The 72089-nt window shown below is 39.4% G+C and overlaps 2 protein-coding genes across 5 annotated transcripts; one reads left to right on the forward strand and one right to left on the reverse strand.

The window, feature by feature from the left end:
* The first annotated feature begins 483 nt into the window (after positions 1-483).
* On the forward strand, positions 484-24690 carry LOC121917281 (ubiquitin carboxyl-terminal hydrolase 14). The gene is made up of 16 exons (XM_042443082.1): positions 484-707; positions 4853-4998; positions 5288-5320; positions 6172-6276; positions 8348-8451; positions 10357-10415; positions 12732-12862; positions 14052-14132; positions 14779-14867; positions 15339-15453; positions 16470-16535; positions 17302-17394; positions 18318-18446; positions 20091-20151; positions 22343-22450; positions 23968-24690. Exons 1-16 carry the CDS (start codon positions 692-694, stop codon positions 24117-24119), a joined length of 1488 nt encoding a protein of 495 aa, XP_042299016.1. The 5' UTR covers positions 484-691; the 3' UTR covers positions 24120-24690.
* A 2146-nt stretch (positions 24691-26836) lies between these two features.
* Positions 26837-53375, reverse strand: LOC121917282 (THO complex subunit 1-like). Of its 4 annotated transcripts, XR_006100995.1 has the most exons (23): positions 53187-53375; positions 50614-50687; positions 50454-50514; positions 46384-46450; positions 45853-45971; positions 43736-43784; positions 43238-43333; positions 42975-43037; positions 41956-42038; positions 41470-41543; positions 40533-40641; positions 39621-39752; positions 38795-38895; positions 37922-37988; positions 37562-37612; positions 36986-37056; positions 35293-35391; positions 34691-34756; positions 33394-33477; positions 33082-33229; positions 31705-31783; positions 29517-29693; positions 29334-29413 (listed from the first exon to the last, which is right to left on the reverse strand). XR_006100995.1 is itself a non-coding variant. In XM_042443083.1 (22 exons), exons 1-22 carry the CDS (start codon positions 53235-53237, stop codon positions 29118-29120), a joined length of 2040 nt encoding a protein of 679 aa, XP_042299017.1. In that variant the 5' UTR covers positions 53238-53374; the 3' UTR covers positions 26837-29117. The 4 variants fall into 4 exon arrangements, 3 of the variants coding, with proteins under 3 accessions (XP_042299017.1, XP_042299019.1, XP_042299020.1); XM_042443083.1 differs by lacking the exon at positions 29517-29693 and having other exon boundaries at positions 26837-29413; positions 53187-53374; XM_042443085.1 differs by lacking the exons at positions 29517-29693; positions 42975-43037 and having other exon boundaries at positions 26837-29413; positions 53187-53373.
* Positions 53376-72089: the final 18714 nt, after the last annotated feature.

Raw genomic sequence — 72089 nt, forward strand, 5'->3', positions numbered from 1 at the left:
GGTGTTTTGAGCTTTTAGATGTGATAGTCTTCCCTTTTAAGCAGGACTAAGAAGCCCTGCATTTATAGGAGTGTTTTGAGCTTTTATATGTGGTAAAGTCCTCCCTTTTTGAGCAGGACTAAGAAACCATGGGCTGACATTTCTATAGATGTTTTGAGCTCCCTTTTTCCCTGAATGCCTTCCCTTTTAAGCAGGACTAAGAAGCCTTGAATTTATAGTAGTGTTTTGAGCTTTTATTTGTGGAGATGTCCTCCATTTCCCTTTTCTGAAGAGGACTAAGAAGCCCTGGGTTTATTATGAGTGTTTTTGGGTTTTCCTATGTGTTAAAGCCCTCCCTTAAACGCCCTCCTTTTCGAGCAGGACTAAAGGAAGCCGAGGACGGAGGGGCATAATTCCTGGGAGTGTTTTGTGCTTTTGTTATACTCCATTTTGGACCTCTTCCTCTGAGGCAAGAGAGAAGGAGGGAGGCGCCTCTCCTTCCTTCCTCCCTCCTTCGTCATGACAGAGGCGCCATTTCCAGGGCTGCGTGCGCAGCGGGGCCCATTGCAGCGTCATCCTGAGGGGCCGGTTTGAATGAGACCCCGGCGGCGGAGCAGAAGGAAGGCCGAAGGAGGAGGAAGAGAAGGAAAGGGAGGCGCCGCCGCCCGAGCCCAGGCCCGCTCCCCTCGGCCCCGCTGCAGACCCCATCGCCATGCCGCTCTTCACCGGTGAGCCCGCCCGGCTCTCCCTCGCCAGGCCTCGCTCCTGGGAAGGAAGGCCGGTGCTCGGGCCTTTGGGCTCCGCAGGGTCTGGGGGGAAAGTGGCAGGGCTTGAATGGAGCCCGCATGGACATGGCGGGAAGACTCCGTCCTCCTCCCCCAGGAACTGTCCTCCAGGGCAGCTTTATTATGTCCAGGAGGGATTCCAAAGGGTCCTCCATTTTGAGCAGGACTGAGGTGGCCAGACTTGGTCCTCCTCCTTTCCCAGAACCTGTCCTCCATTACAGTCTTTTGAATCAAGGAGGGATTCCAAAAGGTCCTCCATTTTGAGCAGGGCCAGGGAGATCAGACTTGACCCTCTTCCTTTCCCATTACCTGCCCTCCATTTCAGCCTTCTGGGTCCAGGAGGAAATCCAAAAGGTCGTTGCAGGGCCCAGTGTGCCCAGACTTGGTCCTCCTCCTTCTCCAGGATGTGTCCTACATTTTAAGCCTTCTGTCCAGGAGGAGTTCCCAAAGGCCCTCCTCCATATTGAACAGAACTAGGGTGGTCAGGCTTGGTCCTCCTTTTTCAGGACCTGTCTCCCATTCCAGCCTTCTGTCCAGGTCCTCTGTTTTGTCATGACTTAGTCTTCTTTTGACAGGACGTTCCTTACATTCCAGCCTCTGTCCAGGAGGATTCCAAAAGGTCCTCCATATTGAGCAGGACCTGGCCTCCATTTCAGCTTTCTGTCCTGGAGGAATTTCAAAAGGCCCTCCATTTTAAGCATAACTAAGAAGCATGGGATTTTTGTTTATATGACTATTTTTAGATTTTATTTGGAATGTCTTTCATTTTCTTGCATGTTCTGCATTTTGTGGTGCCTTGTCCTCCTTTGTGGCACAGACATAGGTTTTTTGTTTTAACTGTTTTCCGGTGGCAGTTTCTCTCTGCCTAGAAAAAAATGGCTTTCCACATTGCCTTCCCATCTGGGGTGATTTCGAGCACTGTTTTATCACAGACCTAGCGCATTAATTTAAGCAGCAAACCCACAGCGTGGGACTGGCTTCACCTTACAGAAAAATTATACAAGTCGCCCCCCCCCCCACATTTGCATCTTGGACTTTTGCGGCTTAGATTATTTGCAGATTTGATTAATATGTTCTCTCTAGGCATTGCTAGGTCTTCCAGAGAAACTCTGCAGGAAGTTGACCATAATGTTGTGTTCCTCAAGAAAAGAATCCTCTAGGCATTTGTAGGTCCTCCAGCATGAGTCTGTAGTCACATTCTGGCATTGTTGACCACAGAGGTCTGCTGGAGGACCTAGAGATTCCTAGAGAGGTGTTCTCTCAGATTGAAAAGGTAAGGATAGGAGCTGGAGAATCATTTCTCACATAATAGTAGTCTTTTTTTTTAGCTGTCAGATTATGTTTTAAAAAGGTAAACATGGAGAGTGGAGACAACAATTGGCCTTCCACATTTGTGGCTTTGACCTTTGAGGATTTAATATTATGTTCTCTCAAGAATATCTAGGTCCCCCATTGAGACTCTGTGGTCAACTTCCACCATAAGTCATTCTGGAGGAACTAGAGGTTTCTAGAGAGAACAGGCATTTGTAGGTCATCTAGCACAGTTCTGTGGTCAGTGTCCAGCGGATGTTGACCATAGAGTTGTGCTGGAGGACCTAGAGATTCCTAGAGAGGTGTTCACTCAGGTTAAAAAATAGTTGGTTTTTTATCTGCGGTTTTCCCACTTTCACAGGGATCTTGCACTCCTAACCCCAGCAAATGTGGAAGGCCCACTGTAAATGGTGGTGGTGCCATTATCAGCAGATAAGATATTATATTGGTTACAACCCCACTAGCTGAAGAGTGATATTATTTTTTCTGGACTGAATTACTCAACCGTTGTATATGAACTGAAGTCCTAAATATATGGAGAGGAAGAAATAGGCTGCTGGTATGATCTATGTATTTGGTGCTAATAGCTTATTAGGTATTGTATAGGGAAAAAGTAAAATTACAAGTGCAAAGGATTTGAAAGACACAATAAAGTAGATCCAAAACACACTGTAGAAATAATCCAGTTTGAAGAGGCCTGCCCTGGCACCAGAACTCTTCAATAGAAAAGACTAAATGTCTCACAAAACTACAGTTCCCAGAATTCCGTAGCATTGAGCCAGGGCAGTTAAAGCAGTCCCAAACTGGATTATTTCTGCAGTGTGATTTGGACCGTAGTTATGTTGAAAGTTTGGGATTTGACAGTGGATAATAGAAACAATGTGGCAAAATCTAGTAGAAGAGTCCAGTGAAGATAAAAAGAAGCTGCAGTGGTTTCATGAAAAACATCATTGCCCATTCTGAGATTTTTGTATGTAATAAGAAAACTTGCTCTTGTTGCTGTGTACCTTCAAGTAGTTTCTGACTTATGGCTACCCTAAGGTGAACCTATCATGGGGTTTTCTTGGCAAAGTTTCTTCAGAGGGATTTGCCAGTGCCCCTTTCGGAGGCTGAGGGAGTGTGACCCACCCAAGGCCATCAAGAAGGTTTCATGGCCAAGCAATGAATTAGACCTTTTCGCCAGAGTCATAATCCAACACTCAAACCACTACGTCACACTGGCTGGAGCTAGCTGAAGGTGGTGGTTGTGTGCCTTCAAGTTGTTTTTGACTTACGGGGATCCTAAGGTGAACTTATCATGGGGATACTAAATGTAAACAGTAGATCATAATGAAGGAAAGCATACCGAGTACTATTGGGACACTTCCCCCACTCTTAGTTGAATAGGTAACACATGTGCTGGTTCATTTGGCACAAAACTGATATGGAAGAAGGTATGGTAGTATCAGCAGGGGATAGTAAGGATAGTCGTGGGGATAGATACAGACTTTTCATAAAATGTCAGATTTTGTGAAGAAAACATAAGAAATCCACCTTACGATTTGATGCAGTTATCATTGTCTTTAGGGTTGTCTCTACAGAAATCAGTGGGTGTCTCCTGGGTCAGGCAGAGATACAGCTGGTTGATATAGCCAGCTGTGGTGCTTGGGGAGGCCCACGGCTAGTTGGGCACTTCCATGTGAACAGTGAGACTCCGGTGATTGTCCCAGAGGTGGCTTTGTAGACTTAAAATAGAATGGCAAACTCAATGCTAAAAGGAGCGGAAACTGTTACCTATCTTCCCAGTCCACTTCTGAACTGCTCTGTTGGATTCATATAACAAACTATTATCCACATACATGCTTGCAGGAATAATAAAACATGTCATGTACAACCCTGGAAGTAATCTTTTCTGATGGGGCCTGTTTTATAAGGTCGGTCAGTATGTATTGCAAAGTTCATTATTGGAAGCAAAGGTCCAATGCTACTGTTAAATGTTGGTAGATATGTTTATGTGACATGGCAAGCGAGGGATCTAGAATAACCCTGGTTTGTCTTACTGGTGCACATTGCTCCAGTGCTCCTGTTTGCACAGGAACGGCTAAATAAATCATCAAAATCTGCTTTGCAGTTGATTTATCATGCTGTGTGGATGAGCACATTTCTGCCTGCAGTTTATTTCCTTCCAACCAAACCAGATAAAGAAATCGAGAACAGATTCTGGATTCTCTATCTGGTTTGTCTGAAGGGAGCAAACCAGGGAAGGAAAACTGCCTTCTGCAAGCGTACCTGATGAACCAACGACAGAATGAAGCCAAGGCCCTCATGGATCTGTGGCACATGAGTCATGCAGATGAAATTATTTGGAAATATGCAGGTACTCAGCCACAAGTTTGCTCCTATTGCTTTTAGCAAAAAGTGAACAAGAGATCTGATGACAAAGCATCTAGTCCAAAAGTGCCATTTATTTATTTATTTATTTATTTATTGAAAGGTTTAGTTGTGACTTAAAAGAGTTTTGATCTGGAAGCTGGCTCACCTACAAAATCCTTTAGGTTTCATTATAAAACTTAAACAAACCTGACTTTACAGTATTTTATAGACCTGCTGTGACATTTCAGTGTTACTGCCATTGAAACACACATTGTTTCATCTGTCATTTATATATTGAAGCTGTATTGTTAAATTAAAATCTTAGTGGACTCAACTACATATGACAGTTTGCAATCTTAATGACTAACACTTGTTGACAGAATTAAGACCCTTTTTGACAATCTCTTTTTTTCCTTTTTTTACAGTTAATGTAAAATGGGGCAAGGAGAAATTTGATGGAGTGGAGTTGAATACAGATGAACCTCCAATGGTATTCAAAGCTCAACTTTTTGCTTTGACTGGAGTTCAGCCTGACAGACAGAAAGTAATGGTGAAAGGTGGAACTGTAAAGGTAGAGTTTGGTAATAATCTTATCGTGTTTTAGATATTATATTTATTTAATGTAGATTTGAGCAACAAAAATGTTGGCTTGTTGCTTTCTAGAAGAGCTGCGCTTAAGTAAAAAAAAAAGAAGACAAGTGACAGGAAATGATGTTTCTCTTTATGTACTCTTCTTGAGTCATAGCTATGATAATCCACAGGCTTGCTAATATCTTACCTTGAATTTTGAATTCTCTTTTAGTTCTGTGATATCTTAATGTTATTCCAAGGGAATAATTTATTTTGTTTTGTTCAATTAGGATGATGACTGGGGAAACATCAAAATAAAAAATGTAAGTACAGCTGAGTAATTGCATTAGATAATTGCTATGCCTTGGATCGTTCCATGAATAGAAAATAGTTAATATTCACAGAATGATGTTTTTCAGCCTCTTTCTGTTGGCTGCAGGCTGAAAATGTTCTCCATATATGAGGGAAACTCTTGGGAATGGCATGGGTATGGTGCAGGATAGGGCTGCAGATGAATAGTATTTTGGGGATAAGTTATGCTCTTGGTGTGTCAGAGTGGGGAGTTGTATTGCCTTCCAGACATTGTTGAACTGAAGCTTCGTGTAGCCTTTGGCAGCATAGCCAATTAGGAAAAAGTAGGAATTGTAGTTCAAAAACTGAGGTCTGCACAATTCCTATCCCTATCTTAGCTGAACAGAGGAGCAATTTAGGAGCCAACCATGCATTTATGAATTATATACAATTTCTTCTTCATATTATAGTATTGACAGTCATATTTGTTGCTATTATCTGTTGGACTTTTTAATGTTATTTGTTCTATTGTCTTTTGAAAGAAGTAAACATTAAGATAGAGGTTGGATGTCCAACTTAATCAATGATGCTTTTATTTATTAACAATAGTGATTACTCTGATATTCTAGTTAAGAGAAACATTGCTGCTCCAAAATTTATGAAATTTGTAAACCATCATGTATTTTGTTTCAAACTACTTGAGGACATTCTGAATTGCTGTCATCAGATGGACTGATTCAATCAAGGCCATAGCCCTGAGTTTTCAAGAACTGAGTAGGATATTGGTGACCAAGGTTTCTGGAGGTCTCTCATTCATATGGTGACTGTGGTTGAAACCAACTTGACAGCAAATAACAAACCTTTATTGCCTTTTTTTGAACAGGGGATGACGTTATTAATGATGGGTTCTGCTGATGCGCTTCCTGAAGAGCCAGTAGCCAGGCCTGTCTTTGTGGAAGATATGACAGAAGAACAGTTGGCCTCAGCTGTAAGTCTGCTTTTTCTTTATTGTCCCAAAGTGTGAATTACTGCAAAACATTGTATCACTGCATATTTAGTGAAAAACAAATGCATTACGAACTTGCTTACTTTTCTCACCAGAAGCCAGCATATACAGAGCTACAGAAGTAGTGCTGTAAACTTAAAAAGGAGTTGGGCTTACCCCCCTTCACTGAGAAGCAAACATATTGAGAGGCTATGTTTTTTCAGGTAGCCTTGTCTTACCGTATATACTCATGTACAAGTCGGCCCATGTATAAGTCGAGGGCAAGTTTTGGGGACAAAATTTTGGATTTTGCTATGACCTGTGGATAAGTCGAGGGTACAATTTAGGGGCATGTAGCAAAGGATGTAAATGACAAAGCCCCCCTCATGCACGCATGCTCTCCTTGCAAAATACTATCAGGGCAGTTTCCCTCCTCCCTGGGAAAGAGAGAGACATACACACACACTCTCTCCTTGTAAAAAAAAAAGCAATCAGAGCTCTTTCCCAGGGAGCAGGGGAACAGCTCCAATTGCTTTTTGTGAGGCATGTATTTTGTGTTTGGACTTAAGATAACATAGATTAGCATTAAAAATTTAATGGATAGGAAATTTGATTTATCTAACTTTTGAAGAATGGAATTATTGATATACTAATAGAAGAGATAGCTTGATAGATAGGAAAACTGGTATATAGTTAGAGGTTTAAGTGTGAAAACAGAAATGAAAGCTAGATTGATTTAAATAGCACTAACCCTTTGAAGATAGGAAATAATTAATGAATTTAATTGTACTTTTGTAGTTCAAGAATCTGATTTGTAAATTTTAATAATGAAAATAATAATAATAATGACGACTGTGGAGTCCCAAATGTGGGGAAATGCCCCCATCTCCTCAGGCAATGTGTGTGGATGTTTTAATTTTAAAAAAAAAATATTTGAAAAAAGTTTGGGCCAGGAATTTAAGGGAGTCTGTAGGTGTATCAGTTCATGGGCTGTACTTCCCTACCGCTGTTCTGAACAGTGATAATAGTTATTAGCCAGTAAGCATCCTTTCACCCTGGTTATAATTCATAACAAATGTAATACTATTTAATTAATACATCTTCAGTTGTAATATTTATTACATTAATTAATACATCTTCAGATGCAATATTTATTGTCCAACATGTGAACATTAGTGATTGCACCATTCCTTTATACTGAATATAATGCTAACCAGCAATGTTTAAATGCTACAGCACAATCTTGTCTTATAGTCTGTCTTCCTCTCCTCCTTTCTTAACTGTGTTCTGTCATATCCAAATCCTGTTTAACTAACACATCTTCATTCTCTCCACATTCTGACAACTTCACCTATTTTTGTTCTCTCCACCAGTTATTGCCCACATGCAAAAATGCCTCTCCCAACGTTTGGCACCTCTCACTCAACCATCATATATACTTCTAATCATACTTAGCATCTTATATTATATTACATTATAATATACGAACAAAAACTACAGTTATAGTTTATGTGATGTCACAATAACCAGCACTTCAAATTGTGCCTGAAAAGGAACTGGTATTTAGTAAAGTTGTTGTACTTTGAGAGTAGCATGTTCTAGTTAAAAGTCTGAAACATTCCAAACTAGATGAAGTTGGTTTATTTGTGATGGCTTACAGATTTGTCTTAGATAAGATAATCATAAATAACCAATTTCTTCTAGTTCAGAATGCTTCTGCAAACTATCATTTGGGCCCTGAGGATGGTTCTGAGGGCAGTTTATAAAATAACATACAAAACAATACCAAAATTAAAAGAGAAAAGCAAAAGCAGCAAATTTAATCCTTTGATTTAAAAAAGAGAAATGTTTTTAAAGCTGATATCATAGTTCTTTTGGTGTCTGCCTTAAAAAGCTGATCTTTAACTCCTGGAGAAAATTGGTGGTAAGGCGTACAACTAAGCCTCAGAAGATGACTGCCAGGTTCATAAAAAAATTTGTTGAACCATGATGTTGAGAATATATTCCTAGAAGAAAAGTATTAAAGTAACAGGTCTCTCTAAAATTTTCAAGCACTTATATATTTCTGTGACAGATGGAGTTACCGTGTGGCTTAACAAATCTTGGGAATACTTGTTATATGAATGCTACGGTTCAGTGTATTCGCTCTGTGCCAGAACTGAAAGAGGCCCTCAAGAGGTAGGTTTTATAACTATATAAAATATTGTTAATGTTTCTCAATTTAACTGTTCAAAATAGTTATGAAATGCCAGTACTTTGAGACTGGGTTGCAACTGTTCTAACATGAAAATTATTCAGTGAGCCTGCGTCATGTGCGGCTGCGCCGGAAAAAAAGCCTCTTGCGTCCCGGAAGGAGTAATGGGGCATGCGCCCGTGGCATGCACCCCATGGCACCCAATAGGCACGAGACCCATTGCTTCTTATGGGGCTTTTTCTCTTATGCGGGGGGGGGGTCTGGAACGGATCTCCGTGTAAGAGGAGGGCCCACTGTATTGATGGGAACTAAAGCACATCATAGGATGAAATTATTGGTAGAATTATAATCATTCAGTTCTGGAATAAGATCTACATCTGGGCAAATCACATTGTATACTGTAATTATTATAAAACTATTCTTGCATAATTTATTCTGTAATATTTTCAGCATCTTGTTAGCTCTTAAGAATGTGATAGATTCAGTACATTTATATTGCTTTGTAAGAATACTTATGCCTGACAAATCCTAATGTACTATATCATGGGATATGAAAGTAACTGATATACTAGTACTTTAATATTAAGTAGTTGGTACAAAATGAATTTGCCATGCCTTGAAAAGAGTGTCTTCATGCTTAATGTTACTTCTGTGTGTTCTTTACTGCCACTTTGCTCCTGGTCTTTGTGAATTCATCAAGAAGCAGAATAGGCAAAGGTTAGTCTTGCTAGCACTTTACAGATGTAGGAATCTAATGAATGACTTGTTTAACTCATTTATTTATAAAAGGGGATCTGCAATATTTTAAAAGCATTCCAACAATCTTTTGTAGGAATAGCTGTTCTTAAAATCCTTAATTTAGATCAAATAGTTCTTTTCTGGAAGTGGAACTCACTCCTTGCATACAGCAGTCTCTTAATTTTTGCCTTTCCTGTGGACCTCTGCAGCGTTTCAATCTACTGGACCTTTGATGTGACCTTTCAGGAGGTGCAAGGGGATGCATTAGAGAAAGGAAGGGTTGGGGATCCCTGCTATACAAGTGGAATTTGGATCCGTGTTCTTGACTTTTATCAGAACCTTCATTTTGAGTGTACTTTGAATGTTCCCCAAACATTTTAATGAAAAGAAAAGTAAGTCATGATAGGTCATGACTAGCTACATGACTCAGCATACTTTGTACCTAACAGTTAAAATTGTTTTAAAAATGCATCAAACAAGGTGATTTTTAAAAAAATAAATGATTGCAAAATGTAGGGGTTTGTTTGGTATTTGGGGGATTTATTTAGCTGGCAGAAGTGATGGAAGAGGAAATGGCATGGGATATTAAAGTGCACAAGCTGTTAGTACAGATATAAAGTTACTCATATTTCTTTGTGCTGTTGAGACCCCTTCTCATTCTTGAATTACCCTCACTATGTCTAAAAATGATTGGCTAGCTTATCTGCATAGCTGGAGAGATTCTATTTCGAAATAAATGTATGCTCTCCTTTCCAGTTCCCTAAATAGGTCAAAGCAATGCAGTGATAAGTTAAACCTTCATCTCACTGAATTCAGCTGCAAGGGAGAAGCAAGTTTGTCAGATTTGAAGATACATGGACCTTAAAATGCTTTATAAGCATTGCATACACTTATTTTATTTTGCTTTGATTTATATCTCACCTTTGTCCCAAAATAGGATCCAAAATGGCTTTTTATGCTCACATCTACATGACCTTTTTCTATTAAAAATAATAATGCTAGTAAGAATTGTCAAAGTTTCTACCTTTCCACAAAATAGCTGTGCGACAAGTGCACAGAAGATGCTCATCTTGCTGAAGTCCACTTCAGTGTTATTTGTATGTGTTATTGCTTCTAAAGCTGAACTAAATTTATTTTAAATATTTCTTTAGGTATGCTGGTGCCTTAAGAGCTTCAGGGGAAATGGCCTCGGCTCAGTATATTACTGCAGGTTTGTATCAGAGCAGCAATGTGCAAGCTCCTTTTGGTTACTTGGAACAAAGCATACAGAATTCTGTTCATGCAAGAGTATTTTTTCCCTCTTTTATATTCAGATTTCTATCTCTCTAGCACCACTTCAAATATCAAGTGTCCTTTTGAACTCTAGGCTACTGCACTTGTGCTCTTTAAAATGTAGCTTATCAAAATAATGTCCATTGCCACAAAATTGCCACTTACAGATGTAAAGAGAAGCTTTTAAAAGTCTAAGGTTACTCTGAACTATAAAGTGCACTTTGGAATATAGCAACTGCTTGACCACTTTGTTTTCTCCCCCCCCCCCATTTGTGATATATGTCACTCCATTTAAAGAAAAAGAAAAAAATAAAGAAGGAAAGGTACAGGTTTGAATGTGCCTGCTGTTTCTAAAGGTTTAAAAGCCATTCCTTTTTTTTGCTCCTTGAAAACAAATCTATTGAGTAATATTTCTGAATGTTTTTTGGCATTGTCCTGGCTTAGGACCACTTGCAAGGATGTATCATATTTGATCCAATTGTGTGATTATACTGATCTTGCTTTCTTAAGCTGTTATAGAAACAAGCATTTAAAAACAAAACAAAATGTGTTTTGTTTGGTTATTTAAAGTTGAACTTTTTATCCAAAATGGTAATCTCTGGATGAATTCCATGTTTCAGTGTTAAGTTAGCAAAACAAAACAAAACTGTTGAGCAGCTTGCATTTAGCTGCATCTGTCAGGGAATTATAAAATTGGTTCTGTGACCATCACAGAGGGTTAAAGAACATAGGGCTGTTCTGTGGTGATCCTCTTTCTCATTTATTAAAGGGAGGGCTGGGAGGCAACTTGTACCTTTAATTGAAATGAAAGAAGAGGCATTGTATGCAGAGCAGCTGTTTATGTCTCCCCTTTGGGTGGTTTACTTAAAGTGCTGCTGGACTGGTAGTGGTGGGTGTGTTTGCCCACATTCCTTTCATATATTTTATATATACTTTCATATGCTTTGTGACCTAATACCAAATATGCAAAGTCTTAAAGAGAAGAAGCAAAAATGGAGGCAAATCCAGGAGAGTCCACAGAATAAGCAAAAGACATACTTCAAGATTCCTAAAAGATAGTTGCTATGCTAAGAAAGTCCGACATGTTTTGGAATATGTGTATTTATAAGGTCTACTTCAAGGAACTATATAAAATAATAAAAGGAAAAAAATGTAAATACATAATATCACATCACATTAAGTCAATATCACATTAATAATAATAATAATAATAATAATAATAATAATAATAATAAACTGTTTATTTTTATACCGCTTTTCCTTGAGATCAAAGCGGTGTATATTTATACATCACCTATAATCTTTACATACTTAGAATCAAACTCTAGAAATTTCTGAATCAGGGATTCAAACCAAAAAGGTCAGGTGAGTAGTGTTTATTGGTTTAGGAGAACATTTATAACCACTTGCTGATCAATAATGTTTGTGATATTATATAAATTGTGAAAAATGCTTTTATTTCTATATTGTGCTTTAATGTAATTTCAAGTGTATAGCTTTCAGAACATAATAAATCTTCCCTTTGAAATCTCAGGTATAATATCATGACACACCATTTTAATCCTTGCAGATAGGAAATTGCACATTTATGTAAATATGTGGGTCCATTTTTAATGGCTTACTTGAATCTTTGTATGAGGAGGGTTTTCCCCCTTTATATACACTGACCACTGGGATATTATTGAAACCAACTGTCATTGAACTATGTATGTGTATGTTTCATCGTCAACCAGTATTTCCCTATTTTTTTGAGATACTCAGATTGTGCTTTAAAATATGACGGTGTGAAGTGGCAATTGTCAAAAGAACAAAATGTGTTGCAAGAGTAGTGCTGCAAGAGTAATGGTCTAAGGAGCATATGTTAAATTTTAAAGCACTCATTAGCAAGTGATTTATTGATTAGGCAATGTTGCCATATAGTAAGACGTAAATCCTACTCTTGGTCTCAACAAGCTAATTGAATAATTATCAGTCTGCAATTTTGTGAGTTCCATTGATTCTGTGAGTTTAATAGGAACAAACAATAGGGTTCAGGTCTAAGCTTCCCCATGTAGTCTTTGGCAGCTGTGTGATATATTCAACCTTCTTTTGTAGGTAGACTGGTTGTGCAGATGATTCAGAAATAGTCCTCGACTGAAAAGTTCTACTATAGGCATAAGGGATTTTATGGAATTGGTAGCATTGATTATAATTTTAGTACATTATGATGTAATACTTAATCTCTTTTTAAAACTAATTCTATTTTATTTTTAAGCTCTTAGAGATTTATTTGATTCCATGGATAAGACCTCTTCTAGTATCCCTCCCATCATTCTCCTCCAGTTTTTACATATGGCCTTTCCCCAGTTTGCAGAGAAAGGAGATCAGGGCCAGTATCTTCAACAGGTAAATGCTTTTCATCCATTTTCAACGTGTAGATAGCATGTTTTTTTTCTAAAGGAATACATGTGTTGTTCAAGAAGCCTCACAACTTTAGGAGTTGAGGCAATAGCATCATGCATATGTTCATGTGTACTCGAAATTAGTGGTTGTACTGGTATGGTTCCTTAGTGACCTCTGTCAAATAAAGAAGGACATTTTTTAAAGAACATTGATACTTTATTTATTTATTTCATTTATTTATATGCTGCCTTTTTACTGGATTAAGGGTGGTTTAGAAAATAAGCTAAAAACAAAGCACCTTCCATTTCCATAAGAAGCTTTCCTGCAAGCAGTTGCTCATTAATAGCTTGCTTAAAAGGTAACTCCCCAAGAGCCATCAGGAATACATCTAGATCCATAAGTCTCCTGGGGCAGACCATTTTAATTGACTCCCCACTCCTACAGAGTTTCTGAGTCAAAGTGAGTCTAAACACCACCAAGTAGTGCTCAGTTCATAACAATGAAACTACATAAAGTTCCTTCACATCCAGATTACTGTCATCCCGCCAAGTCTTGAGCTGCTTCAGATATAGCAGTCTCCATGTACAAGAGATGAGGGGATTCCAACATCAGTGCTGGGACAGACAGGAATACTATTGAGCATGGGGTGGGTGGTACACCATCAGATTCTGTCCCAGCCATCCACTTTCAAGAACACACCCTCAAACACAGCAGACTGTGGGACAGAGACATGGCATCCTGATAGATCGCTGCCACTCTGTTTCCCCACCCTCCAGGCCTTGCCAGCTGCCCTAGAGAACACAGGTGGATAAAGCTGGGGGAGATTAACCCTTCTACCTTCATCCAGCCAACTCTCTAATACAAGCCAGGTCAGCATGCTCATCCAGGATCATGTCCTGGATCAAAGATGTTTTTCCATTTATCAATCTGCCATTGAGCAGCAGCATTTTCAGCCTATGAAGTTTGTTACCAAGGCTGCTTCAGATTCAAATGTTTGTAGTTGTATCCAGTCAGTTGGATCCATTCTCCATTGCAGATAGAGTTCCATTTAAATCACTGGCACACAAATTATCGTGACTATCTTAAATCCTGTTGATTTAAATATGCCTAAGTCTACGTTATTTGCATTATTTTTGTCAACTTCAAACTATCAGTATGTCATATATTGGCTTTTGATCTGTTTCTTACATAGGATGCCAATGAATGTTGGGTACAGATGATGCGAGTACTGCAGCAGAAGCTAGAAGGGATAGAAGGTGATACAGTTATGGAAGTAAGTTACCTTTACCTTATAAAGGGAAGAAAATACTAGCACATAAACTAGCACACAAACTCTGTTTAGCCAGGGTTTTGACTATTTTCTCATTCCCCGATTTTTTAACCTTTTAGCCTTTAATCAATAACATTCCTAAAAGCTTAGTGAAAAGCTGAAGTGTTAGTGAATTTGTAGAGACTTTTCAAATGTATATTTTATGGCCTAAGAGAAACCGTATACCATATACTGTGGGGTTGGAATCTTTACACGCTAACACTTGCGTATTGAAATACATGAGAGTACTTTTGAGTAGCCACAGTAGAAATATGAATTCATGAGTGCAAAGTGTAATTATTAAGAGTTGGCAATCAGTGGCTTTTGAATGCAGAGAACCACTAGACATGTTCATGAAACCTGGTCTTATTAATGTACTCTCTCTCCTCTTTATCCCAAATGTTGTAGGATGGTTCTCATAGAGAGCCCCCCCCCAGCCCTACCCCCTTTTGTCCAAGCTGAGACTTATACGCAGCTCTAATCAACAGAATACTTAAGTTGTAGGAGTGAAAGGAGTTAGCAACCTATATATTGTGGCTTACAGAAATTTAAAATTTTAAAAATTCTTTCTTTCTTTCTTTCTTTCTTTCTTTCTTTCTTTCTTTCACAGACTGACTCTGGAGCTTCAGGAGCAGCTGCAGCACCTCCTAAAAAGAAGAGCTTGATTGATCAGTTTTTCAGTATTGAATTTGAAACTACGTATCCTATACAAATACAGAAGGGGTGGTCATGATAATATAGGCAGAGTTGGGATTTGTAAATTTTGCTTTCATAGGAATAATGCTCGCTAGCTTGTTTGTGATTATTACCTATGTAGTTTACAAAGCAATAGATAGATGGAAATGAAAAATGTAAATTAAGAAAATTTCAGAAAGTAGGAGCTACACTTGGCTTGTTGTTGTTTTTTTTTAAAAGAATGTAACAGAACAGCCATTTTGCATTAAAACTATGTTTTTTTAAATGTCATGATGCACAAACGTATCCTGTACTGATTACAAGCAAAACAGCTGGTCACTGCAATTAAAACAGTTGATATAAACACTGAACTTAACTCCTGAAAAAAGAATTAAGCATTGCTGACACATTTCAATATTACATTAAGCTCTATAACTTTTAAAATGGAGCAGTAACTCGTGTCTTCACAATTTTTATCCTTAATGTTATGTGAAGCATGAAATGTACAGAAGCAGAAGAGGAGGAGGTCACAAAAGGAACAGAGAATCAACTCCAGCTTAGTTGTTTTATCAATCAAGAAGTTAAATATCTTTTCACAGGTCTTAAATTGGTGAGCAACTTGTAGTATCTTTAGGAGAGCTTTCTTTCTATAGAAAAGGTATTTGAAAGGCCCTAGCTTCAAAACAAACCAGAAAGGGTTGTGGATGGTATTAGCAGTATTGCTTTGAGTTTAAGCAGCTTTTTATATCACCATGATTTTGCATCTTATTTCTGTCACCCCCTCTTTCCATATGCTGTAGATAATCTTGGAGTATGACTAAGTGAACATTTGATGCTAATAAGAATACCAATATTGAAATAGGGCAACAGAATAAAATATTGCATACATGGTTTTAGTATGGGTTGTTTATGAGAGGGTACTAATGGTGGAACTGTTTTTGAGATAACTATGATTATGCACCGGATTGTAAACAGAGAGAGGATGATTTGTAGACCTAATCCAGAAGGTCTGAATCTATAAACTTAGCCAAGAAATTCCTACTCTTATCTCCAGTCTGATTGGAGATACCAGGATTTCCCTTTCAGTTAGTAGTTTCCGGAATTGTGGAAACCATCTGAAATTGTTTTGTATCTCCATCCTTTTCTTTACAGAGAGCAGAGGGTGGGAGAACAAAACAAAGAACTTATCGCAGGTGTTCCTGGGGGCTCCTGGAAATACAGTAGGCCCACACAGGCTAGCCATCTGTTGATTGGAGCTCCTTCAGATCAGTCTGCCCCAGATTAGTCAATGGTAGTACATGCATGCAACTGTGCCAATGCAGGCATGTGCATGTCACAATCCAGTGACTAATATAGGCTTGAACTCCCATATTTTTCCTATCAGCGAGGCCACCCTGAATGGAACCACTGCAGATGGGAAGAGTGCACTCTACTCACTGAGAGTCCTTAATTACTTCCCCATCCTCCTTCCTGCAGAACTCTTCCCCTTTTAGTTCTGCCAGAAGAACTTTGTCTTGACTGATGCTACACATAATAGAAATTGAAGTAAAAGCTTGGCAAGGGCAGGTTTAAAAACTGAGATGATAATCTGACATGATATGATATAATGTTATGTTTCTGTTTCAGCGCCTTCAAGAAGAAATTACTAAACTGTCTCCAACCTTGCAAAGAAATGCCCTTTACATAAAATCTGTGAGTAGCCTTGGTTATCTCTTGTGTTGAGTGCCTTATAATTGCATATAAAGGCAAAATATAATTAGTATTCCCAGTTGTGAGCTAGAACATGGCCACATAGCCCGAAAAACCCACAAAAAACCATGGATGCCGGCCATGAACGCCTTTGGCTTCACGGTTTCACAGTGGTTCATAGAACTGCAAGTCACTATTTATTGTAAAGTTGGGGGTGGAGAAGAGATGCTGCTCTACATGAAAAGTGATAGGGTGAAAGCTCCACCTATGAAAGCAGAGTCCTGTTGTCTCTGTTGTCCCCCGGAATCCTTGGAAAAGGGTGGAGGAATCATTCCATTCCCTTGCATAGAGAAAAATAGCCTGGTGGCTGTCACAGCTGGGCTTTGCAGACACGGTAGTATCTGTGAGCTAACATACATCAGTGGCATCCTTACCCACTTGGTGTGCACAGGGGTGGGGGTGGCAGTGGCCAAGAGGGTGTACTTGCCCTTTTTCTTTTGCATTGGCAATTGCCTTCTGCTGAGAGCGAAACTGCCACCATGGTAATACCTGGAGGGGCGCACTTACCCTTCTACTTAGTGCTAGTGGCCCTCTGAAGAAGAAGTTGCCCCCACTGCAGCAAAGCCAGAAGGGGCATGCTCATCCCAGTCCAGTCATGGATAATTTGCTGTTGTTAACCTCTTTTCAGTGAAACCTTGAGTGTCTGTGTTTGCAGCTTAAGAATTGACTGTTTATCATGTTTTGTTGATCAATTGACTTATTTTTCTAGTCAAAAATAAGTCGCCTACCTGCTTACCTGACTATTCAGATGGTTCGTTTCTTCTACAAAGAGAAAGAATCTGTGAATGCCAAAGTTCTCAAGGTAGTGTATTTCAGATTCCGTAGGTTTTGGTATACAGTCAGCCTCGTGATTGGCCAGTCCCATGAGTCGCCAAGCTTCTGTCTGTAATGAAAGTGAATGCTGTATCACCATACTCATGCCTTCTACTTGATTAGGTTCAAGATTCTTCTGCTAGAAAACTTGGTAATTAAGTTTGTAGGACTGGATTTTTATTTACAGTGGGACCTCGATATCTGCAGACATGCCATCCTCAGATTTGAGCATCTGTTAATGGCAAGCCCGCATTGTCCCCAGTGGCAGTGTGTGTATTTGGCTGTGCCACCATTATGGACAATGTGACTTGAGTATTCATGGATTGTAGTATACGCGGGGGGTGAGCATGGTCCAGAACGGATCCCCGAAGATACCGAGGTTCTACTGTGTTTATTGAATCTGAATTTATGAACTGCCTTTCTCTGGCAAGTGGTTATGAAAGGCATAGTATTACAAACTGTTATGCAAATGTTGCAGTTTAACTCAGCACTATTGTATTTATGCTATGATATAGTCTGCTTAAAGCTTGGGAATAAATGTGGTGAAACATGCCTAGTATTTCAATTTTTCCCCGCAAGTCTTCACATTTTTAGGGCCATATCTCTGTGGGAGAGAACATGATTTGCATTCAAGACATTCCGGGCTTTGACTCTGGTATGTCAGTATAGGGCAGGAAAATTAATTCTCTGAAACTCAGGAAAGATACTACCAGTCATTGAGGATAATATCATGTTACGTAGACCCATACTCTAACTTGGTATAAAGTGAGACATTAAAAAAAAATATCTTAGGTCTCTATTGAAAATACTTGTTTAAACATGTTAAAGGAATTGCATTTAAAATAGTAGTGGACAATAGTGTCTCTGGTGTTGATTAGCTAAACATTAAACCTTTCTTTTAATTGTCCTTAGGATGTTAAGTTTCCTCTTATGTTGGATGTATATGAATTATGTACACCAGAACTTCAAGAAAAGATGGTTCCCTACCGGTCAAAATTCAAGGATTTGGAAGATAAAAAAGTAAATCAACAGACAAAAAATGTAGGTGATCCCATTAAGTTTGTTATATCAGTATACTAAATTTTAAACCTTAAATTCTAGTCAGTTGTGTGTAGGTGAACTCTTATTGCGGAAGTATACCATGCTGAACTTTTTAACAGTAATAATTTCAAATCAGTTTGAGGTATGATGAGTTGTTGTGGTGTCTAGTAAATCCTTGCAGCCACACTCGTTTTTATATAGATAACGAGTTTCACTTCTTTCTCCTTTCCCAAACTTCACATTAGTTTCACAAGAAAGAAAAGCTTATGAGAAATCCTACTTGTCCAGAGCAAAGTGACTAACTCCATCACTTATGTTTCTGACTTGACTTTTATTTTTGGAGTTTGAGCTTCTAACTTGGCACATTTGGGACTGCTGTTCAGAGGAGGGGAAACATATGTGCAGGCTTGAAGGACATGCTGCGGGTTGAACCAGTGTCTGAAATGATATGCAACTTTCAGATTTCTTTGTGTTGGTAATGCTTTAAACAGAACATTGAAATCCCTTTTGAAATCCAGTTGTCAGTGCCAGACAAAACAAAACAAAAAACATGCAGTGTTAAGTGCAATGTTTTTAGAATTAAAGGCTGATCAAACTTTCTTTGATCTATATTTTGACAGAAAAATCTTGCTGTAATAAACCGTTGTTAAACCCCTGTGGCAAAGATGGGCACTGTATCTGCCAGGGGTCATAGGTGTGCCACTCTCTCTTCCCAACTCCCTGAGCGCTATATTCCTTGGTAGTCCATCATAATCTGTTTTTTAAAGGGAGTGTCTTTCATTTAACAAGATAGTTCTCATTTAAAATAAATTTGATGGAGAATGAATACCTTGTTCAAGAGCTAAGCAGGCTTCCAATAACACAATTTTTATTCTTAAACAAGGCTTTCAGATTCTATGTTATTACATTTTAGCTCTTTTCTAATTGCTATAGAATTTCTATAGGATTTTATAGTGTGTTTTACTTGTTTTAGTGTTATTTTGTGTTATTTTAAAGTGGCCTAAGGGCTAATCAATAAACATTTCTTCTTCTTAAACAAGGCATACACTCCATGTCCACCTACCTTTACTGAACAAATTCCTTTTTAAAGGGGAAAAAAAAAAAAACCCAAGGTTTCTTCCTCTGGTGCACGAATTTTAGCAAAGGGGAATGAAATTGGTCCAGCAAGCAGTTGTATCATATGGCCTAGATATTGCCTTAGACAGAGGGAACCAAAATAAACTCAGGAATTCTTCACAGTGGTTATTATATAATAGTGAAGCTAGAATGGACTTCAATCAGAAATTATCAGAACAGTAAAACTTCATTGAAATTAGATTGGAAATATGAACTGTTTAGAAATGGTTTGAATCTAGAATCCCCACTCCCCCAGAGAATTGTGTGTATCATAGAGAATATGTGAAGATTAGGGTTTCTGAATGTTCACATATTCCTGCAGCCTCTCCCTGACCCTGCCAGACAAAAGGAAATTTCCCACAAGCCATAACACGTAGCGTGGGTTAAAGACTTGTTTTTATATTTAAATGATTTCTTATTGGGAATGAGGCACTTGGATCAGTTGTTAGGGTTATCTTTTGATTGTATTTTTAATGTTACTTTACATTAAATTAACTCATTTAAACTAAAACCATGTTAATTTTTAAGTCTAGTAAAGGTGATGGTGCACAGAAAGAAGTTAAATATGAGCCGTTTTCCTTTTCTGATGGTAAGTGGACACTGAAGGAGGTATAGTCCCCAAATTTCAAGTTCTTCTTTTTAAAAATCGCACTTTAATTACCATAAGACAATATTCACTAATAGAAGGAACTTTAAACAACCAGAAAACTTTATTATTCTCATTAATTTCTCTGAATATAAAATGCAGTATATATTTTGGAATACCAGAGTGAAGATGTAAGCTTATCTTAAATGACATATACTGTTTTGCAGTAAATAATTAGCAAAAGGCTTCAAAGCTCATAAATGCTATAGAAATGGAGCATGGAAGAGCAGAAATGAGTGATTAGGAAGCTATTTTTTCTTTCAAGTAATAGCTTATAAACTTACAAGGGATGCAGTGGCTTAGCAGTTAAGACGCCAGTTCTAATGATCTGAAGATCAGAAGGTTGGCAGTTCAAGGACCGAGTGCTACATGATGGAGTGAGCTCTCTTCACTAGTCCCAGCTACTGGCATCCTAGCAGTTCAAAAGCATGCATATGCAAGTAGATAGATAGGTACCACTTAACTGGGAAGGTAACAGCATTTGGTACAGTCATGCTGGTCACATGACCGCCAGAGCAGGCCTTGGAGAATGCTGGATCTTTGGCTTAGTAACGGAGATGAGCACCGCCCCTACAGTCAGTTACAATTAGACATTTATGTCAAGGAACTACCTTTACCTATTTTTATAGCATATGCAGTCAGCCCTCCTTATCCACAGATTTTTTTATCCATGGTTTCAAGCATCCACGGCTTTAAATTTTTCCAAAAAAAAAAGTATAAATTCCAAATAGCAAACCTTGAATTTGCTATTTTATATAAGGGACGCCACTTTGTTGTGCCATTGTATTTAGTGGGACTTGAGCATCCATAGATTTTGTTATCCACGGGGGGTCTTGGAAGCAAACCTCAGTGGATAACAAGGACCCTCTGTATATTACTTCTCCAGCTGTGTGCACTGTGTGTTACAGTGTTATGATTTCATTTTTCTTGACACTGATAGTTTTTTATTGAATTTCCTTATGAACTTTTATTTATAAATTTTATTTTGACACTTATTTACTGAAGGGCAAGTGGAAGTTTACTTGTTTTAGTATTCTGCTGCAGGTAATTGATTTGAACAAAAATAATGTAGTCAATGACTTATTTTCATCAGGCTACAGTTCCTTATATGGTCACTATTTGGAAATACTGTGAAATCGTACAAATGAATAAGGACATGAGATCAAAATGCCCTTGCACCTCATATCCAGCATCTTAAGACCCAGGAGAGTCTTCTCTATGAAAAGCTCATTTTGATTTGAACTGAAGGCCATTCATACATACCAACCTATGCCTATTTGCACAAAAGTCAGCCTCAGATTAAGAAACTGGTCCTGCATACCCGAAACAAGCAGCACGTCAGCCCAAATTATGTCACATCCAGAAGAGTCTCTTCTATGAGATGAAACGTTTGAATTCCATCTCACGGAGACTTTCCTGGTTTAGAAGCAACTTGCAACTTGTTTTGGGTGCTCAAGACCAGTTGCTTAATTTTGAGCTGGTTTTTGTTCCAATGGGCACAGGTTGACATATTTGAATGTGTCTAGAAACACATTTGGGCGTTTCATCTTACAGAGCAGACTCTCCTAGATGTTTGAATCCATGTTTTGGGTTGATCTACACCTTGTTTTGAGGTGTGCAAGGCCAGTTCCTTATTCTTGAACAATACATAAAATAGACTGTTTACAAGCTGGATTTGGGGCGTAGGCCAATTTCAGCCTTGTGGATTTATTCATCTGTATGATTTAGCTCATTGTAGATATTTTGTGCAACTGGGAATGAGGAACCATATTCATGTTGATCTTTGTTAGCATTTCATGTAACATTGTTCCATGTGCTATGTATGTCTGTACAGTTCCTCAACAGCAGACACTCAGCTTAATTTTGCAAACCATTCTTCCTTTCATATTGTCCTTTGTGTACTTACATACCTTGGATGCTTGCTTCCATGGAAATGTATGTGGACTGGGATTTAGTGGTAAAACCCCAACTGACATTGGTTTAGAACTAACTTGTGTTAAAAACCTTAGTTTGATTTTTCTGGGGCTCTAATTCTGAAGTTTTGCATGAGGGTAACAAAAGGACATAGATAACCAAGTGCAAAGTGTGTTTTTCTGTGGTTACACTATGGTGTTTTCTCTCTTTATCCTTCCAGATATTGGCTCCAGTAACTGTGGTTATTATGACCTGCAGGCAGTGCTAACACATCAGGGAAGATCTAGTTCTTCTGGACACTATGTATCTTGGGTTAAAAGAAAACAAGGTACTGAGGCAATGTTAGCAAAATAACAGTGTAACAGTGTTATTCAAAATGAAAAAGATACTATTAAAATATAAAAAGCAAAACAGTTCATTCTAAAACAACATAGCATCCTCAGACTGTTCTTTAAAAACCTTCAGTTTTAAAAGCTAGTTTAAAAATACCATTTAAATGCAAAGGGTGGAACACTGAGTCTAACAAGTATACCTGAATGTTCTTAAGAAAAAGCAAAGAAAATGATGAAATGGGGGAACATAGTCTACTGCCCCAATAATACATAAATTACAATAAATAATCTTTAAGACAAGACTTAAGTGTTAACACTTAAGCTTGCTAAAGCATTGAGAGATTTTAAAATGAAACACCAATCTGATTTCTGAGTAAAAGTTCAGGACTACTAGAATATGAGTCACACACCAATAAGACTAAATGAAGGCAAAGTCAAAATTGAAGTGCCTGAGTTATGCTTTAGTTTCTGCAAACCCTATGTCACATTTCCAGACATATGACTGCATGTTCGATACAATTTAGTACCCTCAGAATACAGCTAAAGTGCATCAACATTTTCTGTAGTCAAAGGGCCAAATCAGTCCATACAAAATTACCTTATAACAACTGAGTGTGTTAGTTTTAAAGACCTTTGGAGCTAGGGAACACTGAGGTAACCATGTATGCAGTAAACGTTAGTTCTGCACTGGAATTTGCAAGCTCTAAGTGTTGCAAACAGTTTTCCTCCAGTTGGAACAATACATTTCTTTAGAAAACTGGGCCAATGCAATTACTATATATATTTGACTATAAGTCAACCTCATGTATAAGTCGGGGTCAGATTTAAGTGCCAAAATTATGGATTTTGATATGACCCTTGGATAAGTTGAGGGTAAAACCTAAGGACATATAACAAAGGACCTAAAGGATGAAGCAAAGCAAAACAATGTCAAAGAATATCCAAAATTCCAGTCGGCATAAATCTTTGTGCTCACTTCTTAAGGTTGGATGGACAAGAGAGTAGAGAGGGTCAGTGCTTCCAGGACAGGTTATACTCTTGCCTTTCACCAGGGTATGGTTCCTTCTGTTAAATAAGAGTTAAGATACAGTACTTACATTGGCCCGTGGATAAGTCGACTTAGGTTTTTTGGGTCAATTTTTTGACCTAAATTTCTAGACTTATATATGAGTATATCCATTATCTAATGTAATTTGCCAGAATCTTAAGGACAGATTTTCCTTTTAGCAAAGCAGAGCTGTAAGATTCCTGAAGTCCCTCAAACTCGGACTTGTATACTACAATATAGAGACTTCTGTTATGATCGTTTTGGTCATGCTTTTAGACATATTAATCAGTCTAACATCTGGAACCCCGGTAATGTACTGTGTGTTAGTGGAACTGAATACATTGTACCTTTGTCTTATTGCTCCTTTACTTTGAATAAATAATGTGGCTGCACTGGAACACTAACTTGGTAAATTGGAATCAATAATAGATCAATAATAATTTAGTGCTCTGTTTTTATTCACAGATGAATGGATTAAATTTGATGACGACAAAGTCAGCATTGTTACACCTGAAGATATCTTGAGGCTATCTGGGGGTGGAGACTGGCATATAGCTTATGTTCTACTATATGGGCCACGCAGAATTGAACTAATGGAAGATGAAGCTGAACAATAGACTTCAATTCTATCTAGGTGTGAAATAAATTTCTTAACTCCCGAGCTTCATAGATGCCGAAAAATTGGTTCATACGAACTCTCATTTGGAGCCAGCAAGGAAGCCAGACCAGATTTTAAAAGATCTGCGTTAAAGCCAGTACACTATGCAGCCACTCAATAGTGGCAGCAGGTTGATATTTCAAACTAGTCTTAATTGTTGTGTTGCAAAAATCCATTTTAAAAACCATCTAACTATTGGTAAAATAAGGTGAGATTCCTCTCTTCTCTAATATTGTCAGCAAGATATTTATTACACACCTACTCATGCATCATCTGTTGTTAACTCTTGCATGGTTTTTACCAGTTCAGTAGCTTTCCATTCTTTCTATTGTGTCTGATAGCTTTGTCAGAAAGGTGAAAAATCAATTGTTGCCTCAACATGTAATTCAGTGCTGCTGCCCATAGCCTATGGAAAAAATGGCTGCAATCACGTATTTGTTCAGCCTGACGTGCCAACTCAGTCTGTTCTGTTGCTGGCATTTCATGACTTTAAATAAATGGTGTCAGTAATGACCATGCTTCTTACATAACCATGGTTGCTGTTTGATCTTCCAGTTAAAGTTTAAAGAGTATGGTTGGATAGTTGGCTTTCTATGCATACTGTTTGCACAATAATACTTCCCTCTCCCCACACTTAAAAACTATCCATGATAAAAGAACAGAAAAATATAAATCTTGAAATACCATTCATTGGGATTTAACTACAGAAACCATACAAAGGAGGTAATTATGTTGAGCACTGGTCACAACAATGCCACCTGCAGGTAACCCGTGGGGGTTATTTTTCAGCACTTCCAGCACACATACCAGTACTTTCACTGGAATCTCCCTTAAAATTATGGCAGGAAACATGACCACTTCAGTTGCCATTTTGAGAGACATTTCAGCTTGGGGGAACTGGACCCTGCACAGCTGTTACCTGGATCTAGGTTCAGTCAATTAAAGCAGAGGAAATGTTTAGTGAGGCTCAGCAAGAAACTTTATATTTTATATAAAATAGGATTCATTCCATTCATCCATTTGTTCATTGCATTCACTTACAGAGTTGCCTACTAAAACATAGGTCAGCATAATATGAAAGATGTTATAGTAGGAGTGAGAAAGTGTAGCAGTGGGCAAATTTGGTGTTCCCAAGACCTTTGGGCTGTACAACTTGTCAAAAAAAAGGAGTGTGCACAAGTTGTATTTTTATTTTGGGAAGTGGGTATTAATGGTAAATCGCTGCTTTTGGGGGCATCAAGAAGAGGCAAATAACTTGGCAAGAAAATCAGGCAGTATAGAGAGGAGTGCATCAGCAGATATGGAGGCCCACACTTCACACAACTGGTTTACAGTATATGCGCCGATTCACCCCACTCAGATAGCTGCAGTCCAGTGAGCCTCTGAGAGGAATGACAGTACAGTTGAATTTCCTTGTCCACTGATTCAACCATTCATGCTTAAAAATGTCCAAAAATATAAAGTCCAAAAAGCAAACTTTGATTTTGCTATTTTATATAAGGGACACCATTAATGGGATTTTGCATATCCATGGATTTTGGTATCCATGGGGCGTTCTGGAACCAAACCCAAGGCGATACGAAGGACCCACTGTATTTTTTTTAAAAAATCATCTCATCCAGCAAAATTGAACTGGAACAGTTAAGAGAGAAAAACAACGCTAACAAAAACAAACAAAGCCAGATAAGATGATGGTGCTGGGGGGGGGGGCAGTGAAGAAAATAAATTGGCCAATAAAGCTAAGAAACCTGAGCTACCTCTTTGGTCAAGGCTAGAAGCTAAGGATTCAGATGCTGAGAAATCTCCATATGTCGCTTCAGATTGCCATTTTGGAAATGGAGGTTCCAAGGAGGGGACAAAGCTGAAGCGTACAGCATCTGCAACCAGGACAGCAAAGAGAAGTGAGAACAAATGTGCAAGAAATGATTGACAAACCAAGAGCAAACAATGAGATGAAACAGTGCCAGAGGGAGCAGCACATCTTCCGAATAATACAAAAACACAGCCTTCATTCCCGTTCTTTTTAAAGACAATGACATCAGAAACTCCAGTACTGGGAAAACAACACAACTCCATCTGGGAGATAATTAACAAATTTGAGAAGCTACAAAGTAACCTAGGGAAGGAGACGCTAGAAGCAATGAATGAAAGAGTTAAAGCTGAAAAAATGGAGGTTATAGGGAGAAAATATATTTAAAAATCTATTAGAAAACATTTAGTATTCACATACACATTTTGGTTGATTGTGGGCAGAAGTAACAATAGACCAATGTATAAATCAGGTAGTTACACAAAATTACAAAATTATATTTGCCCTCAAATGAAGCAGCAGATCCCTTCCATCACTGGCACAGAAAAATCAAGAAAAACAACATAAAAATAAAACTCCAGCCCCTCTCCCCATAATAATAGTGGTAACAGATGTGAGTCTTCCAGCTGCTGAGGCTCATAGCAAAAGCCTTTTGGTCCAAGGTGAATTGACTGGATTGGTCTTAAAATACAACATAGATTATTTAGAGTGAAAAGCAATGAGACTAATGCAGTTGGTACTTATGAAAAAACACCCATGTTGAGTTCCACAGACAAGTCTCACATCTGCAAGTAGGGGATTCACATTCAGTGCCATTAATTCAGGAGGGGGGCAGGATCCTCAGATGAGCCAAGAAAGCAGCAAAGTCGTCATGGCAATTTATTTGAAAGGATCAATGAATGGAAAAGACAACTACTTAAACAGAGACAAAGCCCATTGGGGAAATCAGGTGTTCCAATACTTAAGATGCTGCTTTAGTCCAATTAGACTTAAATTGCCCCTGGAACAAATTTCAAACTAAAAAGATTCTCTTCACCAGTTGGAAGCGGACGGGTGGAATAACACAATGCCTCAGAGGTAATTAAGGCACTTGGTATATTGTAGGCCTTCCAACCAATGACAGTAGTTCAAAAGATGCTAACAAAGATTTGCATAGAAAGGGCCATGGTAGTCTTGACACCACTATATTGGCCAACACTGCCTTGGCCTCCATTGCTAGTGCAGATGTTCAAAAAAAAGCCAAGCAGGTCAGAGCTACTTCATCAGGGTCCATTTCTTCACCACAACCCAAAATAGTTGAAGTCTATTGTACTTGAGGCAGCAAGGTTATTCAAACTGAATGATAAAGCTTCAAGGAAGCCATACACAGAGGATATATAATATGTGGAAAGCTTTCAGAGCCAGGTGTACAGATCTAGTGCAAGCCAGTCACATATTAGAACTGGGCACAATAATAAAGGATGTGTATTTTGATCCCATCTACCCCCCCCCCAAAAAAAAACCCATGTTTTTGAAGGGGACCTTACAGCCTCAAGAATATTTCCTAGGTTTCCCAACTGAAACTTGAATCTAATGTTAAAATAGGTTAACAAGTCCTCCATTTGAGCCAGTAAAAAGGCATAATTAAGATTGCTAACTTTTAAGATTGTTTTTCTAGTAGGCATTACATGAGCAAGAAGGGTATCAGAGTTTGCAGCACTATCAATACATCTAGATTTATGCAGCTGGGATAAATTAACCTTAACAATGGACCCAGCCAAATGCTGTTTAAATAAAGGTAATTATTCATTTTCCAAATTTCTGCTCAAATTTCTTACATCCACTAGAAAAATGGCACACTTTAGATGTGCGATAGACAGTAAAAAGATACAGTAACAGAATAGGATTTTAGATCCACAGAGTCATTGTTATGATCTAGCTATGATGCCAAGGTAAAAAAAAAATGTATGCCCGATTCTATATGACCCATGGCAAGAAGTACAGTTTATGCAGTCTCAGCAATATTACATGGTATCTGTAATGCCACAGGGTAAAAGAAGCCATCCATGTTTATACAGCTTTACAACGTCAATAAAGTGAAGTCAACTCAGGCAGCCTGTGGGCAGACTGTCCTGCAGTTAGTAATGTAAGGAGTGGCTACATCCACTCTGGCTCTGAAGGACTTGGGTACATCCCAATAGTATGTGGGTTGCTCCTCATGCCATCCACAGAATGAGGGGTTAACATTCATTGTTCTTACCATGGATGTTCATCTTTGGATGGTCTGGAGGAGCAATCCATCCACTCCCATGTAGATACATCATCACCACCACCATCATAATCTTATAAATAATAAATGAAAATGGTAGGGATAAGATAGGTGGAATTGAGCACTGAATCTTAATAGGCGGATAGGATAAGCTTTACACTGCAACTGGCAAGAAGGACGAGGACTCAACAGTAATAGAAAATAACCTTTGAGCTAAGGGCTCCTGTCTCATCTACTGTTATGTGGGGAATAACTCAACAGTATGTGGATTGCATCTTAGGGATGCCCCAAAATGAACATTCATGGTAAGTACCAAACCCTATTTTCTTTCATGGATGAAGTCATGTGCTTTGACTTTCATTCCCATCCAAAATTGTGGGGGTAAGGTGACAAAATTGCAGGCCCAGACAATTAGAATGCTATTGTCACAACAGCATTTGAACACTTCCACAATGGCAGAAAAACTTTGTTTAGTGATTTTCTGTAAGTACAGGTTTGTTAGCAATTTGGATACAATATCTTCTTATATAGTACACCCTTAATTTTCTTACTTGACCAGACTGAACATCTACTTTTTTAATATAGGAAAGGGGATAATTGGTTATTCATCTTCACATATATGTACCTTGTGGAAGAGTCAGTATCAAAAGCAATGGACCTCTAAATACCCATACACTAAGTTCTGACTTATATAGAAAAGATCACCACACACACACGCACACATACACCTCTTCTTGTCATAGTAGAATGACTCCTGTTGGGTCAGGAGTACTAGTCTTCTGGAATTTCTAGACAATGTTATTAAAAGATGTTTATTGTTTACCAAATTAAATTGGCCTAGCAAATGTTAGGCTCCATCACTTAGCAACAATAACTGTTATAAAAAAAATAGTCCCAAATTAGCTATTGTTTTCATTGTCATTTGTTAGGCTGTCAGCAAGGTCATTTAATCCTGCTTTGGTCACTGCAGTAATCAGATTTTCCATTGTAGCATGGATCCCTTCTTGATCTTGCCAAGTAACAAGCAGCTGCTTAGCTCTCATCTTCACATCTTCGCTATCTGATTCAATCTGCCTTATATCAGACTCTTTCATTTCCAAGTTTGGAGCCAGAACCTCCCAGTATTCTCCAAGCTTGTTTGCAAACAGCTCTATCTGTTCTCCTGTTACAAGTTTGTCCCGTTGAACATCCGGGCCTAAAATTAGAACAAAAGAATAGTTAAATAATAGCCTTTTTAGAAATGACAGTTAACAAAGTGGTTCCTGAAAACTGACCAACCACACTTGGTTGATATTTACCAGATATCAGTTAAGAATTTTCCTCTTAAAGCAGCGGTAGGCAAAGTGCAGGCTGTATGCAGCCTTATGGCTGTTCGTGTGACCCTGCTCCCCGTCTCCCAAGGCTCAAAATTCTTGTGGTCCAAAATGTCTTCTAGAGGTGTGAAAGGCATTTCCATCACCTTTGGGGCCTTCATGCTGTTTTGCAAAAAAAAGTTTTTAATTTTTTTTTTTTTGCAATGAAACATCATCTTGGGAGTGTGGGGGGCATTCACACTTTTTTTTTTTGGGGGGGGGGTATTTATCCCCAGGAGACACTTATTTTAAAACAGGAAGTGATCTGTCCTGTTCAAAATGTGTCCTCAAAAGCTAATGCAGCTCCAGCTTTAAAAAATTGCCTAGCAATGTCTTGGATGGATGCTTGGGTAATTTTATTTAAATGCCAGTATTGTGACTTTTTATCTCCGTGATAACTATGCTACAGAAACGATATATAACAGTTAAATCATTTCAACATGTCTGCCAGACTTCACTCCCCACGGTCACTACCAGAGCAGAAAATATTAACTATGCTGTGAGCATGGATTTTTGTTTTTTTAAACACCATTACCTTGCTTTTATTCTGCAAAGCTAAGCCAATATCATAAACAGCATAAACAGGAACAGCCTATCATCCAAACATGGCTGAGGGGAATGATCTCATTCTTGCCATTTTGGAGGCACTTCCCTGCTCAGGCCACAAGCCACTGCTGAACTTGCTTCCAAATATAAACATGTATATTATATTGATTCTTAGCAGCAATTTTATCATTACGTTTCAAACCACATATATATGGATTATGTGACCACTGAATAGCACTCTCACTAAAGACTGGATACCAACAGACATCCCAAAAGGAAACAAAGCAAACTGAAGTGCAAAATTACTCTGGTTGATTTCATGCTCTTGAAACAACTAAACTACTCCACAATATTGGGCAAACCTCTCAGCAATTGCTTATAAATCACACCATGTTCATAACAGATTAGAAACGGTATGCTAGCCAATCTCAATGCTTTGTAAAAGATTGCAATTTGCATTAATTTTTGAAAGGCCGAAAGTAATCCTTAATTGAGATAAAGAAATGGCAATAAAAAAGCCAAAACTGAATAGGCAGGACAGTGAGGAGCTCACTGTATTTGTTGTTAGTAAGAGGCTGCAGCACCTTAAAAAAACTCATGTGGGTATTCTGATTTTTTTTAAGGTAATAGGAAGTAATAGTAATGGGTTGGGAGGCATTTCAGATGGTCTAAATGAGATAGAAGATGGCAAGTAAAATTAGTAGCAAAAAGAACAAATAGTGCCAAAATGAGAAAGTGCAACTGAAAAGGACAAGCATAAGCAGAATTCTGTTGAAGGGAAATGTAAAACAAAGATAACTTTTATATATTGTTTTTAAGACATAAGACAGATCATAAGTGGAAGCATTTATGACAGAATAAACAACATTAATAGTAAGACTGCATGAAGTATACATAATTCACAGCAAGTGGAATATGAAGCATTCACATGAGAAATGGGGAAGGAAGAATCATGCAAATGACTTTAGCAGCAGGAATAACTAGACTGAGGATGAGGGAGGAAAGGTCAAGGATATGCCAAGATTACAGACATACACTGATTCACAAAATCAAGGAGATGGAATTGGGTAGGAAATGGACTTGGGGAGCAGGAAATGCTTTAGATGAAGATGGATTAAAACTATCATATTGACTTCATAAGTCAGGAATATGCACCATTAATTTTGCCAATCCATAGCTGATGTGTGATATTGCTAAACAAGTTTGATATTGTTTTAGAAGAACACAGCTTACCAAAGGGAGCTATGATTAGAAGCAGATAACATCCAGAAAGGACTTATTTTCAAGGTCTATTCATATCAAGCATGGATCCAGTAATGCTAGATGAAACACAATCAAGATGGCAAGATTTCTAATAAAAGCGTGAGGAACCTAAGCTTTAGCACAGTAGGATTATGAAATCTCTGTTCAGTGCTTTCAAAGAAACAAACTATAGTTCTTTATTCTGAATACACAACACAAGCAACAATTACTGTAATGGATCAGAAGCAGTAAGCGACCAACTTGGCAAGAAAAAGTGTCTGCTTACATACTCGTTTTACAACATGTGTCAAAGGAAATGGGGAGAAACCCAAGAACACAGTCTTACTTTCATTGTTTTCCTTTAACAAAGCATCATTATCTTCCTCATCTTCATCTTCGCCTGTTTTAATTTCTTCAGAAGGAGGCTATAATGAGAGAACTGAATATCACTGGATGAATTTGCTCAAAAGGACTGCTGTGTGGTGATCCTCGAAGCATATTTAGTAGAACAAAAAGTTTAGAAATACATTTGGAAATTTCTGAAGATTATATCTTGTTTAATAATATAGAGACCTATTCTAAAATCAAAACTATCCGCTAAAGTTCAGAATCAAGATATTTATGCTATAGTTCACTGCATTTTTGAAACTCGGAAAACTAATATTTTCTAAATACAAATAAACTTCCCAGAAATCACTCAAACTTCATTGTCAAGATTCATTCTCATTCTTCTTCACTGATGAATATTAAATGCCAAAAGAATGTCCAGTGCACAAATATACCTTCTCAAGAAGCTCATGAGATAGGGAAAAAATAGATGTAGAAAGCATGACTTTCTTAATATATCATTAACTAGAAAATAACCAGGAGGGAAATCCAAGATTTCTGCCTTTTCTCTGCTGAGATTTTGCACAAACAATACAGATGGCAAATGTGTTTGTAGGCATGTTCGAATCACAGAACTGCAGGCATAGAGGGATGCAAAGGATGATCTAGTTCAACATCCTACCAATGAAGTAAATCTACAGCTAAGGATGCCCAATAGAAGACACCCAACCTTTGTTTAAAAAACCTCCAAAAAAGGAGCCTACCATCTTCCAAAGTAATCTGTTCCACTGAAGAATATCTCCTACCATCAGGAAGTTCTTCCTAATGTGTAATCCAAATCTGAATCCACTAGTCTGGGTCTATCTAAAGCAACAGAAAATAAGCCCGCTCCATCTTCCACATGACAGTCTTAAAAATATTTGAAGATGGATATCATATTATCTCTCAGACTTATCTTTTGCAGGCTAAACATGCCAAGCTCCCTTCCCTAACAATTTTTTCCCACTGGGCCTGGTTTCCAGACCCTTTACCACCTTGTTCATCTTCCTCTGAACAAGTTCAAGTTAATCTTAATATGATACCATGCCCAGAATTTGACACAATATTCCAAATGGGATCTCACAAAAACGATCAAGTGGCTCTTCCACTGATTTGGACACTATAGTTCTATTGATGAAGCAGCAAAACTACAGGCAAAAAAACTCATCACCATAAAATTTGGTTAATAATTAGAAACATCTAATGATTAGTTAACAATATTTATTTATTTCATTTTCTGAGCTGTCATAATTAAGAGTACATGTAAGAGAGAAAATGCTAGGGTTCGGGAAACAAGAAATGATGCTGGCATAGAAATTTAAAGAGAAAATAAAATATTTGCAATACTACTACTTACAGGTAGTTCTTTAGCTAATTTGATGACCATGTTTTCAAGATATTCTGGTAAACTTTTAAACTGCTGGTTGGTGGGCTGGAAGAAGTGAGGACTTCTGCGTGCCAACAGCCTTAATGCTCTCCAGCCATAGTTAGAATTATTCACAACTCTGTAATGATAAAGTCAAAATCAGTCCACCATGTTTCAAGACAACTGTTTTCTCAGTGGTGTCATGCTGAGCAAACTTTAAGTTTGAATCAGACATACATAAATTGGGTAAAATTGAATAGATACAAATGTAAAAGAGCAGAGAAAAGGATTCACAATACATACTTAAATTCTTTATCAACCATATTTTCAGGATCTGCCTGTTCAATAGCCCCTTCAAAGAATTCTTCCAGCGTTGGCATATATTCTCTAGAAAACAAAGATAAATTAAAAGCTTAAATTTCCAAAGTCCTCAACTTTTTGGTAGTGCAGATATGTTTGAAATTTTGATAGTGTTGAGGATGCCACCATAAAATGGCTGTTGTGGAAAAATACAACTAGTTACAGGACGGTAATGAACTTTAAAGCTGTGGCTAATTTATTTATTTTATTGCACTTACATCCTGTGTTTCTGCCAAAATGGGAAATCAAAAAGAAATCCTGTGATGAGATGTTCTAAACTCTTTTTAATCCTCTTCCACACACAGTTGGGAAGTCTAACTCTAATTTGGTTAAGCGGTTTAGAATTTTCCCCAAATACTTTGACCAATTCATTCAGTCAGTATGCTTCCTCAGACTTCTTACATAGCCTTTCCCAAATACCAATTACATGTTTAGATAAGCCACTTGAAAATTTTAAAACATGTCACTACAAAATCTATTAAGTAAATAAAATGAGGTGAAGCAAAAATATGTGAGAGAAAATGCTCCTTTCATATGCATTTAAATAAAAATAATAAAAATAATAATACAGGTTGGTTATCCCTTATCCAGAATTCCAAAATACTCCAAAATCCAAAACTGTCCACATGGGTGGCAGAGATAGTGACACCTTTGCTTTCTGATTGTTCAGTGTACACAATTTTTGTCTCATGCACAAAATTATTAAAAATACTGTATAAAGTTATCACTAAGGTTATGAATTTCACGTTTAGACTTGGGCTCCATTTTCAAGAGGTCTCATTATGTATAGGCAAATATTCCAAAATCTGAAACAATCCGAAACCAAAACACCTCTGATCCCAAGCATTTCCAGTAAGGGCAACTCAACCTGTAATATGCAGTGGTGGATCTAGAAAAGAGCTACTTCCCATTTCACACTGTAGGCATCTCCAGGGTTCAGGAAGCCCTGCTGAATTGAGAAGGCTGTAATGCAGACATGAAGGTAAAAAAGTGGAATCCTCAAAAGTCAGGTGGATGCGATGTTTGCGTTTTGAAAACTCCTATTTCTCTTTAGTTCTCTGAATGCCCAGTACAGAAGAAATGTCACTGTCTGCCTTTCTCCCATGGACTCCTCCCTGAGCCCAACCACAATGATTTTGGTATCATTGGTACATTTGAGATATTTCTGGATGCATCTACGACAAGATCTAGAATCGACTTTAGCCCAAAGCCCTCCCTGCCTTCTTTTTCACATGCTCACCGGCTCTCAGATTTACAGGCTTCCAAGTTATCGGGGCATAAATTCCAGAGCCGAGTCAATTCTTCACTGTAAAGAGAAATGCAAATCAGATGACTTGATACATTTTGTGATGTTTTGATGTGTCAAGCATTGGGGGGGCAGCTATCATACTAACACCTAGAGTAATTAGCTCAACAACAGATATCACTGTCTGCATGCGATTTCTTCAGTTTCTGACAGAAACCAACACCATTGACTGCTGCTATTCTAAACTGCTCAAGTAACAGAATAGATTTTAACCTTGAAAGCAAAATAATAATAATAATAATAATAACAACAACAATAATAATAACAATAATAATTTTAAAAAATGCATTTATTCTGTCTTGGTGCTTCCTAAAAGAAAAGCTGCACAACAAGTTAACAACCCAACTCTAGGATAAAAGGTAAGGAATGCAAGAGATGCTTGTAATTAAAACAAATATTCTTATGCACAAGCTTGATATTCACAATTAAACCTAATCTGCACATCCTTACAGCTTCATGTAATCATTCTACATACCATTCTATATCTACACAAAGCAACAAGTAAAAGCATGAAACAATATACATGCTTGACTCACTTCCCCATGAGAATTTTTTTGTTGGGTCCTTTCCCCAGGAAGTCTTCAGGAGCAGGTCTCTTACGCACAAAAGGTTTTATTGGCTTGGAATCACTTGGTCTACAGAAAAAGAAGGCAGAGGGGATCAAATAAGAAGTTAGCAAAGTTCTTTGATGAATTCTGAAGAACTTGTATGCAGAAGTCTTCCCTACCTTCCCTGTGTCAGAGAGGATGGCCTTGGAGAGCCCGCATAGTGGCCTTGCACTGTAATTTTGCCATTAGCCTGGGGGTAAACCTGACAAATGACTACAGTGGATCCTTGTTATACGCTGGGGCTTGGTTCCAAGATCCCCCGTGTATAACAAAATCCGTGTATGCTCAAGTCCCATTAAGTATAATGACATAGCAAAATGGTGTCCCTAATAAAAAAATGGAACATCAAGGTAAATTTATACTTTTTTGGAACATTTTCAAACCGTGTATGCTTAAATCCGTGTATAAAAAATCTGTGTATAAGAAAGGCCGACTGTACTTTCCTTAGAGCAGAGCTGGGCAAATGCTAGAAGGCCAGGAGAGATTTTTAAGACAGCTAAGAACTCACTTTTTTTTGAGGAAGGCATTATGAGGGGTGATTTCACTGCTCTACACTTCCAAAGAGAAGCTTTCTATAATTTAGAAAGGATACAAAACATATCTCCCTTATTTTCCCATATGAACCTGCCACAGTTTTAAGATCATCAGAGGAAGGCTTTCTTGTAATCCCACACCATCACAGGCTCACCTAGTGAGAACTTGAGAGCCTTCACGGTCACTGCTCAAATTCTCTGGAACTCCTTTCCATGGGGATCTAGATTGGTCCCCTCCCTGCTTTCCTCTCACCAGCAGGCAAAAACCTTTTTGGTTAAGCAGAAAGTTTTGAATATAGATGCTTTTTATTTGTTTTTAACTGTTGTACAATTTTTCATTCAGTTTCATAGTGTTTTAATGTGCTGCTTTAAACTAGTTTTAAACTTTTTGTAAATGTTTTTAATGTGTTTTTATGGAATCCGCTTTGGATCTCAGTCTGGGAGAAAGGTGGAATATAAATAAAGTAAACAAATAAATGAAGAAAATAATAAATCTCGTTCCTTACCTATAAGTAGCCCTCCTCCAACTGTCTTTGCCTTCTAATATTTTTCCCTACCCTTGTCAAGAAGGCTACTCAGCTCTGTACTCAGAAGTTAGATTCAGGTACCACTACCACCACTTTGCTTCTGATACTTTTCATCATGTGGGGGGGGGGGGTGTCTATTTTCAGCCCCCTTGTTCTTTACTATTAGTATGAATTAATCTTTTATTTAACAATTACAATTTTCTTTAACTGTTACAGGTACAGCATTTTGAAGGGACTTGAACCAAATGCACTTGATCTGCTGCCAATGAGTCCATCAATTTTGTGCAAAGTTTTTTTAAAAAAAATACACTTGTAATGTTCTTTAATTTTTATTTCGAAGCACCTTTCTTGAAAATAGCAAGAAGTCAGAATTCACAATGATAAATTCCATGAAATGTAAGTCCAATCTGTTTGCAAAATTATAGATCAGTTTAAGACAACAGAGAATGACATATTGTCTTGAACAAGGTAGGATTTATGCAGGTGTTATATGAATATGCAGCCTGTAATGTAATATTCATCCAATTCAACTTCTAAAGGTTATTTTTTTTAGTTTATTACCTTTCTTTCACAAAACTTGGACAACCTTCATTCTTCCATGAATTCCAGTTTTCTTCTGTGTTTAATATGTGCTGTAAAAGCAAGCATACAAAATGTATTAGCACACAGTTAATACTACTTACGGCTTTAGTGCTGGGATTTGTTTTTAAAAAAATCTGACTGTATCAGATAGCATTCAAAGGTAATATTTTTATATGGATATACATATTTGAGATATAATATTTTTACATAGCTATGCCTTTTTAAATGCCTTTTCAAATGCAACAAATACAATGCATTGCAATGATTCAGCTTAGAGATCACCTATATATAGGTAACTGTTGCTAAGCCGTCTCTCTCTAAATAAAGTCACAATAGTACATCAGCATAGACTGGTAAAAAGCAAGACATAGCTCCTGAAACCTCTTGAGTTTCCAGTGACAATATTAGATCAAAGAAAACCCCTAATCCTTTCAGGGGAGTGAGCCCTACCCCAAAACATGCTGAAAACCACCCAAATGGGCAAATGAAACATTGTATTAAGTTGATGGCATCCATCAATTGAAATTCAATTCAGTTTAGTTTATGAAGACTTACCTCCACCATTTTTGAGAATCTCTCTCCATCTGGGGGGTTTTCTGAAAGTAGCTGCTTATTGTAAGAAGCAACATGATTAGCAACAGTGCCTTTGAAAGTCTCTTTCCAACCAATATTATGATTAGACATTTATCAGTGTAAAAAATGTAATACTCTCTGGGCTCCAATTGTTATCCAGTATTTCATTCACAGTGTATATTACAATAGCTTAATTTGGTTACCCAACATAAAAACAACAGTACGTAGATCCATAAAAGCAGACTACAATAAAAACAAGTATCACCAACTTTATATCGTGATATTTTTGTAAATTATAACACACAATCTATTTATATATAATTTGTAGTATAAAGCACTGACCTGGTAAACTAATTTGGTAGTATCTTCAATCCACAGTGATTGCTCATCTGTCAGAATGTAGTTTGAACTAAAAAGCAAACAATCAGTCAAAAAATGAAATACACTGGTTTGGATCCAGAACAGTTTTCCATCTGTGATGTTCTGCTCACAACGCATCAGATGGTGGGCAGGGAGAGAGAGTGGTTCTCATTGATATTTTTTCTCTCCCTTGCAGTTACCAGGAAGCCCCCACCCCCATCTCAATTCTGAAGGGCTTTCCAGAGCAAATTCTCAGGTGGAGGATGGGTGGCAGCAGGAAGGGGAATGGAGACACAGATCAAAAATATTTTATCCCTCATTCTGCCAGTAAGGTTGTTTGGCTGTATCAGAATCCTTTCGCAGATACAGTACAAGAAGAAGAAAGCATATTTTGGATCCAATCCTACCTATTTAAGTTACTCACCTGAACAGTAACACCTTTTAAAAAGAGTTAGTGTAACTACATAACCATCTGAAAGATAGCAAAGCTGAAACATCATCCAACCAAAGTTTTGTTTCAATTAAAACAACTTGAAATAAATGCTTAATTTGTTTAGGTTGGGTGTATGCACAACCAGGAAGATTCTCTTCCAAGTGCAATGCGAACACATTTGTTTTCCAATACTGTACATCATGAAACAGGAGAAAGCACTGTACAGTAAAAACCAAACAAGCACAGTCTCTGAATTACATTCTCTTCCTTTTCACTGGATTAAGCAGCAGCACTTTTCAAAGAACTGCATACAATGAAACGCAGAGCAAGAGTTGCAGTGTGTCATATCTTAATGAAAATACACTAAAGGTAAACTTATGAAAAAGGTATAAGTTTAAAACCAAGACTAGTTCCTACCTTACCTTTTAAACTTCACTTGCCCCTTGAGGTACTGAAATAATATTAAATATTGCAATAGGATGTGGCGGCGGAAGTTGCTGTCACTCAGCTGTAAATCCATTAGCTGTTAACAAACAGACAAACAAACAACTCATGTATGGCTTTCTACAGCTCAAATGTCTTTTACAGCATAAAAAAGGGTTAAATTCCTACTTCTCATCTGCTATGATCACAGTTTTTTTTAAAAAACAGCACATTAAGAACAAAGATGCATTTCATCTCACATCTTGTTTGGTCTTAAAAGAATATCATAGAAACTGCTTCAAAATATTAGAGTCAAATCTGTTGCCTCACAGATTTTGCCATTATATTTCATGTTGCTGAAGCAGTTGAAGTACTCTAGCACCACTGATTTAGTGACAGCAACACTGGCTGTCAATTATTTTTTTAACCAAGGCCCGGTACACACCATCAGGAAGCAACGTTCTGGTGGTGATAATAGGGCTAGGGAGCGCGCACCAACCACACACTCCCAAGCGCTACTATTTTCAGCCGGTGCCATTTTTGAGCAGCACCGCCTACATGGGGGACATAATGACAACGTGTGGGGGTCTCAGCACCCACACGTCTCTAAAGGCTGCTACACAGCTCTTACGATGTTGCTAAAAAGAGCCGCTCTAGGCAGCTTCTTTTCTGCTGTGGAGCTGTGCCATGCGGTTTAGTTGCTGTGGCAACGCTGCAGCCAAAAGGGCTGGTGTTTCACTGCTGATCTGTACTTAATCAAGTTAAGTATCAGCCCGTTTTCCATGGAAACTGATATTCTTATGGCAGGATCACTAAGTACAATACCTTTTCACTTGTGAGGAATTTAGCAAAATAAACATGCTCTCCTCCAGTTTTTAGCTCTTCTAATTTCTTTCTTGAAGCCTGGGTGTCATCCAACTTGTAGCTTTTAAAGACAGCTAGCACCTCTTCTGAGTACTTCAGAAAATGAGAAAATCAAATCTCAAAATTTAAAGGAAATCATAGTCATGAAGAATATCTGCAATTTTATCAAATGTGAAAGATGCTGATATTTCCTATTACACCTTTCTGTTCACCCATTTTGTCTCCTGGTGATAAGGAGTTTAGATATGCAAAAAAAATTGATATAACATTACTATGCTTACTGTTTAAGGTAAAGGAAACTGGTTAGTTTTTTTTTTTTTTAATTTCTGGAAGACAAATTTACTTCCCAGCTCTATGCAGAAATACCTTGGATGTTTTGGGAGCATCAGATAATCCAAACTTGGAAGTTTATTTAAAAATAGTTAAAAAAAATTAAATGACATGCCCATATACCTTCCCAGACTATTGAAATATTTTTTCTAAAATGTCAGTAGAAATGGGGGCCACCACATGTATGCTAGGCCCTTCACCTTCCTGGCTCATTACACAGGCTAGAGAGGAACTGGGTGAGTGTGTGGAGGGGGTAGTCCATGCCTCCTTACAACAAAGCAGAGTTCCAACTTGCCTATAAAATCCCCCTATAATGGATAATTATCAGCCAGTGTCCAACTGTAGAATTAATGATTTCAACGAAGTTTAAACTTTAAAGTGCATAAAGACTTTCATTATGTTATATACTTACAAAAGAATGAATACAATCTTTTATAAATACTTATTTGTAGACACGGTGTATCTTATATATGGAAAGTTTGAGAAATAGTAAAAATACTTATCTTCCCAGAGATGGAGAAAAATGTACACCAGAGCCATTACCTTAAGAAATGTTTTCCATGAAATCTTTTCATAACATTGTACAGGATTCCTAAAATAGTCTTGAAGTGACCAGAATTTTCTGTACAGATTGTAATCTATTGGAATGGAACTGGAAAAAATAAATAAACAAACATACCAACATTCTGTTATTAGAGACAAACTTGTTTTATTCACTTAAATTTATTCCCTACCTTACTGCACTAAGCTCCCAATCCAGATGAAGACACAAACATGGAAATCAAACAGGAAGTGTGTCTGAGACTGTCAATATATCCTAGAAGAGCACACAATGATTTGTCAATTCACAGTGCTGATGTACTAATATGTAAAGCTCCAATAATTCAGTAATAAACACCTCAGAGCGTGGCAGAGTCTCCTTCTTTGGAGATTTTTAAACAGAGGCTGGATGACCATCTGTTAGGGGTGCTTTGATTGTGTCTTCCTGCATGGCAGGGAGTTGGACTAGATGGCCCTTGAGATTTCTCCCAACTCTATGATTCTATGATCTCTTTCAAACATCTCCTCTTTAAAAAATGATGTAGGTTGCTTAAGCAACTGTGAAATGGCTCCTCTGGAAGGGCAATAACTATAGTTCAGAAATTTCATGAACACAAACTACAATGTTATCAATTCAGCATTTAAGAGGGCATGTGCACCTGGAGAAAAGTAGTATTTCTCCGTTGTAATTAAGCAATGCTATAGTTATTTATTTTTCTCACTTGGCTTAGACATGGCAACAAAACCCTCATGATACAATTTATCCACATTTTCATATGTGGCAAGGGACATTTGTGTAAAATTGAAGTAAAAACAAACATGCTGTCAAGAAATGTCTAGCGTTTCATACTGTTTAGGAATCAAGAACAATCTGATTGTAGATGTTTCATGCATATTTCACTTTGAAAACAAATAATGACTCCAATTTGCATACTCTTACCAACTAGTAGAGGCTTCATCATCTCCCATTTCCCCTTCCTCTACTTCCATTCCTTCTTCTCTTTCCTCTACATGCTGAAGGAAAAGAGCACATTTAGGATTTGTTTGTTTGTTTGCAGCCTTTCTCCCAGAAGGGACCCAAGGCGGTTCACAGATAAAAACATTTTAAAATCTCAGTAAAATTCAAAACAATTAAAATAATCTACTCACAATATAAAGCCACATTAAAAAATACAAAAAAAGCATAAAGAAAACCCAACTGTTTCATAAAAACCATCCTGATATGAATTATACATTAAATTATATATTAAATAAAAATGCCTTGGTTTGCTGGCGAAAAGCAAGCAGGGAGGGGGCCAGCCACTGAGAATGCTCTGGCACTATGACTTGAGAGTTACTGGAGAGTTACAGCCATATAACTTTCCCAAAGGTTTGTGGTGCCAACAGAATTTGCATGATATACAGAGACTACAAAGACTATTGTAACCTTTTGTCCAAGGGTGCTCTCTTGCTCGCTGGTATTAAAAACAGTGATATTTTCCAAATTAAATTGACTTTGCAAGTTAAGTCCTGTAGGAAAAATAGGTACACTTTAAAAAACTAATATGTATTAAGAGATATAACGATACATAATATGAGATGACGATACTATCAATACATATCAATTCCTTATCCGAAATTGGGACCAGAGAGGTATTTTGGATTTCAGATTTTTTCAGATTTAGAAATAATTACATATACATAATGAGATATCTTGGAGATGGGGCCCCAGTCGAAAACTAAAATTAATATATGTTTCATGTACACCTTATACACATAGCCTGAAGGTAGTTTTATATACAATATTTATAATAATTTTGTATATGAAATAAAGTTTGTGTACACTGACTATCAGAAAGCAAAAGTATCACTATCTCAGTTACCCAAGTGGATAATTTTCGATTTCGGAGTATTTCAGAATTCTGGATAGGGATACTCAACATGTATTATTATTTTTACTCTTGTTATTTACTCTTTTATATCCTGTTCTTTCCCACAAAAGGATAACTAAAGGTAGCTTACAAATTGTTGAGACATATAATGGTTACATTAAAATGTAATAAAACTGTGATGTTATTAAATACAAAGCACACAATTAAAATAAGCAGTTTAAAACAGTACAACTAAAAGCAGTAGAGCACACTTTCAAAAAAGTCCTTGTTAAAAAAAACCATTTGTTTCTTAGAGGTCTGTCAGAATAAAAAAGTCTTTGGCTCCTGACCAATGAACATCAAGGAGGGAGCCATTCTAGCCTCTTGTAAGAAGGGAGCACCAGGACCTTGGCACAAGCACCAAGATGGTCTTATCTTCCATTCCCAGGAAACACACATGTTAAAATTGTGGGACTGAGAGAAGGACTTCTCTTGCAGTTCTCTGAGCCCAGGCAGGCTCATCCTAGCCAAGATTTAAGTTATACATGGATTTGTAAGTCATAACCAGCATTTTAAGTTGTGCTTGGAAACAGACCTGTAACCAGTAGAGCTGTTGCAGCAATGAAGTTATTTGCTCTCTGTGAGGGAGGCCAGTTAGCTTAAAAATAATTACAATGTATGTTAATTATAATAACGCAAGAGAGACTCCTGGATATGGCACACAACACATCTAAAATACAGTAATTAGATCCTTTGTAAAATACAGAATATAATTGAAACTGAAATATATGTGATAGATTTCACTTCATCCTTTTATTTATACTGTTGATTATGCCTTGGGGAATGATCAAATCTCACCTGATTTTTCTGATAGTGGAAATAATCTAGCTAAGAATAGTTGGATTCTTCCACAAAATACTGTATTTTGCGATTTAGACAATCTTCTTAAAAGGTCTAAAATAGATACAAAAACATTATTTATTTATTGCGTGTCCAGTAATGTTAAATTTCACAAGCAGAGATTATAGTCTTGGGAAAAAACCCAGTTCCATTAATCAACTTGTATTGCTTTTTCCTACTTTTTTTTTTTAAATTCTTTTCTATTTAGTTAGGCCAGCCATACTAAACTCACTTACTGAGAAAAATGTCCAGGGTCCAAAACACACTGCAGAAATAATCCAGTTTGAGACCGCTTTAACTGCCCTGGCTCTGTGCTAGGTAACTGCTTTTATATAAATAGGATTTTAAAATGAATTTTAATATGATAATTTTATCCAATATATTTGGAGACTAATCAACTCTTTATGAATTGCACAATAAGCTCCCAGGTACATCTGCAGAAAAAAAGCTACTCACCATTGCACATTCTCAGCAAATAATTCTTTCCTGCTGAGTAAAACGTGTTCTAAAAAAAAATACCAATCAAGAGGGAAACAATTAGTTAATATTCTATAGTTAGTGTTAGTTACACTGATGCGAATGATGAATTCACTTGAGCCTTAAAGCCAACTGCTAGTTCCAACTACAGTAGGCTCACTCAGTATGTGGAATTTACATCACTGCTCACTTAGCTAGCTCCCACTGGTTTAATGGGTATACACTATCTGGGACTATGAATTTCATTTAGATTAAAGTAAGAACAGTCACTTCATATCAGATGTAATCCAAAGCAGATGCAAATATTTTCATCCAGTCTTCACTATAAAGAGCTACCCAATTGGCTAACTATGAAGAAAAATACTCTATTTTCATTTTCCTCCTACTTCTCAAAAAGGAAAAAAACTAAGATACATGTGCTTAAGCAGTACAGAGTATCTCTTTAGTAAAAGATAGGTTCACACTTTTTATTGTACCAACCTAAGGTTTCATATTTTATTTACCATTAATAAAACAGCCAAACAGTATGGTTTTATATATTAATTAAGTTACAAATTAAGCATTTTAAATCATTTTATGTCATTTAAACTATTAAATTAAGCTTAGGTTTGAGGTGAAAAAATAAGTATAGCACATCATTCATTTTTTCCTTAAAATTTCAGTTATTTTTCTAAAAGCACCAGGGAGGAGTTGTCTACAGTGTCAAAATTTTTGGAAATATTATGTCACTAAAGAAACTGTGTACTTTTGGACATACCATGAGAACACATGATTCTCTAAAAAAGACAATGCTTGGTATGGTAAGGCTACGTTTGCCATCACTGCAATAAAGAAAGCCATGGCCCTGAGTAAGCAAAACCTGAGCAGGGCTATTGATGATAGGATGATTTGAAGGTATCTTATTTAGAAGCTCACCATAAATGGAAGTCAACTTGACAGCAGTTAAGAACAGGAAAGGAATAAGAAATAGAAAAGCTTATGGACCTAAGATAATGGACATGGCATAAGTTGTTGTTTGTTGTTGTTGTTAACTGCCTTCAAGTTGAGCCCGACTCACAGCAAACCTGTGGATAAGACACCTCCAAGACCCCCTGTCCTCCTCTGCTCTGGTTAGGTCCTGAAAATTCAGGACCATGACCTCTCTGGTTGAGTCTATCCATCTGGCATGTGGTCTTCCTTTCTACTACCTTCTACATTTCCTAGCATTGTTGTCTTTTCTAAGGAGTCATGCCAAGATTTAGGCAAAATATGACAGCCTCAATTTCATTATCTTGGGCGGGATACAGACCGCCTCTTTCCCTGACGGATCGGGGCCTGAGCTGCCACAGCGGCAGCCGCAGAGGCCCCGATCCGCTGCTTTTCCAGGCTTCGGGGAAGTGGCAAAATGCCGCTTCCCTGCGGCCTGGAAAGGGGTGTCCTTGGGGCTTCATGCCCCAAGGACACCCTGACAGCAGTGGGGAAAGGGGCCACTTGGCCCCTTTCTCTTTTGTATCACTGGCATAGCCGTGTAAAGGCTGCGCCAGCGATACGTGGCACGAAGGGAGCTCCATTTCAGAGCTCCTTCCAGCACTGCTGAAAGGGTGCCAGAGGTGCCATGCAGCGGCGCCAGGACGTAACGGCCGCATTGTGCCATTTGGACACGATGCGGCCGTTATGTCAAAATGGCGGTGCCCATGTAGACAGGGTGCCGCCATTTTGACGTCCTGGCGATGTACTATGGTTGTGGGGTGTATATAAGCAACGCCCCAAGGCGACCCTAGTACATTGCCAGGACGTGCTTAATGGCCCATCTGTACAGGGCCTTGGCTTCCAGGGAGATTTCAGGCTTGATCTGTTCAAGGGCCCATTTGTTTGTCTTTTTGGCTCCACCATCAAAGTAGCTACAAGCACTGGAACACACTTTCATTTTAAAGTCAGAATATTAAGATAAAAAACAGTAAGTTGAAGTATCACATATTGTCCACCTGAACAAATCAATTTCTATTATTTGTTTTGGAACAACAGGTAAATAATATTTTTTTAAAAGATATTCATTCAAATAACTTGTACAATCCAAAGTCTCATAAAAAGTAGACTCTTAAAATAATATGACTTACTGATTTCCATGTAGTTACATTTTTTTCCACGAATGTAAAAATTCTGTCACATTGATCCAAAGGAAGGCAATCCAGAACATCTCCAAGGAGTACAAAAGGAGTTGATGCTGTACAGATACCTTCAAGGGACAAAATATTTTTATGAATCGGCTGCAGTAACATTAATTTTTAAAAACAGAACTCTTTTAGATTTCTGCTTTTCTATTATCAGTTATCTTATTTTGTAAGAGTTAGCAAAATGACTCTGCAGATTCTAAACAGAAATTTTCTACAGTCTCTGTGTGTCTTAAAGTAGATAAGCAATATATCTAGGCTAAATGAACTTTTGCAGTAAGTCGGTGAGGAAAACCAGAAGATATCCACTAACAACCCAAACAAAGAGCATGCAAGATAATTTTTCAACAAATTTCCTTTATTCCAAAATAAACAGAATGTTTTGGCCCATTTATATTTTGGGGCACTAAATTTAAGAGAAGTATGGTGAAATGTGAGTTACATATTTTGAAGTATTTTAACTATCCCTACACTTACCTTCTGTGACCCCATTAATAACAAGAGAGATGATAGCCAAGACATTTTCACATGGAGCTTTATTTATCTATGGAAAAGTAGTAGAAGTTTGTGTGTAAGTTGCCTATAACTGAAATATTACTAAAATATATAAATCAGATTTTAAAAAGTTAGAGAAACATAGCTATTTACAACAGCTAAATGTGTATATTCACTAACTTGCAGTTACACAGTTCACTGACCCATTCAGTGAACAGGCAGATCCAGATATCTACTGTATCTTATTTTGTTTGCAATGTATTAATAGCTATATAATGACTATGGAGTGAAGCAGAGAGCCAGGAAGGTGTGGTCTCTGACTGCTCCAGCTGTGACTGGACCAGGACCACAGTGACTGCTCCCAAAATTTTCAATCTGGCCCTTTGGACCAGAGTAGATTCTGGCCACTTTGGCAGTGTGCATAATCTAAACACCAGGCCCCCAAAGCAGCCACAAGCTGCCACTGTCAACAAAAGAAGCTTGCATCAAGTATTACTCACATGAAAGTGTAAAGTGTGCAGGAAGAGGCTGTGAGATTCTTTGCAGCCTCAGCTCTGCTAATCCTATGAAAAGATGAAGCAGTTGCACAAAGACCCAGATCTTGGAATCTGCTGAATCAGGCTTTCTGGTTGAGTGCCAAAGTGGCACAGAGTGCTACACTGAATCAGTTGCTCTCTTTCTTAGCCCGACTTACCTTACTTCTTTTTTTAATATATATTTTATTTTTATTTCCTTTTTGAAACATAAAGGCGGGATACAGACGGGCAAAAAGGGGTGTGTTCATGACGTCATGAAGGTAGAGCCTTCAGACGGCCCTTACCTGAATGCCACCATGAACACGCCGCCCGCACACCCCAAGCGGGAAGAAGCGGCATTAAAAAGGTGCCGCTTTTCCCCGCTTTTCTCTATAGTGCGCAGCTGCGCATCTCCGTCTGTAAGCTGCTGCACCAGTACGCCAGAATTGCTACGCCGCTAATTTAAGTTGCCCATTTAAAAGCTCCGTGTCTGCTGCGTCGCATAATGAGTCGGGGTCCTGGAACATGCGCAGTTTGCAGTCAGGCTTTAATTGCAGCGTCAGCTGCCATGCAGGTGTGGAAGCTGCAGCACAGCTGCAGCGCATTTTAAGACTCGTAACCCTAACCCTAACCCTAGAGCTGCATGTACGCATGCGCTGCTAGAATCGTGGAAAGTTTGGAATTTAAAGTGCACCCCTACACACATTCCTGCGCCATTTTCACCTAACAATAAAAAAACGCTAAAACTTTAAATATTTACATATGTACAAGGGAGGTGATGGGGGATGGCAGGGGGACAGCGGTGGCAGCGGTGACAGCTGTGGCTGTGCATTGCAGATTCAGTAAGAGCACGGGGACCAAAGGAGAGGAGCCATCCATGATGCTGGTGACATTGGCAATGTGCAAGCGGACAAGGATGCCAACACCAGCTGATCACCAGCTGGCAGGAGACCACCTTTGTTCTTGGCCAGGGCGGGGGAAAAAGTTTTAAAGGGGCTTGGGTGCTTTAAATGTGCACATATGCTTTCTGCCGCCGCTGCTGAGCGTCGCAGCTGTGCAGCTGCGCATCCGCCAGCCGGCAAAAGAAAAAAAAGCCCCGTTTTTGGCCGCCCGTGAGGAAGCTGCCTCTCTCTTTGCGGCGTCCTCCGAGGCGGCGGTATGGAAACTGTGGGTCAGAAACGGCCCCAGGTGAGGCGTCTTCACTGTCCCCCATGTGGAAGCCCCATACACCTGAGCCACGCCCCCGGGGCGGGCGGTCTGGAGGCTCCGTATTCAGCAGAATACACCTCTAAGACGTCTTCCCCTGCCCGTCTGTATCACGCCAAAATCTCGATTCAACAAATTGTTATCAGGATTACATATTTTTGTAGTACATAGTCCTCTTCAGTAATATTTTTCCAATAACTTCCGTCTTCCCATATCCCACCTTTAAGATTATTGTTCCCTTGTCTGTTTATATCAATAAATCTGTTATCTTTCTTTGAAATTCACCTGAAATGTCATACGTCATTAAATGTGCTAACCTTAATTAACCAAAAATAAGTACTTATATTTCAAATACATTCAATTTATAAATGGACCTCTTCTTTATAACCATCTCGATTTGCAAAGTAACAGTATCAGATACCAATCTCTTTCTACTCTATAATTGTCCTTTTGCTTCACATATGCTGTAAGTTTGTCCATCTCTATTGTGTCCATTAATTTTTGTAGCCATAAGTCTAAGTCCGGTATGTCATTTTTCTTCCAATATTGGGCAATTAGTAGTATTGCCGTTGTTATCAAGTAAAGTAGTATTCACCAGTATTTTCTATCAATTTTTGGTGATATTTTATTTAACATAATTAGTAAATATATTTCAGGTTTTAGTTCAAATTTTATATTCAACATTTTTTCAATTATTATGTGTTTATGTTTCCAGTATCTTTTCAGCTTGGGACAATGCCACCACACATGAAACCATGTACCTCTTGCTGCTTGACATTTCCAACATACATTTGGTTTTTTCTCAATAATCTTGGCCAATCTGTTCGGGGTTAAATACCATCGATTTTCCATTTTTCAATCATTCTCCTTCAAATTTTGTGACAATGTGAATTTTTTAGTTTTTTCTCAAAATTCTTACCTTACTTCTGAGCATAAAGCAGGGAAGAGATAAACCATGTAAACTGCCCTAAAGTGGATTATTTTAAGGTGGAATAGAAATGTAACAAATACCAGTAATTTCTGGTCTCATCCACCAGCCGTGTGCCTAAGGGCCAGGGGAAGACTGAACTTTCTGTTCCTCCTTAAGAACATCATGTCAATTAGGAGACCAATCTGGCCCGTTGTTGTCAACGTATAAGGCCAGCCCCACCTAAACAAAAGTCCTGGATTTGTCAGTTGTGCTGGTGTGTGCACACAGCTGGTTTTAATTTTTTTTTATGATTTAATCTCTTTTTTAACATTTGTATTTTGTTTATGTTTTAACTATGTGCTTTTTTATTTTAAGTCACTCTGACTTGCCCAAGCTTACCCAATGGGTTTCTATGGCTCAGGAGGGATTTGAACACTGGTCTCTCAGTCTTAGTCCTACACTCAAACCATTACACCATACTAGCTCTCTTAGATCAGGCAAAAAAGGAACAGCTTCAGACAGCTTTCTTTGCCCTTCCATTCCAGAAAGAACACTGCCCAGAAAAGAGACTAACCAGATCCCATCTACTTGTCAGAGTCAGGGCTGCTGCAGTGAAAGAAAAAATCTTTCTCCACCGCACTCCTTTTTTGATAATACATGTAATAGATAGTGATCCTCCAGGTGGATGCCGTCCTTGTCTTTCAAAATCTGTACTTTGTTTAAAACATACTTGACACCTTATTGCTGAAATTATTATTAATAATATACGGCTGATAGATGAATTCAGATAAGAACAGAGCAGGGTTTAATAAAGCTGTAGGTTAGTTGTTGTTGTTTTTTAAAAAAGGAGACCATATGCTTAAAAATTATTTAGAGCCGAAACAGATGGCCTCATAGGGGTGGCTTGATGCTGCCCCTTTGAGCACCAGATTGGGGCCGTGGCAATTGAATGCTGCAGCCCCGATTCGGCTTTTTCCCGGCACAAAAAGAAGCAGCAAAATGCCGCTCCTTTTTACACTGGAAAAAGGGCACCCTTTCCACCACTTTTTGGCACATCTAGGGCATGCAACATCTAAACACCGTGCTGCTGAAGTGTCGAAAAGGTGCTGTCATGTAAACGGCTGGAAGGCTTCACTGCGATTTAGTGCCACCTTGGGGGGGGGGTGTGCACTGTGTACACACCATGCCCCCAAGCCGCCGGGAAGCTGGCATATTTTGCTGGTCTGTTCCAGCCTGGAGTGACTTCCCTTAATGGTAACGTTTTCTCTGATGCATCATAAATAAAAGATGTTATTGATGTTTTACTTACTATGAAACTCATAACTGAGTAATCATTATCTAAATTAAATTGTTTTATTTTCATATTCACATGCAGGGAATTTTATCAATATTCATAGAGAGTTATAACAAGAAGTACTCACAATTTCTTCTTCTACAGCAACTCTGAAAGCTTGATCCAGGGTAAACTTTTTTTCATTTTCACTACAAATGGACAAGACTATGAGACTGTTTTGCCAAAGACTTCACATTAATTAAATTATGTACAAGTTATGCAAGAAAACACAAAGTGGGATGTGTTACCTTCCAGGTATCTGAGCGAATGCACTCAGTAAAGGTTTAATGTTTTTGCCCTTGAGGGCCTCTCGAGTAGAATTCTGAAAAGATAACAGAATGAAAAACGGCTTGTTGTTAGCAGAAGTATTAAAATGTTTTATTAATATGTGCAAATTTAAATAAATATTTCCTAAACACCAAATATTTACATATACTCTTTCTTTCATGACAGAAAATGGCATATAGTATAAGTCGGAAACAATTTGAAGGCACACAGCAACAACAATCACACTTGGACATACACAAGATTCAGACCTGTTTAACTCTGGCACTGATGCATCAGCTATCTTCAGGTTATCCTATGTGACTGAATAGCATTTACGTCCTATATTTACTCAGCATTGCTCTAACTACATTCAGTTTACCTTCACTGTCATTTGGTTAAGCATATGTAAGCTTAATTAAATAACACAAATAAAAAAAAATTGCCTACAATCAAGGCACTCCTTAGGCATGTTAAGGAACTTTTACATTAATGGATACACAACAATTCTGCCTAGCACAGAACAACCTAAACCAGGATAGAAATTGTGAACTGCAAGATGTTTCTGAACTGCAAGGCCCACAATCCCTTCCCAATGGCTATGCTAGCTAAGGCTACTGATAGTTACTGAATATTATGGTCAAAGAATGTCTAGAGAGTTGAAAAAGCCCCAAGCCTTGCTTAAGCCAAAACTAGTTAAACTAGTTTCACGTTATATTAAATATAGATATAAATTATGACAATATCTTCAGTAAAGGCATTCCTTGCCTAAGAAATTCTTGGGGTCACCTTAAGACCACAGGTGACTTGAAGGCGCACAGATACCCTGCCAAAAGGGACTCAGTCAAAAGCATCTTTGGGGTTTTGGCGAGGAAACCCCATGAAACAAAACAGGTCTTACTTCTTAGTGGAAGGCTTCAAAAGGTTGTGTGGGAGCACAGTGGTGTGGTTTTTGGACTATGACTCTGGGGACCAGGGTTTGACTGATCCTATGACTCTATGGAGTTTATCACAGGGGGGCAAACTGCAAAAGTCCAATGCAGAAATGGGATTTAATAACCAGAAAAAAATAATGCAATAGCGGGTAATTTTTCACACCTGACAGGGTTAATGTGACATCAACGCAAACAGAAAGTAGACAAAATATGCTCCTTTTACTTTCGGGATTTTCCCAAAGTAAGAAAATCCATTCACTTTTGGTGCTGGAGAAGAGCGCTGAGGATCCCAAGGACAGCCGAAAGGACAAACAAACGGGTTCTAGAGCAGATCAAGCTGGAAACCTCCCTGGAAGCCAAGACGGCCAAACTGAGGCTGTTGTACTTCGGACACATCATGAGAAGGAAGGACTCATTGGAAAAGACAATAATGTTAGAAAAAACAGAGGGAAGTAGGAAGGCAGGCCCCATGATGCCAGATGGATGGACTCTGTTAAGAGGTCATGGGTTTTATAGGGTTGCAGGAATTAAGCAGAGCAGTGAGGAGAGAGGGTCTTGGAGGTGTCTCATCCATAGGGTCGCCATGAGTCAAGATTGACTTGAGGGCAGCTGACCCTCCACCAAAAGGAGCGGGTTTTGTCTAGTTTCCGTTTGGGTTAATGTCACGTTAATTCTCATGAATGCTAACATTGTCTGAAAAACAACCTACTTTCTGTTAGGGTTAACCCTGAACGTTGTCTGAAAAGGTTCCCCCCCCAGTTTAAACCCAGTCCCTGCAGGGGCTCCGTCTCGTGTGATAAACCCCTAAGGTTCCCATCTCAGCCAATGAAGCCACCGGGTGACTTTGGCCAAGTCACACTCTCTCAGCCTCAAGGGAAGGCATTGGCAAACCTCCTGTGAACAAACCCCGTGACAGGTCCACCGCCTTAGGGTCGCCGTAAGTCAGAAACTACTTGGGGCACATGACAACAGCAACCCCAAACAAAGGGCTGTGCTCTATGTATGCTGTGGCTCTTGGCTTTCAGAGAGTCAGCCCCATCAGCATGGCTTCAGCTGAGCAAAGGCACAGAGCAGCGGCACAGCTGGGCCTCCATGGAAGAAAACCTGTGGCCCTCCGACTGTTCTTGGAGTGCAGTTCCCATGAGTCTTGGACCCCAGGAGCAATGGCATGGCGGGCCAAGAAGGGCACCTGGAGGCCACAGGAGCAAGGCGGCCAGAGGCCCTCGCTGCCAAGGAGGACGAGGCACCACAGAACAGAGGGCAGGACGACTCTGCCCCATACGAAAGCGAAAAACATGCTCCTTCGTCCTCCTCAGAAGGGAGGACATTGGCAAAGCCCTCCTGGAAAGAAGGGGGAAATGCACGCGCCCTGGAAAAGGAGGACGCCCGGCCAACCCTGGTTGTGACCCCAAATGGAGGACGTTTTGGAGGTTCTCCCGGACAAAAGGCTACCCTGGCCAGGGTCAAAATGGAGGACGTTTTGGGTGTCCTCCTGAGTAGAAGGTGGAAATGGAGGGCGTGCCTCTTAATCATGCTCAGAATGGAGGACGTTTTGGGGCCCTTCCAGGACAGAAGCCTGGAATGGAGGACGCCTGGTCCCCTTCTCCAAAGGCGGAGCTCACCATGAAGCGCAGCCGAGCCTCGGGCAAACTGAAGAGCGGCGGCGGAGACATCCTCCTCGCTCCTCACTGACCCGACAAGGCAGCGGCAGCGGCAGCGGCAGCGGCGGCGGCGTCGTCTCCTGATGATGTCATCGCCCCGCGCCAGCGCCGCTCGGCCGCCATGACGAGTGCCCCTTGCGCCTGGCGGCGCGACGGGTGAGACGGACGAACGCGCATGCGCGGCCCCAACTGCAAAAAAAAAAAGAGGAAAGAGGGAGGGAGGGAGGAGGGGTGAGGAAGAGAAGGGAGAGGCGAGGAAGCTCCGCCCACTCGCTCCATCTGGAAAAGTTTATACAGTACAGTTTCCTCTTTTTTTTGCAGTTGGGGCCTGGCGCATTCGCGCGGCTGGGTGATTGACAGTGCGCGCGCGCTCAGGGATTCCGCCCCACTGCGTCTACTGAAAGCCGAGCGAGCCAATTAGCGACCGATGGAGCGAGTGTTGCCAATGTGGTGACTTTCACACGAAAACGGGGATTTTCCAGAGCTTTTGGTGTGATTTTGGTGCCTGGCTCTATTTCAGTGCGTTTTTGGTGACTTTTGCCCATTTCAGCCCTAGCCCTGACTCTGAGAGCGAGGCTGGCTACAGAGCGAGCAACCAACCCTTTGGAGTGTCACACAGGAACCGTTTTCAGCCAATCAGAGAGAGGACTGGAGAGTGGTCGCCGCCCCGCCCTCAGGAAAAGCTCTCTAGTCTCTCAGCCCCCAACTCCCTCTTCAGTCTAGCTTTCCTAGACTATACTTCCTCAGATGCATGGGAATTGTAGTTCATTGTGGCACCAGAGCTCTCTCACAAAACTACAATTCCCAGGATTCCCTAGCACTGAGCCAGGGCAATTAAAAGGGTGTCAAACTGGATTATTACTGCAGTGTGGTTGCAGCCAAACACGTTTCTATTTGGCACAGAGCTTCCTGGACCCCCTTCATGTCAAAATAAACATCTTAAAAGTATTAGAAGGGCTGAAAGATTCTTTGGTTGGTTTTAATGGTCATTTTGAGAGTTGAAATAAGTTCCAATTATTTTTATTCAATTAGGGCTACATTTTATTGCCATATTAACATTACGGGGACTTTGCGGGGATTTTGACTGAATATTTGGTGAGATACGGGGGGGATTTGGTGAGTTTTGGCCAAACGTTTGGGGAATTATCTTCGCGGTTTGTTGGCAACACTGGTCTGTGGATTTCTCTCAGACATAGAGGCATCTCATTCACAGGTTCACCATTAAGTTGACTGGACACCAGTTAACAACAATAAAACACAGAAGAACTGCCTATTACACTTTCTTGCTTTTCATAAGAAGTTAAATTGACAAAGCTTCCCGGTATGTGCTGCAGAGCTGGACAGAAGAGGCAGACAAGTATTAATTGATATACACTCACAAGTACTGTATTAATTGATGTACGATAACAAGAAGAAAAATGTCTCTACAATTGTATGAACATTGGCCTGGTTAGGCACAGGAAGGAACAGAAGAGGCAGAAGGAGCAAAGATAGCATTTCTGGATGAATCACCAGGTGGAGAAAGTCCATCTGCTGCTTGGCCAGAAACCTGATGACATCAGTGGGTGCAAAATCACCTTCCCTAAAGTAGTTCACCATTTGTAGTCTACGTGGTTATTGGGATTGAAATGCAAGCGCTTCTGGGACAGGATGATGTAGTGACTTTGGTTATCTATGATAGGGTGACTGGGATGTCTCTAATTCACAGGGTCGTCGTAAGTTGAAATTGACTTGGCATAATAACAACAGTGAGTTTGGTCTCTACTATCAGTTTTGGAGGCCTTGCTAGCATCTCAGCCAAACATTAACTGCTGCCCAGAGTCAATTTTTATTAATGATCTTGTTTGAAACCTTTTGCATTAATGTGGCACTTAGCTTGGCCTGGGGCTACACTCAGTTCCAGAACAGAACAGATGGGACTCTACATACAGTAGTTTCTTTGGAAATTGCAATTACTGTACCTACTTGTGGAGCAATCCAGAGAGGGAAAGTAACTTGAAGTTCTCATATGAAGTGGTAATAAATGTGATATGTGAAAGAAAGATATTTGGATCTTCAGTAGTGAGTACCTAATAACTACATTTTTGTGCTAAAATAGTTCATGGGAATATGACTCAAGTTATACGATCTGGAAGAATGTGGGAGAGTTAAGTAAATTGAATTGTGAAGTAGTTGCTTGTGGTTATTTTTTAATAAAAGTCAAAATGTCTGGAGATTAATATTGGAAGCACGATACCTCCAATCTGTTCTGAATGGAGGAACACAACAAGTTAAAGCAGCATCAGACTACATTAATTCTGCACTGTGCAAGCAGCCTTTGTTTCTGCTGCATGTCTTCTCATGCTTGTCCCTTCAGCTTTAGAACATGCTCGCAAGACAAACTTGGGTCCAAAACACACTGCAGAAATAATCCAGTTTGAGACCGCTTCAACTACCCTGGCTCATGCTAGGGAATCCTAGGAATTGTTGTTTATTGTGGCACCAAAGCAATTTAGAAGGCTAAATATCTCACAAAATTACACTTCACAGAAGTCCCTAGAATAGAGTGAAGATGGTTAAAGCGGTCTCAAACTGGATTATTTCTGTAATGTGTTTTGGACCTTACCTTTCTTTTCCTTCCCAGCTTTTCACTATGTATCAAAATACCTTACTTTTTTGAGCAGAGTTTCTGTTGTCCCATGGCATGCTGTTGACCTCAAGTGGCTTTCTTTGTAATTCTGACACATATTGGAGCCAAAAAATACATAATGCTCCTTTTTTGTCTCTTAAAAAAATATAGTGCTATAGCGCATCAGTGAAATGAAATTATAACATTACAATTCCAAGAAGAACAGAAGAACAGAAAGGTGCCTCAGCAAAACATGCACTACGTTTTTTTAAACACCTTTGGAAGAGCCCTAATGCAGATCCCAGAAACTGCTACAAAGAGTTTTTAAACAATGGAACAAATGGTCAGTGAGGCAAGAATAACTGGCAAATCCTGGCAAAATCCAAGGAGGGTATTTTGAGAATTAAAAGTATAGCCCAATCTGAAAGTGCCCATTGCTGTCTTCATTTTTCTGAGTGCTTTCTAGATTGTGAAACTGATAGTGGAGGAGGAAAGTAAGGATAGTCATAGTAAGATCTCTTTAGCAATAAGAAGTGGAAGAAAATGGCATCTACAGTAGTTCAGCCAAAAAGAATGGCTTCCCCCTTATGCATATGTGTTTCATCAGTCGTAAGAGACCAACACATTGCTACTCTTTTTTAGAGCAGTGGGAGCTATAAGGAAAAACAAAGTTGTTATGAAACGGTGGCATTTACAATTTGCTCATGTGTCACTGAGGATAGCACTGTCGACTGAAACAAGAAAAATTTCATTCAGGCTTCCCTAAAGACCATAAAAGCAATCTGGAGCAAATAGTTTTGGGTTTGGTTTGGTTTTCAATTGAGAAGTGTGTTATGTGATTTATTAAAGACAAGCTGCAGAATGGCCTTAACCCCCCCCCCCCCAATGAATCTGCAGCGTTTTAAAGCTTGTGATAGGAGAAGGGTTCAATATTTGGAGAGTTAAGGACTGAAAATATCTAGCTATGTAAAAGTCTCAGCAAAAAAATCTAAAAAAATTTTTAGATTGTAAGCCTGAGGGCAGGGAACCGTCTGACTAAAAAAAATTGATGTACAGCGCTGTGTAAACTTACAGCGCTTTATAAATAAAGGTTAATAATAATAATAATAATAGCAAAAGGACAATTTCCTATTGAGTTTTCTTAAAGATTTGTACAGAATCAATCGGGGACAACTAGGCATGGCAACTGATAGAAAAGGAAATATCACCTTTCTCTGAGAGTTCTGCACTATATTGGAATTGAGACCTTGTCTGCACCAATGCCTTACTGAACATTGATGTCTATTAGACCCTCCAGAACATTGTGACAACATTAGCTGAAGTCACAGCAGGGAAATGATGTAAATGTTATCACATCACTACATCAAAAACTCTCCAGAGCTCAACAAAGAGCTATGGGAAGAAAAGACACACACAATAAATTACAATGCAATAAAATGTGTATTGATTAAAAAAAATACTGCATTTAACAGTTAGTATTCTGAGAAAATGGCATTATGTCTGATTACTGTTTCATTCATTACTTTACGTATTTCTTTAAAAATAGAAATAGAAAAAGAACAAAGTACGAGCCTAGTATGAGGGCTAACCCAGCTCATATTAGACCTTGTGTCCTCTTCTTCTCATCAACTTCCTTTTGTTTCTTTTTCTTGAATAGATCAATGAACACAGATGAACCCTTTCCCCCAACCTGGTTCACTCGTTTTAAAATTTCTTGTGCAAGCATCCACTAAATGATACCATTTTGGGCTCAATATTGCGTTAGTGTGAACTTCTACAAATCAGAGAAGGCTTGGTCATTTCAAACAAACAAAATCAAATGCAATAATTTGTTAAAGAATTATTAAATTAGTTACTCCATCGTTTCAGTCTACAGTTGGCCCTCCACATTTACGGCTTGACTTTTGTAGTTTTGATTATTGATTTATTTGATTAATATGTTCTCTCAAGACATTCTTAGGTCTTCTAGAGAAATTCTGCTGGAAAGTGACCATAGAGTTGAGCTGGAGGATATTAGAGATCATTAGAGAAAACACTTCTCTAGGCATTTGTAGGTCCTCCAGCATGATTATATGGTCAACTTTTGGCAGATGTTGACCATAGAGTTGTGTTGGAAGACACAGAGATTCCTAGAGAGGTGGTCTCTCAGATTAAAAAGAAGTAGGTTATTATTGTTATTATTCTTCTCACGAAGAAGCATGGGACGTCGGATAATCCGGAGTGTCGGTTAACTGAAGGTTGGTTAACCGAGACTCTACTGTACAGTGGAGCCTTGTTATATGCTGGGGTTTGGTTCCAAGATCTCCCGTGTATAACAAAATCCGTGTATGCTCAAGTCCCATTGAATATAATGACATAGCAAAATGGTGTCCTTTATAAAAAATGGAAAATCGAGGTTTGATCATTTAAATTTATACTTTTTTTGAACATGTTCAAACCGTGTATGCTAGAATCCGTGTATAAAAAATCCGTGTATAAGAAGGGCCGACTGTATAAACTTTTCCAGAGTGGGAGGAAAGAACCGAAGGGGGAAGGTGAGACCCTCATATAAATATATAGATACACATGCTCAAACACACACATATGAGAGGCTCACCTTTCCCAGTATATATTACACACACACACATACACACCCCAGATCCCCTGACCCACCATCCAGGGATTCACAGGGGCAAAGAGTCCCCCGTGTGTTTCCATAGAGAGGGAGAGAGGGAAAAGAAAGGGAAGCCTAGCTGTGATGTCCTGCCAGGACTATTTGAATCTCCCCCTGCATTTTCTTTCGTGTTGGTTCAGGCCATAGAATATTTTAGTGTAGGAAAATTCATTGTATTAGTTGTGGGAGGATCCGTAGGATCCCCTGCATTTTTCCAGGTTTGGTTTGCCCTTTCCCAGCATGCTCTGCTTTAGCTAGAGACTTTTTAGTTTGGAGCAGTCTTTGCTGTGAGCAGGCAGAGAGCTGTCTTTTGGTGGCAAACAGGCCCAGACAGCCGGAAAGGGCATTTCTTACACGTTAGCTGAATCAGTTACCAAGAACAAGTTAGCCAAATCAGTTACCAGAAATTAGTTACCTACTTCAAGACAAAGAATTCAGGAGCTGAAAGACCCTGCACCAGCTCCATTGAGAGAGGAGACCAAACCAAGATCAGACCCAGAAAGATGACACCCTGAAGATTGCTGAAAGTATGTAAAGTATCTTTTATTTCAAGTTATTTAGAGCCGAGGAGGAGAAAACTCTTTATTTTTGTTCTTTAAATTAAACTTCCCCCTTTTTTGAACTTTACATTCAGCATCAGAGCATTTTTGGGTAGAAGAGTTTGATTTCACCAGGGTACCGGTGTTGCACACCCAAATTTGCCACCATCTTTAGTTGGGTGTGTCTTCACACTAGCGCTTCCCAGGCACCTGAAAGGAAGGGGAAGAAGGACCGGGGCCACATTGAGGACTCCTGGCCTCACCTGCCTCCAGAGGGCCGCTCCAAGGGCTGGGGGCTGGGGGGAAGGCGAGCCCTGGGCGGAGATGGTCCGTCCGTCTATCTTCCCGGCCGTCAGAGCGCCCTGGCTTCCTCTTCCTCCTCCTCCAGGGACAAGGGTTGGGAGGCAGGCGGGATCTCTTCGTCTCGCCGTGACACTTCTTGGAGGACTAGCGGCATATCTTTGTCTCACTATGACACTTCTCCAAGGGCTAGCGAGATCTCTTTGTCTCGCCGTGACACTTCTCCGAGGGCTAGCGGGATCTCTTCTCTCGCCGTGACACTTCTCAGAGGACTAGCGGGATCTCTTCTCTCGCCGTGACACTTCTCGGAGGGCTAGCAGGATCTCTTCTCTCACCGTGACACTTCTCGGAGGGCTAGCGGGATCTCTTCTCTCGGCGTGACACTTCTCGGAGGGCTAGCGGGATCTCTTCGTCTCGCCGTGACACTTCTCGGAGGGCTAGCGGGATCTCTTCTCTCGCCGTGACACTTCTCCGAGGGCTAGCGGGATCTCTTCGTCTCGCCGTGACACTTCTCGGACGACTAGCGGGATCTCTTCGTCTCGCCGTGACACTTCTCCGAGGGCTAGCGGGATCTCTTTTCTCGCTGTGACACTTTTCGGAGGACTAGCGGCATATCTTCGTCTCGCTGTGACACTTCTCCGAGGGCTAGCAGGATCTCTTTGTCTCGCCGTGACGCCTCTCCGAGGGCCCTCAGAATAACCTCACCATCTCGTGCCATCTTTCCGAGGGCCATTGGCATAACTTCGCCCTCTCTTGCGACAGCTGCGAGGGCTTTCTGCAAATCTTCGCCCTCTTGTGGAACCCCTGCCAGAGCTTCCCGTGGTTTTTTTCTGCCTTCTCCCAGTCTATTTTTCCATGCCAGCCAGATCACCAGGAGTACAGTTAGTACCGACAAAATTAAAGATGTAACTGAAATTATAAGAATGGGTAATTCCATTGGGGATTGGGCAACGACATCATTGTGGCCCCATAAACGGGTAAGTGGGGATATTACCCACAAAATAAACTCTAGGAGAGAGTACCCTTCCATTGATTTAGGTCTTCATGAAGGAGGGATTCTAAAATTCTGTCGGTAAAGCTGCTTCTTCTCAGGACGGAGGACTCCAGGACCAAAAGACAAGCCTGCTTCCAGTCCTGGTAGTACGCAGTGAGCTAAGAGCTCTGTTGCTATGATAAACATTCTGTATCTAAAGGCTACCTTCATTATGGTGTCATCACCATGTTATGACCTGGGTTTCAATTTGAAAATATTTTCAAAGCAAGGAGGCTTTAAAATACACACACACACACACACACACACACACACACATATGAAATGGTATTTATGCATTGAGAAGGAACGAAAGCTTAGGCATGAAGGGATGCATAGGGAAACCGTATCCAGTGTTGCCAACAAGCCTCAAAGATATTTCCCTGCACGTTTGACCAAAACACACCGAATCCTTCCCCCACATCACACCAAATATTCAGTCAAAATTCCCAGAAAATTCCCGTAATGTTAATATGGTGGATCTTTTGCAAATAAACATAACCCTAATTGAATAAAAATAATTGTAACTTATTTCAACTCTCAAAATTACCACTGAACCAAACAAAGAATCTTTCGGTTGTTCTAATACTTTAAAGATATTTCTTTTGGCATAAAGGGGGTCCAGGAAGTTTTGTGCCAAATAGAAAAGTCTTAGACTGCAACCGCACTGCAGAAATAATCCAGTTTGACACCTCTTTAACTGCCCTGGCTCAGTGCTAGGGAATCCTGGGAATTCTAGTTTTGTGAGACATTTAACCTTCTCTCTGGTGTGACAACAAACTACAATTCCCAGGATTTCATAGCACTGGGCCATGGCAGTTAAAACGCTAGGAAACTGGATTGTCTCTGGAGTCTGGAGTGAAGATGCAGCCTGAGTTGGGTCCAAAACACACTGCAGAAATAATACAGTTTAAGACCGCTTTAGCTGCCCTGGCTCAGTGCTAGGGAACCCTGGGAATGGTAGTTTTGTGAGACATTGAGTTTATTCTATCAGAAAGAGCTCTGATGCCAAACAAACTACAATTCCCAGGATTCCCTAGCACTAAGCCAGGAGAGTTGGCTGAGCTTTTCCTGAGGGCAGGGGCAACCACTGTCCTCTCTCTGATTGGCTGTTAGTGTGACTCCCAATAGGATTGGTTGTTCTGTAGCCTCGCTCTCAAAGGGAGTCAGGGGCTGAGAGAGAGCTTTTTCTGAGAGCAGGGGCGGCGACCACTCTCTAGTCCTCTCTCTGATTGGCTGAAAACTTAGTGTGACACTCCAAAGGATTGGTTGCTCTGTAGCCAGCCTCGCTGTCAGGCTGGAGCTGAAATGTGCAAAAGTCACCAAATCTGCACCGAAATAGAGCCAGACACCGAAATCACACCAAAAGCTCTTTAAAACCCCCATTTTCATGTGAATGTCACCACATTGGCAACACTGCCTCTATGAGACCTTGTCATCAACAGCCATGCTCATGTCTTGCAATCTCAGGATCATGGCTTCTTTGATTGAGTCAATCTACCTGTGCTTTGGTCCTCCTCTATTCATACTACCTGTTACATTTCACATCTGATGTAGCATACTATTGACAAAAGGTCCTGCAGTAAAGAACAGTCAGCCTTCCTTATCCACAGATTTTTTTATCCACGGATTCAAGCTTCCACATCTTGAAAATATTCCAAAAAAGTATAAATTCCAAATAGCAAACCTTGATTTTCCATAGAGATGCCATTTTGATCTGCCATTATATTTAATGGGACTTGAGCATCCAAAAATTTTGTTATCCATGGGGGATCCTGGAACCAAACCTCAGCGGATAACAAGGTCCCACTGTAATTCTCTCCTTTCCTGAACCTGTGGACTAGACATATCATTGTGATGGACTGGAAAGCTTGTGCAATGGGAAAAAATGAACTTGGCCTTGGCTGTTTAGTGTTTGTTTTCATGTCAATCCAAAAAAACCACACCCCCTTCCTGTCATTTCAGCTGAGTAGTGATGTGGGGATACTGTGTATGTTTGCTTGTTTAAAGACAGAATGAATGGATCAAAATAACATTTGTCCCTTTCATGGGTATATCTATGGGGAGGACAAAATGAGGTTGTTGACCCTTCTCCAAGTAAGAATTCTGCCCACCAATGAAAATTTCCTCCGTCACCCACATTTCTAGTATTTCAGTAACTTAACATTTCACTTGAACGTTTAGAAATATTGTTTAGGCAGACAAAGAAAAATAGCAGAGAAAGTTACTAACAGAATTCAAACATAGCAAATATATCATCAATGTTTCTACTCTCCGCTTTGCTACAAAACTGGAGACTAAAAAAAAATTTAATTGAAGGGCAGAATTCTTATTGAGGGGGGCAATGCCATCGTTTTATACACCTCAGGTTCCTTTGGATAACTGTATATCAAAGATGTTTTTACTTTATTTTCCACTTCCCATTACAATAACATTTTGTTAAACTTATTTCTGAAGTGGTGATCATGCTAGTCTCTAGTGGCAAACACAACAGAGTCCTCTGGTACCTTAAAAGTTCACAGACGTATGATAATATGCTAATGATCACAGATCTACAAGAATTCATCCTAGATAACAAGAAAATTGAAATAATCAAAGAGTTCTCTTACCTTGGATCAAACATTGGCCAGAAGGGAAAATGCAGTCATGAAATTAGAAGAAAACTAGGATTGGGAAGGACAGCTATAAAGAATTGGACAATAGTCTAAAGTGTAAAGATGTAACTCCGAACACGTCCAAGCCATTGTATTCCTCATCACCATGTACAAATGTGAGAACTGGACAGTGGGGAAAGCCGATAGAAATAAAATCAACTCCTTTGAGATGTGGTGCTGAAGAAGATTGATGAAGATACTGTGGATGGCCAGGAAGACAAACAAATAGGTTCTAGAACAGGTCAAGCCTGAACTTTCCCTGGAAGCCAGGTTGATGAAACTGAGGCTGTCATACTTTGGCCACATCATTAGAAGAGATGAATCATTGGAAAAGACAATAATGCTAGGAAAGGTAGAGGGCAGTAAAAAGAGAGGGAGACCACTTGCCATATGATTGTACTTAATCAAGGAGGGCTTGGCCTGAACCTGAAGACCTGAGCAGAGCAAAGGACAGGGCAGCTTGGAAATGTTTCATCCACAGAGCTGAGGTTGACCTGAGGGCAGTTAACAACAATAACAAGTGGGCTATAGCCCATGAAAGTTGTGTTGTAATGAAACTGTTAGTATTTAATGTGCCAAAGGACGGTGTTGTTTTTACACTTCTTTCTTGGCTAGTGACTGTAAATGGTTATTGTGCCAGTAGGTGTCAGAGTTGACACAGAAGAGAGATGCGTACTTCGTTTTTTTGTGGGTTATTTGGGATGTGTGGCTGTGTTCTGGAAGAGTTTATTCCTGACGTTTCGCCAGCATCTGTGGCTGGCATCTTCAGAGAGTGTCACAGATGCTGGCTAAATGTTGGGAATAAACTCTTCCAGAACATGGCCACATAGCCCAAGAAACCCACCAAAAAGTATGGATTCTGGCCATGAAAGCCTTTGACTTCACTGAGATGCATACTGCTCGCTTTCTGTTTTCCAGTTTGCATTGAACCTGATGTGCTCTCACATTCTGGGACATACATTCTGTCTGTATCCTGTGACTTCGTCAGGTCTGTAAAGTAGAGCTCATGCCAGTAGAAACACTGGGTGTGACACTGTGTAATAAGTACATCTCAAAAAGTAAAGGAAAAATACAATATTATAAGCTGTATGTGATTTACTCCTGCTTCTAATCCTGTTATTTTTGTTGCTGTTTTGAAACATCTTTAATTAATTTAATAATCTGGAGAAAACCCCATGCAAATCCAGTTGAATAGGTGTTCCCTTCACCCCAGTGTTACAGTGAAGCTTCCTCTCTTTCTACCATTCATCTTATTCTATTTTGACAAAGTAGATTTACTATTCAGATGAAGTCAGAACCTAATTCAGTTAATGCAAGCTAGCTAGTCTTTCCATTCAGTTTATTTCATGATTCATTTCCTGTTTTGCTCCACCCACTTATGAATGATAAACAGGAAAATACAGTCCTTGGTTAGCAAATATGTTTTAAACTTGAAGGCACTGCTACAAAATATGGGCGAACTGAATATTTTCATATGTAAAGTCATTTTATGAAAAATCTAAGGAAAACAGAGTATGTACATCATGGATTGCTCCATTGCCAAAGACACTAAAGAGAGCCCTTTAAAAACATCTTATGTTTAGTTTGGCTAAAGGCAGATAGGATGGCAGTGCTTGCGTATTTTAAAAAAAGGTTGGTATAGAAAGTCTACAAAGGCACTCTTTCCAAGGAAAGTGCAAAAACATGTTTCAAATAGAAGTATTTACATTTTCTTATTCATTGAGCTCTGAAGCAAGTAAGCAACTGTAGTACTGTAGTTTGTATAAAAGGCAACATGGTGAAGACAAGAGGCTTTAACTGTGCCAAGCATGTCTTCAGTCAGTTATACTGAAATGCCAATTGTAGGTCTTCTTGGGTAAGAATGATCTACTCTCATGCCACTATTAATACGAAAACTCCAGCCCTACAGCACTTGTGACTTACCAAGCCCAATACCGCATGTAAGTCATTTGTGGTGGTTCATAAACTAACATAAAAGTGGGCTTGGTTTTAAAATTGGCCAAATACCTTGATTTAAAAAAACAACACAACAACCCAATTCCTTGACATTGTTTTCTATGAAGGCTTGTGTAATAATGACTTAATTCATGAATCTATTCAGGCTCATAATAAATGGATCTTTTATGTCAATCACTTTTGGAGATCAGAACTCGTATGTTAATAATTACACTATATTGCATGGGGAGAGGAGTAAGCCATCTTTTTTTTTTTAATAAAGTGCAATTTTCAGGACATTTTAAAGAAAACTATATAGGAAGGGGACATTTCATTAGCTACATTATTCCCCTCCTTGCTATCACCTCTAGCCTTCTCATCTGACTTTTTCACTTTTTAGGAGCTGTAGGAGGTAAGTGAGAGCCAGTGTGGCTGGCATGGTGGTTTGGATGCTGGACTATGATTCTGAAGACTGGGATTTGATTCTCAGTAGTTTCAGCCATGAAAGCCACTGGATGATCTTGGGCAAGACACATGCTGTCAGCCTCAAGGGAAGGCCATGGCAAACCTCTGAACAAATTTTGCCAAGAAAACCAATGATAGGTTTGCTGTAAGTTGGAAATGACTTGAAGGCACACAATCACAACAGGAGGTGAGTGGTAAATGCAACATAGGGGAAAGAATTAGTAGGAAGGAGAAGCAGAAGGAGGAAACCTACAGTGCACTGCCTCACAATGCAGAAGTGCATATGGGAAAAAGAAGCTGCAGAGAGAGAGAGAGAGAGATAGGGCAGAAAGAAAGAAAACAGCAGAGAAAGGTAGGAATAGTGGAAGAAGAGAAGCCCATCTACCCTGAGGCCAATTTTGGGGATTTGTATCTAGTATTTGATCAGAGACACAATAGGAATATTGCAGATGTACTGTCCCAGAAGTCTCCCTCCCTGAGGCAGAGAATGATCTGAATTGGAGGAGGTCAATAAACCAATTGTCAGACCTGGGGTTCACAGTATTGCTGACAAGTGAAGTTGGGCTTGGTGGTAGTAGACTCTTCCTGAAGGAGTGGAGAACCAGTTAAGAAGGATCATCCCGGGAGACTTATGGAATTTGAATTGCTGAATGCTTTTGAGGGATTTCCTAGCTGATTGGGCTGATTATTCATTTGAGGCCTTGGCTTCACTCTGAACTAATCAGATGAGAAGAACCACAGTAGGATAGTTCCCAATTCTTGTTGGATCCATAAATTCCCCTGATTTACAGAAGATCTATGGGCAATGAAACAGGCTGGATGGTGACTCAACTGCAGCTGGCATAGGTCTTGAAGCAACTATGATGAAGATTTATAAGGGGCTTTTTGATGTATTTATTATGTAAAAAAGAAGCTGGCAAAAAGATTTTATGCTGCTTCTTTTGTCTCACCCTTAGTGCATTGTCCAGGAGAATGATGAGGAGCCTGATGGGTTGAAGCTCAGAGAGTATAGGTTTTAGCCCTTGGTTATCTGCTATGCTAAATGTGCTAGCTATTTTGAGGAGAAAATAGTTTGTATCGGTTTAGAACTCAACCCACAATTATTGCAGCATCTGGAGATGTGTCAAGTATCCCATCAGGTGAGGTTTGGTGGGATCAGTTTCGCCTGTTTTTAGCCTGATGAGAAGGACAAGAGAGTTGAATTATCCCATCTCACCACATGCAAGCCTGGCCTTTGCCCTTCCTGGCTGATGAGATCTAGTAGAGATGGACTGACCTGGAGTGAATCTACACTGCACAAATAATGCAATTTGACAACACTTTCAACTGCCTTGGCTCCATCCTAGAGAATCCTGGTATTTGTAGTTTTGTGGGACACCAGGATTCTTTGGCAGAGAAGGCTAAAGACTTTATGAAACTACAAATCGCAGGATTTCATAGGACGCAGCTACAACACTTAAAGTGTTTTCCAACTGCATTATTTCTATGTTATAGAGGAACCCAAGGTGGTGGTAAATGCCTCATTATGAAAAAGGAAGTGCCTGCCACTTTAAAAGAAGCCATAGTAGACCCTGTCCTGAAAACTACCTCCCTGAACACAGAAGTATAGGAGAACTATCCATCACCAACGTTTACTTTTGGAGCAGAGTGCTTGAGCGTGTAGTGTTTATTCAGGTTCAAATATTCTTGGAAGAAACTGATTGTCTGGACCAATTTCAATCTTGTTACAGGCCAAAGTGCTGAAAAATATATTTTTAGTACTTGATGATATTTCCAGTTTCCTTCTTAACAACATTCAACATTAGCTTATTCTGCACAATCTGCCTTACAAACACACTCTCACAAACTTGTTTGACTGGAAACTGCACACAGGAGACCACCTGATTAGTTGACTATATGCAGCTTACTCTGTATTTCCAAGGTGGTCATGGAAGACCCATGGAAATGAAAGCTTTTTATCCTTAAAGAAAATTAGAATACAGTCACCCCGCATTTTTTGCAGGGGATCTGTTCCAGACTCCATTGTGAAAATGGAGTTTCACTTACGGTATATTCAAGCTCCATTGGCTTCAATATAGGCAAAGGCGCGTGCCCCATTCATTCTCCTCCATTCATCCCTCACGCATAAGCAAGGGACGCAAGTCTGAAGACTGTGAGAATGGAGGGAGGACTGTATTTGAAGCACAAGCCACACTTTAGAAGCCTGATTTGTACCTATGATCCTGCCGGCCTATTTGTATTTTTATTTGCACAACTTATTACAAGAAAAAAAACCCCTCACATCAGCATACATGTAAACTAGATCTGTAAAATAAGCTTTAAATGTCAGTATATGTAGTAGAGCAGTGTTTCCCAAACTTTGGTCCTTCAGATGTTTTGGACTTCAGATCCCAGAATTCCTGACTGTTGGCCAAGCTGTCTCAGGCTTCTTGGAGTTGAAGTTCAAAATGCCTGGTGGACCAAAGTTTGGGAATCACTGTAGTAGAGTATTAGATCTGGCCTTTTTTGGTGCTTCAGAGATAACACTCATTTTGCAAATGATTGTAATAATAACTCTCTATATCACTGTCTTTCTGTCTATATGGAATTGTACCAGGCACTATTTGAGTTGATCTTGATGATTCAGTTATAAAACAAAAGCATCTTTAATCTTTAACAATTTGTTCCATGCAAAATACAGACAAAGGCCTGAAAAAGACAGGTGTGAAAAGCCAGCTTTTGTGTGGCTTGGGAGCATGGTGTTTAGATGATGTATGCCCCCAACCTATGCAGAAGTTGTGTTGGGCTGCCCAAGACAGCCCAACCCCAACCCCCAAAGGAGCAGATCTTTTCTGTACCTTGCTGTGGTCCATTTGGTCCTGTGGCAGGAGCTGGTACTGGGACCATAGCATGGGGGCCATTAGAGCTCTGGCTGCTCCTTTCTGCCCATCTGTTCCACCCCAAAGTGTCCATTTTCTGGTGAGGAATAGTCGAAACTCATTATCTGTTGCTAACCCTCAATGAAATGTTTGGAATGTCAGCCTAAGTCTAAATATTAAAAAATGGTCAAAATCAGTCTATAAAGGAATAGTTTCATTTTTTTTAAAAAAGTACAGAAACCTGAAATGTATGGAAGCTAACTGAAGTAGTTGATGGACCAAGTTTCACAGCTGCCTGTAGTCTTCAGTGTGGCCCATTACATTAAGTTTGGTGATTTTGTAAGCGACCATGTAGATTTGGGGTGCATCTACACCAGTGGTTTCCAAACTTTGATCCTCCAGGTATTTTGGACTTCAACTCCCAGAAGTGCTAGCCAGCTTGGCCAACATCCAGGAATTCTTGGAGCTGAAGTCTAAAACATCTGAAGGATCAAAGTTTGGAAACCACTGGTGCAGATGCACCCCAAATCTACATGGTTGCTTACAGAATCACCAAACTTAATGTAACGGGCCACACTGAGGACTACAGGCAGCTGTGAAACTGGAGGACCAAAGGTTGGGAACCATTAATCTACACTGTAGAAATAATGCAGTTTGACACCAGTTTAACTGTGATGGCTCTATCCTACAGAATCCAGATACTTGTAGTTTTGTGAGGCACCAACACTCTTTGGCAGAGAAAGATAAATATCTTGTAAAATTACAAATTCGAGGATTCCATAGGAATGGTGTCAAACTGCATTATTTCTACAGTGCAGATGCATCCTTGTTTAGTTGGTATATATTTATTAATTGAATTTATATCCCAAATTTATTTAGACCCATTTCAAACTGGATTCAGGGCGGGATATGGAGTTGAGACTGCCATGGTTGTCTTAGCTGATGGTCTCCTTCTGGACATCGACAGGGGAAGTGTGACTCCATTGGTGCTCTTGGACATCTCAGCGGCATTCGATACCATCAACCATGGTATCCTTCTGGAATGCCTGAGGGAGCTAGGAATTGGAGGCACTGTGCCCCAGTTCCTACCTCTCGGGCAGATTCCAGATGATGAGGCCAGGGGACAGCTGCTCTTCTAAAAGAGAGCTGACATCAGGCATCCCTCAGGGCATCATTCTGTCCCCCATGCTGTTTAACATTTACATGAAGCCGCTGGCTGAGATCATCCAGAGACATGGAGCGTGGTGATATCAGTACGCTGATGAAACCCAAGTATATCTCTCTATGTCTCTGACTGGTACAGTGACTAGGGATGGCACCTCTCCTCTGGATGCCTGCCTTGGGTCAATAATAGGTTGGATGATGGAAAACAAGCTCAAGCTGAATCCAGAAAACGGAGGTACTAGTGATAGGTACTCCAGGCCTGGGGATGGAGATTTGTCAACAAGTCCTGGGTGGGGTCACACTTCCCCTAAAGGCCAAAGTCTGCAGTTTGGAAGTACTCCATCACTACAGTTGACATCTCAAGTGGATGCGATGGCCAGGAGTGCTTAGTACCAACTTTGGTTGATACACCAACTGCATCCCTACCTGGGCCAAAAGGACCTTGAAGCAGTGGTACATGCACTGGTAATCTCTCTTTAGATTTCTGTAATGCGCTATACTTGGGGCTACCTTTGTACCAAGTTCAGAAGCTTCACTTGGTTCAAAATGCTGCAACCAGATTGATCACTAATACACCTGGGTCTGACCATATAACACCAGTGCTGAAATCCCTTCACTGGCTGCTAATCAGCTTCTGGGCACAGTACAAGGTGTTGGTTATTACCTTTAAAGCCTTACACGGCCCAAGTTACTTGCGGGAATGCCTCTCCCTACACAATCTGCCCCGCACACTCAGAACATCCGGGAAGAACTTAATGGAACACTATAACACCAGGTTAATAACAACTTCCCATAGAGCATTACAGCTGCAGCCCCTAAATTGTGGAACAGTCTACCAGAAAAGATCTGTCTTATTACCACCTTAGATGCCTTTAAGAAGGCACTTAAGACAGTTCTCTTCCAGTAGGCATATCCACCTGATTTTGTATAAGACTATGATAAATGCTCCACCCTTGATGATGATTGTAGGATTACTTGATGATTAGATATTTTAAGGAATTAATAGGAATGTTGTGATTCAGTATTAGTATCTTATAGTTGTATCTGTACTGTATTGTATTTTTAATTATGTAATTCCACTTCGGTCCTTGGAGAAGCAGGAAATATAAATAAAAATTATTATTATTATTATTATTATTATTATTATTATTATTATTATTATTGGATTGATAGCCAACGTTCAATGTAGAAATAATGCCTGTTTCAAAGGACAGTTTTGAGCAGTGACCTCCTGTTATGATTTATAACCTCAGTCATTCCAGACTCAATAAAATATGTAAAGCAAACATTTCAGAACACATAAGATTGCAGCTCAACAAGATAGGTAGATTATTAAGATCTCCTTATGAATAGATAACCATTAGATATCTACATATTGTATAAAGAACAAAGTAAAGCATTAAAAAAATGTCAGATAAGAATGTATTATCTTTTATGCAGCCTTAACCTTAAATACAACAACAACTGTTTGTATGTAGCTGAGACATTAGAAATTTGTCACTACATTCCCACTTAAAGGTTAAAGGACTGGAAACTGTTCAGCTCTAGGCTTGGAATGTTAATTTAATTTGTTCTTAGTACCTCATTTAGCAATGTAGATCTTCCATTTGGCAAAGAAACTTGTAATCCTTACAGCAATAAGAGGCAATCATGAATGTTTAGGCACACATTCATATTGCCATTAAACATATAAGCTTAACCATTAGAATTTTATGTTTATAAAATCCAAAAACTTTCTCATAAAATAACAAAAGCTTGGGAAACTGAATCAAGTCCCATGATTGGTGCAAATGCCAATGATAAATTTAGGCATTCACTCTTATTTATATCAGCTTTATCTCCAAACAAATTTGGTGTGGGTTTTAGTACATACTCCAACACACAGAAGGAATGGTTGGACATTAGTCTTATTACTAAAAGAGTATTTTTTCTTTGTCACATTTAGTTTGCATTGTGAGTGCAGGACAGAAGGAGGAATGGAAGAAAATTTGGTTTGGCCCTCACTTTTAAGAGAAGAATATGAATAATGGAATAGAATAACAGAAGAGACAATGTGCAAATCAGAATATAAACGTATCCTGAGAGGATGGCTGGAGAAGTGTAGCTTCGGTTTTGTGGCCCCAAGCGTGTTTTTGGAGCCAACCCCTCTCCCTCTGCAAATTGCCTCAAATCCTTCCAGGACGATTAACTTTTTAAATTTTGCAACCACTGGCCCACATAAGCATCCCCCCCCCCAAAAAAAGATGCAAACAGCTGGACTCTTCTGGTTTGAGTTGGTTTCATGTCATTTTGGGGCATTTCTGGCATTCTTTGTGGTCCCCATCAAGGATTGAAACAATGAATGGAGTTGAAGAGGACAGACACTTGTAAGTAATAAGAATAATGTCCAATGACATATACTGTGCAATGGAGTACCTGCCAAAAACCACATAAAACAACTGTGTTTGGAGATGAAGCTGGTATTAAGAACTACCATAGATACAATGAACAGAGATGCTTGTTTTCCTGGACATGTCCTACATTACAACCTTATGTCTGAAAGTCCAGGGGGAATTCCAAAATGCCCTCTATTTGGAGCCATAAAACCTGCCCTTGTGTCATCCATTGCCTCAGCAAGCAAGCAAGAGCTGAACAGATTTATTACTGCCTTTGCTGCTG

The sequence above is a fragment of the Sceloporus undulatus genome, unplaced genomic scaffold, assembly GCF_019175285.1.
Source record: "Sceloporus undulatus isolate JIND9_A2432 ecotype Alabama unplaced genomic scaffold, SceUnd_v1.1 scaffold_14, whole genome shotgun sequence".
NCBI lineage: Eukaryota > Metazoa > Chordata > Lepidosauria > Squamata > Phrynosomatidae > Sceloporus > Sceloporus undulatus.

What these genes read in the sequence shown, in the direction of transcription:
- LOC121917282 (XM_042443083.1), bottom strand. Translation starts at nt 53,237, where the DNA reads ATGTCTCCGCCGCCGCTCTTCAGTTTGCCCGAGGCTCGGCTGCGCTTC. An exon ending in AATTCCTCACAAGTGAAAAG is followed by an intron (nt 38,896 to 39,620) that starts GTATTGTACTTA and finishes GTTTGTTAACAG; the next exon opens with CTAATGGATTTACAGCTGAG. An exon ending in AAAAAAATTCTCATGGGGAA is followed by an intron (nt 34,757 to 35,292) that starts GTGAGTCAAGCA and finishes TTCTCTTTACAG; the next exon opens with TGAAGAATTGACTCGGCTCT.
- LOC121917281 (XM_042443082.1), top strand. An exon ending in GGCTCAGTATATTACTGCAG is followed by an intron (nt 10,416 to 12,731) that starts GTTTGTATCAGA and finishes TTTATTTTTAAG; the next exon opens with CTCTTAGAGATTTATTTGAT. An exon ending in TTGGGTTAAAAGAAAACAAG is followed by an intron (nt 22,451 to 23,967) that starts GTACTGAGGCAA and finishes TTTTATTCACAG; the next exon opens with ATGAATGGATTAAATTTGAT.